The 72,089-nt window shown below is 36.2% G+C and overlaps 5 protein-coding genes across 8 annotated transcripts; 3 read left to right on the top strand and 2 right to left on the bottom strand.

The window, feature by feature from the left end:
- Positions 1–5,139: 5,139 nt before the first annotated feature.
- Positions 5,140–6,486, top strand: LOC116020320 (BAHD acyltransferase BIA1-like). The gene is made up of 2 exons (XM_031260800.1): positions 5,140–5,432; positions 6,012–6,486. Exons 1-2 carry the CDS (start codon positions 5,140–5,142, stop codon positions 6,484–6,486), a joined length of 768 nt encoding a protein of 255 aa, XP_031116660.1.
- A 13,238-nt stretch (positions 6,487–19,724) lies between these two features.
- LOC116021164 lies at positions 19,725–23,349 on the bottom strand. Of its 4 annotated transcripts, none has more exons than XR_004098922.1 (6): positions 23,151–23,349; positions 22,903–23,061; positions 22,470–22,556; positions 22,012–22,110; positions 21,842–21,931; positions 19,725–20,994 (listed from the first exon to the last, which is right to left on the bottom strand). XR_004098922.1 is itself a non-coding variant. In XM_031261776.1 (3 exons), exons 2-3 carry the CDS (start codon positions 21,856–21,858, stop codon positions 20,418–20,420), a joined length of 594 nt encoding a protein of 197 aa, XP_031117636.1. In that variant the 5' UTR covers positions 21,859–21,931; positions 22,012–22,275; the 3' UTR covers positions 19,725–20,417. The 4 variants fall into 4 exon arrangements, 1 of the variants encoding a protein (XP_031117636.1); XR_004098924.1 differs by having other exon boundaries at positions 22,903–23,053; XR_004098923.1 differs by lacking the exon at positions 22,470–22,556.
- Positions 23,350–36,655: 13,306 nt separating this feature from the next.
- Positions 36,656–40,083, top strand: LOC116021012 (probable protein phosphatase 2C 10). The gene is made up of 6 exons (XM_031261605.1): positions 36,656–36,907; positions 37,159–37,204; positions 38,105–38,344; positions 38,459–38,735; positions 39,162–39,316; positions 39,389–40,083. Exons 2-6 carry the CDS (start codon positions 37,166–37,168, stop codon positions 39,527–39,529), a joined length of 852 nt encoding a protein of 283 aa, XP_031117465.1. The 5' UTR covers positions 36,656–36,907; positions 37,159–37,165; the 3' UTR covers positions 39,530–40,083.
- Positions 40,084–45,882: 5,799 nt separating this feature from the next.
- On the bottom strand, positions 45,883–50,566 carry LOC116020319. Its single transcript, XM_031260799.1, has 7 exons — positions 50,146–50,566; positions 49,200–49,980; positions 48,931–49,100; positions 48,093–48,843; positions 47,626–47,912; positions 46,591–47,543; positions 45,883–46,449 (listed from the first exon to the last, which is right to left on the bottom strand). Exons 1-7 carry the CDS (start codon positions 50,555–50,557, stop codon positions 45,883–45,885), a joined length of 3,921 nt encoding a protein of 1,306 aa, XP_031116659.1. The 5' UTR covers positions 50,558–50,566.
- A 12,187-nt stretch (positions 50,567–62,753) lies between these two features.
- On the top strand, positions 62,754–64,913 carry LOC116020318. The gene has a single exon (XM_031260798.1). It carries the CDS (start codon positions 62,754–62,756, stop codon positions 64,911–64,913), a length of 2,160 nt encoding a protein of 719 aa, XP_031116658.1.
- Positions 64,914–72,089: the final 7,176 nt, after the last annotated feature.

Below are 72,089 nucleotides of genomic sequence, written 5' to 3'. Positions count from 1 at the left end.
TGGTTGGTTTAAATAAGAACTCTGGCAATGACATTGTGATCTAGTGGCACTTGGTTGCACTCCCATGTGAAAGGGGGTGGATTCGAGCCTCAGTTCTTATTGTTTAATTCTTTTATTAAGTGTTCTTACTGTTATAATATTTAATGAAATATCGAAACTTAATTATGTGAGTTGATTGTTTATTATTTATGATAATATATAGGAGAACAAATAATAATACAATTGAACTTAGGTATTTTTTATAAATTTTTTACATGTATACTTTAAAGTGCTTAAAAATGGAGGCCTTAAATAGGCTCAAAGCCTATTTATGATCTATTTTGAAGCCTTTTTAAAAGTCTATATGTTGAATAGGCTTTTAAAAAGGCTTCAGGCCAGGCCATAGGCTCAGGCTTGAGTCTAAAAAAAAGCCTACATGCAGGCTCATGCTTAGGCTCAGGCTCTAGATTTCTATAGCAGGCTCAGCCCTAAATTTCTAAAGCTCGGCTCAGCCTAGCCTATTTCCACCCCTATTGAGGAGTGTTTAACCAAGGTAGAAAGGAGCTTTTGTTTCTTTGTGCTTTAGTCTCTTAAAGAGACATTGAGGAGACTGTGTTTAAGGAATTTTGATTGGTTATTATCATTGCTAATGATTTGTTATTATTAATTAATTAATTAATTGTGATGGGTGACAATTGTATAATAAGTTAATAATTAATTCCTTAATAAATAAATAAAAAATTCCTTAATAAATAAAAAAGTACATTAGACAATAATAAGGAGAAACATGAATTGTGTGTTTGAATGCCTTGACGGTCAACACTCAACCCCCCTTGCTTAAAAGTTACAAAAATGTTCATGTTTAAATGCTAAGAAAGTTGGATATGAAGATTTTGTAATGAAAGCAAAAGTTATTGCAATGAAGGATTTCAAATGTCAGAAATAATAGCATTTGAAACGAAGAATTGTTGAGTTTTAAAAGTGAGGATAAAAACGAAGTTGTTTTATATAGTGTAGAGTGGTATAGATAGTCTCGGTACACACGGATTGTGACAGTTTTCAACAACGTGAAAGAAAATGAGCGGTACATGAGATGTCCAAATAATTGTCCCGGCCTTGCAGTACAAGGGCAAGTTTGGTAAGAATGCATCATACAAAGTGAATTCAAACTGCAAACCAAATATTAATATCAGGATAGCAATATTTAATAGCCGTTAGAATATCTTATGTTATTGTGAAAAAGTAATACATTGCGTTACAAAAACTTACGTGAGGTTTTATTGGAGTGTGAAACAATAAGAATGGTTATGACATATATGTAAACCTCATCCTGGGCGATGAAGATGAAAATGAAAAAGTGTCTCTTATGAACTATAATATACAGTTCAACTCTGTTGGTCGGTTACCCTCCAAATTTCTCACTGATGTTAGATCAAGTGTGTATTTTCAGAAGAATAGAGATGAAGACTCAGGTAGTGTGCAAGACTTTTCAACCAGAGTTAGTTCGTCAGATCATTAATGACTTTAAGAGCAACATTATCAATGCATATTTGAGAAGATAATGTCAGAAATTTGCCACATGGATGGAGAGAGAAGAGGAAAGAGAAAGGTTTGGGTTCATCTGCTATAACCGAGTTCATGGAACAGTAAATTAGCAGATATGCATTTATTATCATTGGCTGCTGTGCGCGTATGGCGCACAGCAGCCGCCCATGCGGGCGCGCCTGACGCATTGATTTATTATTATTATTTTTTATTTTTTTGTTTTTTAATATCAGATTTGTTTGTTTTTTTTTATCTTCTCTCATTTTTTCTTTCCTAATCACACTTACAAAAACTCCTCAGTTACCGTGAAATAATTCCATTGATGAGGATGCTCTAAAGAAGTTTTAAGTACACCAGCTTCCAATTTGTGAAACAATTTGTGAATGATCACAGATAGAGAAGTTGTTTCTGTGTCAAATTAAACGGTAAAAAATAACTTACCATTCTATTGAACCTTGTTGTAAACCTTCCAATTTATGATTTAATGAATTAGTTTTCTTCCTTTCAAAAAAAAAAAAAAAAAACCTAACATTTAAAAAATTGCACAAGAACTAATATAAAGTAAGTACATTGAAGAAAGGCACAATAAGTCATCAACTAGTATAAGAAATTGCACAATAAATAATTTTACAAAGTGAACATCAAGTCTTCAACTAGTATAATAAATTGCGCAGTACAATAAATAATTTCATGAAGTGCACATCAAGTCATGAACGAGTATAAAAATTGCACAATAAATATTCACAAATTGCATATCAAATCATCAACTAGTATAAAGAAATTGCGGGCACTTACATACCTCAATATCGTGAACTCGAATTGTTGTCAACAAAGTCCTTTTTTTGATTAGATGATGCCCAGTAGTCAATGCAACCCATTTGAACTACTATTCATAACTTCAATAATTGTAGTCTTTTGAGGCTTGTACATCTTCAAGATATCCGCTCTAAGTGTATTCCAATTAGGCCCGCGTTCCTAAAAAAAATCACTATCCAGGAACGGAGATTAGTTTTTCTTGTTGGAGTATGGTTAAATTGTCATTCCTATTTAAGAGTGTATCTTTTGATTACTAACCTTACACACAATACCTAAAAGGAGTACGTACGTTTGTTGACCAAAGTTTATAATAATAATAAATAAAAATATCACTATTTTTTTCCCTTATTTTCTAACCTTTTAATCAACTCAGATAGACAGGTAAAATTATTACACAACAAAATAAACAAACATACATGATAATTCATATCAAATTGTAAAATGATACAGAAGCCTCTAACTAAAGCCACCTAAATCTATATGTGCCGAGCTAAAGGGGGCGAATATATATTAATTATAATAAAAATAGTAAATATGTGAGGAAAATTATGAAAGCTTCTACAATACCCATTGAGAAAAATAATAGGATAATAGATGGTAAAGTGTTTTTTTTGTTTCGAAGACATGCTTAAGAAAGAAATCATTTACAAGCAAATGAAACTTTCGATTTCTAGGATTCAATTTTAAGTCATTAGATGTAATTTCTCACCGGACAAAAAATGAACTAAGCTACATGTAAAGGAAAATCCCTAAGCTACATGACCAAAAATGAACTAAGCTTTCTTAAGTTTGTACTATACTCAAACTGATTCCCGTTTACATCGGGTCGACCTAATTAAAGGGCAAAGTGTTGACCAGATTGATCTTTCCATAGAAGTGGCAATGGTTATTGCATGGACTGTGGTCCCAGCTAATGGTCCAAAAACGACATCATTTTGCTTATAAGTTTCATTTTTTTCGCGCGCCAAACTGCAACAATAACTTATAATATACATTATTTTAAAACATAATGTACATTATTCTAAAGCATAATGTACATTATATTAGCTCAAATGTTTCATTATTTGAATGATTCACAATGAAACTTTAAGTTGCTCTAAATTAAGAGCATCAAAAACATCAAGTATCTCTCTCTAAAATTGTAAAATGCACAATGATCCAACAATATCCATGGCAACACTTTCGAATGTAACTTTTCTAGAGCTTCAGAGTCCTTTATACATACGATAGAAGCTAAGTAAGGGTACGGTATGCTGGTAATCTTCCAGAAAATTTGAATAAGTTCGTTAAGCCATTGTGACAAGTGTCAATATATACCACTAACTCCAACGTGTTGCAAATGTACTTTTTGTCTTCTTATGTAGCTTCATTTGTCATTTTCCTCATAGTTTGCGCGATTTTGAAAAAGAACTTGCAATAGTGCTCCTTCTTCATCCAGGGCTGGGAGAAATCCAATTGCTTTCATCTAATAAGCTTCAAAGACTCAGCTGGTCTACTTTGATTCTCCTATTGGTAAAAGTAACTTGGGACTTTTCTAAAGACAAGTTGAAAACCCAGGTGGTATGCGTCTCCTGGTAGATTTTGCCAATCCACTTTGCTGGGTCGCTATCTTTACTTTAGCTATAGCTAAAACTTTGTCAGCATCCTTCCGATACACTGAGCTGGTTATCTTCAAGCTGAAATGTAAACAACTCCTAAGTTTTAGGCCTAAACAGAAATATGAAATAATTAGGTATCTAACGTCCTAATATAATTTTAACATCATCAAAATCTAAGTACAATGGTTCCTAACATCTTCACGAAAGTTGTAGCCCTTTGAGTTAGCTTTCCAATAACTCATAAATGACATAGTTTTGAAATTCCTAAACCAAGATAGGACCTAAATACCGAGCAGCAGTCATGAATTTCAACTTTTTTTTTTATTGTTTTGCTCAAAGTTTGTCCTGCTTTGTTCATTTGATTAAGACCATTGAAAGTGTCACTCTTTGATTCCAAGAGGTGTTGTATCCTACTCCATCATATTACTTCATCTTAACTCCCATGGACTCTAAACGCATCCAAAATGGTCCAAAAATATATTCCAATTCAATCAACAATTATTACATACACCTAAACGTACAAATGATTGAATAAGCAACACTTGCCCGAAATTATAACAAATGAATAGAAAAATAAGTTGGTGAAATATGAATAATTAGAAACTTATTAGATTTTCTTAAAATAAGAGAGGATATAATATATTAATCATATCTTTGGGCACGTAGCTTAGCGTGAAAAATGGTTGTTAGTTGTTAATTACCTTCTTATAAGAACCAAATAACCACGTAAAGCATGCATGCAATAAAATAATAAAGCCATCAATTATAAAAGCTAGCCATAGTGGTGGATAAGAGCAAATTCAATTCTAGCTTGGATAGTATTATAGTAACGGATATAGCAGCCATGAAAGTTGAAGTTCGGAGCAAAGAAATAGTGAGGCCATCTTCTCCCACTCCTCAAAGTCTCAACAATTACAAACTCTCTTTTATGGATCAACTTGCCCTCAACATCAAGCTTCCATTCGTCTTCTTCTACGACTCCTCCGTAGCTTATTCTCAAGATCGTCATACCAATACCATTGATGAGCTCAAGAAATCACTTTCTAAAACCCTGTCTCTAATGTACCCGCTGGTGGGGAGGGTGAAAGAGGACAAGGTAACAATCGAATGTAACGATGAAGGTGTCGAGTTTATTGTTGCCGATGTGGATGAAAACATGTGTTATTTATTGGACAATCCGGAAATGGAGAAGATTAAGTAGATGATTATTCCTACTGGAACGGTTTATGAACCTAGACCGGTAGGAAAGGCACTGCTCGCGGTTCAGGTGAACCGGTTTAGCTGTGGGGGAATAGCTATTGGGTTTTTTGTTTCACACGCCATTGCCGATGGTTCCGCCGTTGCCACGCTCTTTGAAACCTGGGCATCCATCAACCGCGGGTATGATGTGAATGGGAATGGATTTGTTTCCGATCAATCTATCATTTTATTCCCTCCTTTGGCGGATACTTCTGCCATTGAACGATCAGTGAAGATGGCGGCGGAGGCAATCAGGCAGGAAGAGAAAAACATGATTTGTTAAAAGGTTCGTCATTCCTGCCACCGCCATAGCCCAACTCAGAGAATAACTAATATGTAAGGAAAACAACAAAGGGTCCTTCCAGCGCGAAGAATTAATATGTAAGGAAAACAACGAGGGGTCCCTTCAGCGTGAAGGATTAATATGTAAGGAAAACAACAGGGGTCCCTTCAGCGCTAAAGATTAATATGTAAGGAAAACAACAAGGGGTCCCTTCAGCCTGAAGAATTAATATGTAAGGAAAACAACAAGGGGTCCTTTCAGCCCGAAGGATTAATATGTAAGGAAAACAACAAGGAGTCCTTTCAGCACGAAGAATTAATATGTAAGGAAAACAACAAGGAGTCCCTTCAGCCTGAAGGATTAATATATAAGGAAAACAACAAGGGGTCCCTTCAGCGTGAAGAATTAATATGTAAGGAAAACAACAAAGGGTCCCTTCAGCACCCGTCTCGAACCGAGGCTATAACGGCGTTAGTCTGGGTGGCCGTGATAAACGCAACTCCTCCAGCTCAAACCGTGCCGTTATCCTGCATGGTGAACGTGCGGAGCAGGATGGAGCCGCCGCTGCCACCCAACTGTCTAGGGTGCATGACCTACGGAGCCACCGTTCACTGGGAGGAGGAGGAGGAGGCGAAACGAGGCACCGTAATCGCCCTTCAATTGGTGCAGAGGATACGCGATTCTCTCCGATCCGTGAACGACGCAGCGGCGAGGAAGATGTACGGCGAAGGAGGGTTGTTGCGCGCGGCGTTTGCGAGAGGTCATGAAATGGTGCGCAACAAAGGCTGTTCAACAACGTTGTACACGAGCAGTCTGTGTAGACAACCGTATTACGAAGTTGATTTTGGGTGGGGGAAGCCAAGATTGGTGGTGAATTTGCTCAAGAATTCAACGGTACTTTTCTTAGACACCATTGGTGGAGCAGTAGAGGTGTGGATGGGATTGCCTAAGGAGGTTATGCATAATTTAATGCAAAACCGTCACTTTCTTACCTATGTTTCTGCCTCTCCTAAGCCAAAGCTATGAATTCCCCGCTACTCTTTAAAGCAAATAATATTTATGGAAGCTTCTACAATAATACCCATTGAAAAAATAATAGGATGATAATCCTTTAACGTGTAATATAATAATATTTATGGAAGCTTCTACAATAATGATTGTAGCTACAATGAGTATTAGAACTAAGTTTGTTGTTCTTTGGATAATAATAAGTAATTAGTCATTAGTCTTCAAAAAATTAATACTCTCTCTGTCCCATTTTATCTGTCCTACCTAGTATTCATTGGTCAAATCAACTCTTTTTTCTTTGTTTATTTTCTTTATTATTTTTTACTTATTTTTAAATTTGATTTTTTGTGTTTAATAGTACTTTTAGTCTAGTTTCTAAATATATAAATTTTGTATATTAATACTAAATTTAATATTATGAAAAATTGAATTAAAAATCACATCAGTCAAGCCTCGTTAACCGAACCAGACACATAAAATGGGATGGAGGGAGTAAATAAAAGTGAGCAAGACTGGTGGTGAATATGGTCAAGAATTCAACGGTTGGTGGATTATTAACGACACTCAAAATGTCTTTAAATAATTGTTGTAATGTATTGATCATGCTATAGCTTGGTGGATTATCTACTCTGATTCCTTGGTTGTGTGAATTAAAATTCTTAGGTTGCATGTGTTATATGCATCTCGAAAGATAGTGTTCTATAAGTTAAGTCCAATTTCCTTTATTTTAGGCGTGTTTGGTTGACAGGTTTAGTTATCAGGATGGGTATCAAAGTCATTGTTACTACTTGATTGACATGTTTTTAGAACACTACTATGGGTTTTGATTACCTTTTAATTGCAAAACTCATTTCCTAATAAAATAAGGGATTCATCCCTTTTCTCCTCAACCACTTCTCTAACTATTAATAATTATTCCCATTCCACTCTACTACAAACACTACACCAAAAAGGCTATTTAGCGGCGGTTAATTTGTTATTTAGCGGTGGTTCAAAACCGCCACTAAATTGTTATAGGCGGTTTTTCAACTGTGTCTAAATAGTGTGTTGCGAAAGATTTAGAGGCGGTTTTAGACAAATGCGAGAATTATTGACCATCATTGCATTTAAAACTGCCGCTAAATATAAGGTAGTTTACTTTATTTTTAGCGGTGGTTCTCTAACCGCCACTAAATATAACTATTACAACGTGTTTGGTTCGTGGAATAGGTCGGGAATGGTGAAATAGACCTATTCCACTGTTTGGTTTGTCATTCTATTCCTAGGAATAGCATTCCTAGGAATGAGTTATTTCCTTTGTAGGGAGAATAGCCATTCCTAGGGGATCCCCTAGTATTAGTTATTCCCAAGTATTTGGGAATAGCTTTTATACTATAATACCGAAAATGCTCTTTTGTATTATATTATAATTCTTAATAATAATAATAATATTAATAATAATAATTTCTCAACCTATATGTGTGTGTTTGTGTGTGTGTGTGTGTTTGTGTGTATATATATAGGGATGCACTCCCATGCGAACTGACGCCCAGGTAAGAAATGAGAACGCTTCACAGCTGATGAGCACAAATGATGAGTGTAAAAAGGGTGTAATGTCGTTCCGCTGAGGATTGGTGTTATGGCACGTGACTGTGTGAGTTACCAGGCACTAGAGTATATGAATTTATAGAATCCAAGTAACAGAGACTGAATGATGTGGAATAAAAGAAAGCAATTGATTAAGGTGAAAACTATATGATAAAGGTATGGGCCAGATCAGAGGGATTGTAACCTTGATGTTCTAACAAACTCAGGATTAGTGAAAGAATAATTAACCAAGGGACATATGGGCAATGCACAGAAGAATTCTACTCAGCTACTTTCGTAATCAATAAGAGAATTAGGCTAAGATTGCCCCACTGTCGTGATGCATCAATCATAACCTTAAGCACCTAAGCATTGTAAGCCCCCAATATTACCTCTACTTTCATAGCAGGAAAATTAGGTTGAAATTGGTAAGGCTCGAGGTCTCCATCCAACTGTCGTTGTAATGAATCCCTCTCCTAGACTAGCAATTAATTCTGGCCACAAACCAATAATTAGTGCAAAGAAATCCCTAAATCAACATAAACCCTAGGCAAAAGATTCAATCCCTTTATGCAATTAATCATAAACCGAACATTAAGATTAACAATGAACCCCTAATCCAAACCCATAAGCGAATTACTCCCTCATGATGGGAGTAAACACAACAAAGCAAGAATTAAAGATAAACATTGCAAGAAATATAAAGGGAAGAGAAACTTAACTGATAAATAACAAATCCAACTTCAATCCAAGATTCCAAGCTTAAAATAAAATAATCTAATGTAAAACTAGTCTAAACTATGCTGGGGAAATATAAACTAAAAGCTAGGGTTCAGAACTCTGTAAGGGGAACCTCAGAATATATAGGAGATAGATGGGCCTTGGACCCATGAGGCAACTTCCAATTCTTTTCCAAGTCTTATTCTTGTTTCCTATTCTTCCTGGGTAATTTCCTTTTCTTCCAAAACTCGTCCAAAATGTTCCAAAACTCTTCCTTTGTTGTTCCTTGTAGATAATTCAGCACTTGGACAATATAACACACAAACAATTCCCAATTTCACTAGGATACAGAAAATAACCTTCAAAACAACTAGAATAAGGGGTGAATACTTGTACAAAATAGCAGATATCAACTCCCCCACACTAGAACTTTTGCTTGTCCTCAAGCAATTACCTAGGATAATCCACCCTCCATGCACTGCAACTGATCACATTACCTTCCTGCTCAACCGAACATACCACCAACCGACTTGTACAACCTAACCTGCTTCAAGAATCATCTCAGAATCACAAGTGAGTTCCCTTCTCAGGCCAATAACCGGGCACCCGAAATTAGGTAGATTAAACCCTGTATGCACATGTACTCAGTTAAGATTATGCAAGACTTGGCTTAAGATGAACTCCCATAGACATGCCCTTCATACTCACATAGATCACTCTAAAACTACATGCTAAGATCAAGTAGGTCTTTATTCGGCTTGTAACGGGGCTAAGGGTGAGTGGCTAACAAAGAAGGGGTATGGAAAAATGAACAACGGAGATAATTTCACACCTATAGAGATACTACAAGTATGGACAATGGAGCAAACTACAATTGAGAACATAAGAACACTCTAAAACAGTGGGGTTTGACGCAACTTTTCTAGCAACATGAACCATTTGCACTTTTATTCATCTTTTTTTTCTTTTCTTTCACAAACGTTCATTACTTCCAAACTTTTTCTCAAATAGCAATTTTTCTTTTCTTTTCTTTCAATCTTTTTTCTTTCTTTTCTTTTCTACCATCAAACAACTTTCTTTTCTTCAAAAAACAACCAACTGATTACTTTCACCAAACCCCACACTAGGACAAAGATAACAAGAGTAGTTCTAACAAGAATAAGCTCCAAAAAGAAATCTCTTCTAAATTAAAGAATAAATGCTACATTCTCTCTAAGGGTGGATGGAAATATATGGCTAAAGGCTAAGGGTTAAATAACATGGGTAAACAAGAAAAACAACATAAAGAACGGGGTTAGGTGCTTTTGCACCTATTAAACAAAAACAAGGCTCAAAGGGGACAACTAGGAAAAATAATAGTAACACAGGGTAGGTTTAAAGGCTTGGGCTAACAACAATGGCCTAAATCACTTCAAAGCATGTAAATTCTAGACTTCACTATGAGAGCACTGAGACAAGCTATGACAGAACAAATATCACCGGAATCCCACATAAGCCTTCACTAGCAATGCATAACACACAGGGGAACATTTATGTTAGAGGTTAACCCAACTATTGGCAAGAGACTGAATTCTCACAGGCTCAACCTTGAATCATCCCTGACAAGCAGGCTGCACAAGAACCACCAAAACAAACCACAAACCAGCAGGAAGTAAAGCGGTCACAGCCACAACACAAGTAAAGCACATTACCTTTAGCTGCAAATTGAGTCCTTCAAGCAAACTGCATCCAAAATTCATCAGAAATAGTACCCCCCACACTTAAACTGGACATCGTCCCTGATGGACAAACAAGGCCTCACGAACTAGAAAAAAACGAACTAGAAAACATAACATTTTTTTTTATACTTTTTTTTAAAGGTAAGACTTACGGCCTCGTATCACGGCCTGGGTCACGGCTAGGATACGGCCCGTGACCCAGAGCCCTCAAACTCGCTCTCAGCACTAGAATTGGCATCAGACCATCACGGCCTGGGTCACGGCCGGGAGGTGGCCCGTGACCTAGAGCTCTATTTCGCCTGTTCGGTACTGGAAATTGCCGACGCCATCACGGCCTGGGTCACGGCCGGGATGCGGCCCGTAACCCAGAGCCCTCTTTCGCTCTGTTTGTCGAAAAAATGACACCTCGGCATCACGGCCTGGGTCACGGCCGTGACAGTGGCCGTGATCCAGACTCCGCCTTGCGCAGTTTTGTCCTTTTTCGCGCCCAAGCTCGGTTTCACCTGCAAGTTAGTCCTAGAGCAATTTTAACATGTTGCAACACCTAACCTCTTCAAATCTAACCATTCCCCACTCTCTCAAAGGTAAAAGAAAGCAAATCTCACACCAAAACAACCCTAGAGAACACCCTGTAAACAACGAAAAATCCTAATCTACTCCGAACTAAAATTATAAAGAAAAGTGCAGTAAAATAAAGTGCAAAACGTAAAGGATAACATGGGGTGCCTCCCATGAAGCGCTAAGTTTACTGTCGTCAGCTCGATTTAACCTCATGGATATCAGGTGGGATTGTGGACCACGCGATCCGGTGGCCTTTTGAACTTAGACAGCTCCCTCATCCATCTTTTGTAGAAACCACCAGAACCAGAGAACTTTTTCTTTTGTTTCAGCACACTTGACAATTCAGGGGGTCCAGGATCAATAGAGGAATCATGCAAATCCCCTAACTCAATCTTTCTACTCTTAGCAGTGCCCTCACCCAGCCCTTCTATCAAGTAACATTCATCAACATACGAGGGCTGGTGTTTCGCCATTTTGAATATGTCAAACTCAATCTTGTTTTTAGCCACCTCCATCACTAGTTTTCCTCTCCTCACATCAATAAGTGCACCAGCAGTAGCTAGAAAAGGTCTACCAAGTATAATAGGAACCTTGGCATCCTCCTCTATATCCATAACAACAAAATCCCCGGTATAAAGTACTGATCAATCATGACCGGGACATCCTCTAGAACTCCCACCGGACGCTTTATGGAGCGATCCGCCATCTGTAGGGTCATGGAGGTGGGTTTTAGTATTCCCAAGTTGAGCCTCTTACATAAAGAATATGGCATAAGACTAACACTGGCACCTAGATCACACAAAGCACCCCCAACTACAAATCCACCAATGATGTAAGGGATGGAAAAACTACCTGGATCTTTAAGCTTAGGAGGTAGTTTATGTTGAAGAACTGCACAGGTCAAGGCTCCTTCTCTTAGATCCACCACCGCACTCTTCTCTGGCTTTTTCTTATTGCCCTAAATATTCTTCAGAAACTTCTTGTACGATGGAATCTGAGTGATAGCTTCAACAAAAGGCATGAAGATCTCCAGCTTATCTAACATCTTATGGAACTTGCTCTCTCTATCAGACTCCTTTGATTTCCACAACCTCTATGGATATGGTAACAAATTGTAAGGTATAACCAAGTCATCTACCTCCTTGTTCTTCCTTTCATGCTTCTTACTTGGAGCACTCTCATTCTGCTCAGGAGCTTTCTCCTTAACACTATCTCCCTGCACCACAGGCTCCTCCTCACTATCATCAAGAATATCCTCAACCTGAACACCCTCATCCTTCTTATCAGCTTTCTCAGGCACTGGATCATTCGAAGGAAAAGGGGGGTCCTTCAAAGCTAATCCACTTCTAGTGGTGATTGCATTCACTTGGTGCCTTGGATTTTCTGTGCTTGCTGGCAGTCTACCATTCGAAGATAAAGGTTGATTAGGAAACTGATTACCTCCTCCTTGTTGTTGAGCCTTGAGACCATCTATTTCTGCTTGTAGTTTGTCAAACAGCTGAAGATTCTCTGCTTGTAGCTTGCCAAACTGAGCCATCATAGTGTTCATGAGAAGCTGTATATCAACATCTTGAGATGGTCTAGAGGAACCTTGACCTTGAGTGGTCCCAAAATTCTGATTCCCTTGTTGGAACTGCCCTTGATTGGGATTCTGATTATTCTGATTATTTCTCCACTAAGTTCCTTGGTTGCCACCTCTGTTCCCTTGATTACCTTGAAAACCTGGTGGATTGTTCCTCACTTGATTGCCTTGATTGTTCCAAGAGGGAACAAACTGATCTCTTCCTTGCTGCTGATAGATCCCATAACCTTGCCCCTGGCCCTGTGGTCTAGAATAACCAATGAGATCGACTTGCTCCACATTAGGTTGAGGGACTTGGTTACCGAAGTCTAACAAAGGACATGTCTGAGCTACATGATTTCCCCCACAAGTTGCACAACAGGCTACAAGAGGTACCTGTGGCACAGAATAGGGGTTAGGAACATAAGGACTTTGTGGAATTAGTGGAGGCTGAGCAACTGCCTGGACACTCTGAGTAGAACCCTGTACTAACTGCTTTAGCATGTGTTGTATGGTATCCAGCTGAGCCTGCATTGCCATCTTTTCTCCAACTTCGAACATCCCAGCTACTTTCTCTCTCTTTGGTATATCATCCCCCTCAGTGTACCAGTAAGTATTGTTAGAGGTGATCCTCTCAATCAACTGCTCTCCAGCTGCTGGTCCCATATCAATGAAAACACCCCCAAAGGATGAGGTATCTAGAATAATCTTTGACCGGTTAGACAATCCCTCATAGAATGAGGACATAAAATCACCTGGGGTCATCAAATTCTTCCGGCACTGCCTCCTCAATTCTTTAAATCTCGTCCAAGCATCAGGAAGATCTTCATTGCCAAACTGCTGAAAATTCTGAATTTGCTTCTTTAACTTGGCAGCCTTGGAAGGAGGACAGTACTCCTGCATGAAAGCCTTGTGGAGTTGTTCCCATGTAATGAAGTGGTTGGCTGGAAAGGAATTCAACCAACGCTGTGCTTGATATCTCAGGGAAAAAGGAAACAGTCTCAGCTTGATTGCCTCACTAGGAACACCATTCATCTTGATGGTCTGGCAGATACGGTCAAAATGAACTATGTGGGTTTTTGGGTCCTCAACCCGAGATCCTCCAAACTGATTATTCTAGACCATCTGTATGAGCTGAGTCTTCAACTCAAAGTTGTTTGCCTCAATCCCTGGATACACAATGCAATCCTCTTCAGTAAACTCAGGGGCTAAATGTGCAGCCATTGGCTCTGCCTGTGGAAATTCTTGGGCAAATTGCTGAAACAGGTTGAGATTCATCTGATGGAGAAGATTTTGCATCCCAACCCCATAGCCTGGTTGCTGGTACACAGGCTGTTGCTGCATGAATTGAGCACCCAATCCTCCCCCAACATTGATATTTGGGTTTGGATCAGCCTTGAAATTCTGTGCCTGATTTTGAACATTTGGAATTTGGGGATCAGCACGAGCTCCAGAGTTGTCCCCAACTGTCTCTCTCTGCCCCGGGTGCTGTGTGTTGACACCAGTATGGGCTTGTTGCCCGGTATTGCTACTAGCTCTGGTCTCCATGTCAACTTCGAAGTCCTGAAACTCTCGAAGCCAATCAAGTAACACCTTCTTCTCCCTCCTTAACTTCCTCTCAAGATTTAGATCATAGGGACGAAGATTCATGCTCCCTTTCGATCTAGTGTGCATAAAAGGAGGGTAACCTGCTGTCTAACACAACCACAAACACTCTTGGAAGAAACTAGTTATGGGTTAGTGCAAATATAATTTTTTTTTTCCGAATAAAGAATAAAATAAAACTTGATCTCCTAAAATTCACTAACTCTAATGCTAGTAAGAAATTAATCACACAATCAAAACCAAATAAACCAATCCCCGGCAATGGCGCCAAAATGTGATGAGCACAAATGATGAGTGTAAAAAGGGTGTAATGTCGTTCCGCTGAGGATTGGTGTTATGGCACGTGATTGTGTGAGTTACCAGGCACTAGAGTATATGAATTTATAGAATCCAAGTAACAGAGACTGAATGATGTGGAATAAAAGAAAGCAATTGATTAAGGTGAAAACTAAATGATAAAGGTATGGGCCAGATCAGAGGGATTGTAACCTTGATGTTCTAACAAACTCAGGATTAGGGAAAGAATAATTAACCAAGGGACATATGGGCAATGCACAGAAGAATTCTACTCAGCTACTTTCGTAATCAATAAGAGAATTAGGCTAAGATTGCCCCACTGTCGTGATGCATCAATCATAACCTTAAGCACCTAAGCATTGTAAGCCCCCAATATTACCTCTACTTTCATAGCAGGAAAATTAGGTTGAAATTGGTAAGGCTCGAGGTCTCCATCCAACTGTCGTTGTAATGAATCCCTCTCCTAGACTGGCAATTAATTCTGGCCACAAACCAATAACTAGTGCAAAGAAATCCCTAAATCAACATAAACCCTAGGCAAAAGATTCAATCCATTTATGCAATTAATCATAAACCGAACATCAAGATTAACAATGAACCCCTAATCCAAACCCATAAGCGAATTACTCCCTCATGATGGGAGTAAACACAACAAAGCAAGAATTAAAGATAGACATTGCAAGAAATATAAAGGGAAGAGAAACTTAAGTGATAAATAACAAATCCAACTTCAATCCAAGATTCCAAGCTTGAAATAAAATAATCTAATGTAAAACTAGTCTAAACTATGCTGAGGAAATATAAACTAAAAGCTAGGGTTCAGAACTCTGTAAGGGGAACCTCAGAATATATAGGAGATAGATGGGCCTTGGACCCATGAGGCAACTTCCAATTCTTTTCCAAATCTTATTCTTGTTTCCTATTCTTCCTGGGTAATTTCCTTTTCTTCCAAAACTCGTCCAAAATGTTCCAAAACTCTTCCTTTGTTGTTCCTTGTAGATAATTCAGCACTTGGACAATATAACACACAAACAATTCCCAATTTCACTAGGATACAGAAAATAACCTTCAAAACAACTAGAATAAGGGGTGAATACTTGTACAAAATAGCAGATATCAACATAATAATAACAATAATAATAATAATGATTATTCAAAATAATAATTAATAATAATTATTATTATGATGATGATGATTATTATTATTATTATTGTTGTTATTATTATTATTATTATTATTAATATTATTATTATTATTATTATTATTATTATAAGGGTATTTATGTCTTTAAAACATATTTCATTTCTATTCTTTTAACCAACCAAACATTGGAATACAATTTCTAAAGTCTATTCCTTCAGCGAACCAAACAACAGAATACAATTCTTGTTCTATTCTTTACCTATTCCATTCACTGTGAAATAGTATTCCTATTCCCTCTAAATTCATTCCGTGAACCAAACGTGCTGTTAGTTAATTCCGTTAAATTTTAGTGGCGGTTATTAAATGTCGCTAAATATTTTTTTAATTTACTTTTAAGAATTTTAGTGGCGGTTATTATTATTTTTTTTCTTTTTAAAATTTTTAGTGGCGGTTTTTAAAAATTTTAGTGTCGCTATAACATAGAACCGGTATGCTTTATTGTGTACTGCATATCTTATAAAAATAGAATCAATGCATTTTTCTCTCATAGCCTTTCGTTTAGGATCCGACAACCATACCATGGCCCTGCAGCCCCAGACTTTTAAATAATTCAAGTGGGTTTTCTGTTGTGCCAAAGTTCATAGGCTCTGGTGGACATTTATATAGTAATGGTGATTAATATTTCCGATGGACTACCATGCAAGCTTAAATAATATTTGGAGTTGTGGGGTTATAAATATTATTTTAGTTTGGTAGAACGTAGATTGGGAAATATAAATATTCGTATGATTTTTTAACGAATCGTTGTTTTAATCAAATTGGTTGGTTCATGATTCGTTGTACAATTCGTGTTTAAAGGATTCGGCATATTTAATGTTGGAAAAATAGCATAAAATAGCATTTTAAGTGGTTATTTTGTGGTAAAATATATGTGGGGTCCACTTCCGATTTGGATTGAGTTAAAGTGGATTCGTGTTCTTCGTAGTTAGACGAAGAAATTAATATATTGTACGCTCAAAACGGATAATGGGTGAATGAGAAATTGATTCTCAAAGTTGATCCATTAGAGTTGGAAAAATGGGAGGGAAAGCTTTAAAATATGTTTTTATCCCACATTGGTTTGGGAAGTGGGTTTGCACCACTATTTATACAAGTGTCTTTCTAAAGCTCACTGAGTTGTATAGCATAGAGGCTATCTTTCGCACGCGGGGTGCAAATCAAATCCCAAAGTGAGCCTGAGTTATGCCAAATTTTTGTAACATTTTTTCCAACACATCATGAACTCGTGGTCTCAGCCTTAGGCGTGAACTAGAATGGTAGCACGGCTTTCGTAACATTTTTTCCAACAAATCATGAACACGTGGTCTCGGACACTAGTTCAGCCATGAACTCGTGGTCTCAGCCTTAGGCGTGAACTAGAATGGTAGCATGGCTCGTGTACTGGTTCGGCCTTCTGGTACCACGAATCATCTGATCATCCTGGGTTTAACTGCTATGTGTCTCGTCTCGGGTACGATTCGGGTAGTGACCATTCAGAGTCTTGATTCATGTGTTACGAAATTAATTTTGAATTAATTCCAATTTTAATTTTCTGAATCAATTCTCAGGTAGTGGTATGCTTTTACAAGAGTTATAAGCTTGTTTTTATGATCATATTAAATGTCATGATTAATGATATTAATCCTTCTCCTCCACTATATAATCCAGGTTGAGCAGCAGATTTGTAAGAACACAACCAAGCAACACACATGAAAAACACTTGTTTTCTCTCCCAAAACTCTACTCTTCCTTCGTCCAAGCCACCTGTGGTTCATCCCATGTTCTAGTTTGCCGAATTCTAAGTTTGTGTGCTCAAACACAGGAATCGTATTACATTTTATCCTGAGAAACCTAGATTGCAACGCTCCAGCACCCTGGGGGGCGGTAAATAAGATTTTAAGGACAGAGACAACTTGAGTCGTGCTTCCAACCAAGCCAAGTTCGTCCAGTTTCGTCCCCGAGTCGTTTCCAGGTTTATTTGACCTTTTTCATAGGTTAATTTTCTTGTTATTTACCTTTCGTATGTATTTATATTTTTCATTTCTCTTGTGATTTTTGAGAATAATTCCCAACAATATATATATGGTATATGTCATTTTTGTCATATTTATAGTTTTTTACTTCTTTTTTTTTTAATACTACTAACTCTATTACAATGCAGTATCTGTTCATATATGTTATTTAATCCACCTACATGTATGTTAGTTATTTAATCCACCTACAATTTGGACTATGGTCCATATATGTTAGTTTAAGTGGTTCACATTGCAATTTGAAAATCATGGTTTACGTTATAATGAATGAGATCAGAGCACCATATATTACGCAAATTGAAAAAAAAAAAGGAAAAAAGAAAAAAAAAAAGAAAAAGCTTTTCTTAATTGCTAGCTAGTTCACCCATGGAGATATTGTGTGTCACAAGACATGTTTGCTTACTTTTATGCAAAGAAGGCCTTCTTAATCTACTACAATTCCTTGCTCACTTCATTCATATGCATGTGGTCCATTGGTGATGTTGAAGCACAAGTGAGCCCAGTTTTGAAGATGGAGAGGAAGAAGTTATGCACCTTGCTCTCTTCAATTTCTACCAAATTGCCATGATTCTCCAACTCTACATCTGGTGTTATTCCATGACTGCTTTCTAGGCATGCTGAAAACGATGGGTCTACTATCTCTATCACATGCTCAGGCAAAGCCATCTCTACATACTCACAAAGGCTGTTACATTCACTGTTGAATAAATCATTAGTGGGTCTTTTAGCTGTGAATATTTCTAACAAAAGGATTCCAAAGCTATACACATCTCCAAAAGTGGATGCTTTTGCTCCTCTCCCGTACTCTAAATCCAAATTATTTGTGAAGACAAACAATGCAAATGAAAAAACTTCTTCAACATAAGATATGATATATGAAAATGAGCTTGTCTGTTAAGGTAGTTATGGAAACATGTGGTAATTAAAGTTTAATTTTATTAACAATACTAGTATTTTCGCCCGTGCAACTTGTTATAATATTTTAAGAATATTTGAATCGATATACAATTATGTAAATTATAACATCGAATATTATATAACGCAATTGATGAAATTGGTTGGATCGATTATGTTTCCTGATGTTTTCTTTGATTGAACTAGAGCAAATAATTTTCCAATTACCCGTGCGATGCATTGATAATTTTTTTTATTATATATTTAGATAATAAAAATAAATATGAAATTATAAAAAATTCTAATACTGAACGTGTACATTTATCTGATTATAAGATTAGTGGAAAAGTATTACTCAATTAATTGAATAATATATGACTTATTTGTCTACAATCTATACTATATATAAAAGCAATATCCTCCTCCAAAATTTTCCTGCCAAAACGTAGGGGTATTTTAGTAATTTATTATTATTATTATTATTATTATTATTATTATTATTATTATTATTACTATTACTATTACTATTACTATTACTATTACTATTCAAAGTGATTCTTAGTGTAGGGCTTTAACCCCGCAAATGCCTACAAAAATTTAAAAATTATCAAATTATTAGTTTTAACATTAATAAAATACTCCCACCGTCCCATTTTACCTGTCTTACTCGTTTGTCCCAAAATAGTGTCTTATTTCCAAAATTAAACATCACTATCATTCTACATTTCCCAATTTAACCTTTTGACTTTTTCAAATTTCTAGACATTTATTGGGCAAGTATAATTGTACTTTGTACCACTACTTTTACACAATTGATTTTTTAATTGTATAATTGTACTTTTGTACAACTACTTTTACACAATTTATTTTTTTAATTGTATAATTATAGTTTTACAAAGTCTTTGTATTGGTTTTGGTACTCTCTTTCAATTGAGCACAGAAAAATTCAAAGCTATGCATTGCAGTAGTAAACTTTGCATCAACTTATATAGTGCAATAGTAAACTTCAAAACACTTCAATTTATAAACCTAAAAAAAAAAAAAGAAATAATGCTTCAGACTTCAGTTAACTACTTAGTACACTTTACACCAAGTGTCCAAAGCAAAGGCTTTTAATAAAACACTCCAATCTCAAAATAGACTACATTAATGAATATACACAAAAGATCAAAATAGATTACATTAATCATCATAGTTTCTGCTGTTGTACACTCCGTACTCATACTTGAACGCAAAAATACAAAAGAGCAGTAGTGATGAATATGAAATATACACACCTAATACATAGTAAAAGTTACACTAAAATTTCATTCAACTTACAATAGCAAACGTGTACATTTACAGTACTTCATTGCTGGAGGCTTGAAATTGCTTCAGTCAATACTTCTGGATCAAATGAGATAGTAATAGGTAATCGGTCTTCTCGAGCTAACCTTTGCTTATTTATGTGTCGCAATTTATAATTATTCCCTCCAAACTTTTTCATAACCTCAACCATGCATAATTGCAATGTTAAAAAAACATTATTAAGGTTGTCTACTGAGATCTCATCAAAAGCTTTTATAGTAGCAACTACTAGTTCATCAACATTCCGAGGAGCTTCTTGGTACTGTAAAGATTGAAGAGCTCTAAAAAAACCAAGATCCAACACATTCATATCTTGGACTATTAGGAGGCTGACAAGTTAAGTGGATATCAAAACCATCTTTTCGGGCAGCTTCAAGAAACTCAACATCATTTACACTAATATGCGGCCTTGCATTATCTTGTTGAATATATATAGTTTTTGAACTATTTGGATGCCATTTTGCTCATATTGCCGGTAAAACATAATCAATCAACCATTTTCTTGTAACTTTTTTATTTACTGATTCAATAGGCTTAGTTTCTAAGGTTCCAACTTCTTGATTTTTACTTTTACGCTTGGTTGCTTCTTTATAAACAAATGGAAACATTCCAATTTTTCCATCAAACATTTCATTTCTTTCTAAATCAAATCGAGGGCGAGCCACAACACAAAGAAACATAACTTTTGTTATAAATTTTTTACTTTTACAAGTACGATATGACTCTTCTTCTTCAGGCAAGAGATAGTATTTTTGAGATGTTCTTGAGAGATAAAACCATTTCTCATCTATATGAACACGGTCAAACATATCTATGAAACAAGGAATATTATGAGATGGATTTGAATCAATCATAGATATGCAGAATTGTAACCTCACCTTTCGATTTTCCTCTGTTAACATAGGCTTGATAGCATTTGAGTGAGGTTTCAAAGATCCTTCTTTAACTCTCATGTGAAGGCTTGTCTTTGACATGTTTAGTGCACTAGTCATGGTACGAATTGTTGTACGACGATTCAAAGGAATTCCTGCAACATCTTGCCTGACAAATTTAGAGAAATATCAATTGGCAAACCATTTATAACACAAGCAACCCCTTTTTCCATATTTTGCCAATAGTTTTAGTAGAAACAGAATACAAACTAACAACATCTTTAATTGATCCATGTTTTACTTTCCCATTCACACTATGTTTTAACAAAGCTTCAAAAATAATCCTCCTCTTATCCTTAGAAACTCTTGCACTTGATTTAGAACTTTGAACACCATCAGAACTTTCTTCTTCTAAAAACTCCATTAATAGACAAGAAAGAATTTGTATAGAAAATTCTATACGGAGTACTCTGAAAAAGAACTTAAAGAAAAGCCTCCTGAAAATTACACTATGTATACAGAGTACTAAGAATTTTATTGAAAGGAGTAGAGTATTTTAATCACTAAATGTGAAATCAAATTTTGGCGGAAAATATTGCCGTGATTTTTTCTCAATTTTACCTATCCTATTTCGGAGTACATATATAGACACAGACTGATCTTTTGCTTGAGCAGTATGGAGTACTCCGTATAAAACAAAATACAGAGTGTAGAGCATAAGTGAATGAAAAAACAAAAAGGAAAAAAGGTTTACAGTAAGATTTTTAAAGAAATTTAGCTTTCAAAAATAAGGATTTAAACAAATTTTATACTGATTAAAAAAAACTGATTGAATGAAACCTAAAATTTAAATAAAAAAAATTAATCTTCAAAATCAGGAAAAATACCCAATGACACTGTTTTATAAATAAAAACAAAGTAGAAAAGGGTAAATAAATACTCTGTAACACTCTAGTACAAGGCACAGATTAAATCATTCACAACTAAAATTAAACACAAATGAGTACAGGATGTACCTCAAGGGCTTTGGCATATGAGTTTATAAAGAGTTGAGATTTCCCTTTTATTGTGCGTGCATGCTGCCTTAAATATCGGCTAATCTCCATCTGCACCCAGCAATTTATTTCATTATCAAGTTGTTGAGATCAATGAAACCAGATATTACAGAATGGTGCTAAGGTCTTACATCTATCACAACACCACCAGCATCAACGGTAGAGTTTTTCATAGCTCTTCTAACAATCATAATTGCGACATGCAAACTTGTCTCAACTTCTTCAATAAACTAGTATAACTCAAGAAGACAAATTAGGGTCACCAAATAAATCAATGGCATAATATTTACTCATTATTTGATCAAATTAAATCCCCTGGTAACTCATTTTTTTTATCAGATCAAAGAACTCAGTACCCACACTTAGCTACACACATCATGAATTCACAGTTATTCCTATTCAATATCATTAGCATGCTTCTAATAAATGCACTAAAGAAATTTTATTAAATTATGTAATTTGACACTAGAAATTTCAATTTTTTTTGAAAAAAAAAACTTAGGCATTCAAGAAGTATTACACTATTATAATTTATATGAACTCAAGAAGCATTTTAAATGCATTCATACAGAATTATGAGTTAGCATACCTTAATTATCTCCTAAATGATGTCTTCAAAATTGCAGAACCATCCATTCTCATTTCTCCCCCCAATTCCCCAAATGACAATTCACAACTGTATATTCACCACATGTATTCAAAATTCACAGTTTGTCATAAACTCTAAGAATATTCAACAATAGAACAATATATTCACAATATCACATATATTCATTAATATCACAAATTCATAAAATTCAAAATTTAAGGCTTTAACCATTATCAATATATTCATAAATTCATAACACAATTAACACAAAACTAGAACTACAAAAAATTTTAATTTAAACTTCAATTCTCAAGGAAACATCAACAAATTTTTTGTAAATAAATTATTATAGTTAATTTTAATTTTCTGAAAAAAAAAAACTAAACTAAAACTGCGATGTCAGAGGAGGTAAGCGAGAGTCGACGGTGAGAACCTGAGAGGGGTGAGGCCATGAGAGCTGAGAAGGTGGAGAGCCCGAGTAGGAGTCACAGTCCACGAAAAAGGCAAAGTGGCGAAGCGGAAGCCGGAGTTTGAGGTGAGGAGTGAGAGGGTTGAGGCGTGGGAGGCGCAAATGAGATGAATGTCTGAAACCCTAACATATAGAGCGAAAAGAAAGCGAAGCCTTCCAGATCTGAGTCGTCCAGTTTGAAACAAATAACAAAAAATTGAAGGGAGACTTACCAGTGGTGGTGGAGGCTAGCAATGGCGATGGCGGAGGCTAGCAGGGTCGACAATAGGTCGAGACGGAATGATGGCATCGGCGATGGCGTCTATTGCAGGTCTCGACATTGGCATTGGAGGAGAGGGCAGTGTCGGCGGAGGAGGCAGCGTCTGAGAGATGGCGGAGATCGACAAATGAGGGATGGACTTCGCGAGAGGAAATGGCTCTCAAATCTGAATGAACAAAATTAAAGCGCTATGTTTGGGTAAAAGGTAATTGACTTTCCGCGACACCTATAGGAACAGGTGTCGCGGAAAGTATATTATTATTTTAATATTTACTTTTCGTGGCACCCACTAAGATTAGGTGCCGGGAAATGTAAATTATTAAAATAATAATTTACTTTTTGCGGCACCCGATCTCAATGGGTGCCGCGGAAAGTATCCGCTCGTAATTGACCAGGAGCCCATTCATCATGATTTTTCAAAGAAAAAGTTTAATCATTTCAACACACTTTGTTTTCCAAACCCATTCGAAGCTGCCAGCCCCATCTCCCGAACCTGAAATAAAGGAAAAAATCGAGTTAACCGTAATAAATCTCGTACCTGAATGTGGCCACGGAAGGCTATCGATTTGGTCTTCATTGATTGGAAGGGGGATCGCTCGAATGTCATTGATAATATTAATCGGCAGTAATTCTTCAAGAGCAAGGATGTTCCAAGAGTTGTTGTCTAAAATGAAGTCTTTGACCAGCGTGGACCTCTCATTTTCAGGGATAGTAACTGAAGATAGCGAACCTAGAGGTTCACTGCCCACCTACCTATCATGCCAGAAGTTGATTGAAGTCCCCTTGCCCACCTTCCATTTGATGGTTGCAAGGATATTCTTGCCCTTAATGATCCTACGCCAATTCCACGAACACCCATTAGTGCAATCCGCTAGAAGGAAGTCACCTCCCTTGACATATTTTTCTCGGAGGACTTTGACCCATAACTTGTTCTGATTAGTTAAGAGTTGCCAAGCATGATTGGTGAGAAATGCCAAGTTGAAATCCTTGGCCTTCCGAAGACCCAACCCACAAAACTGCCGAGGTCTACAAATATCGGACTAGTTTATAGTGTAAATCTTCTTCGTCGTGTCATTATGTCCCCGGAGAAAGTTTCTACAGATCTTATCAATTTTCCTACAGGTACTTGCCGGGAAAGCCATGGATTGCATGGTATACGTGGGTATCGTGGCTAAGGAGGATTGGACAAGGACTCTTCTACCTGTCATGCTAAGGGAGTTCGCCTTCCAAGCCGCTAGCTTCTTCCTCATTTTATCAATGATCCCTGTAAGCGTGTCTTTAGAAACCCGTTTTTGAAGAATGGGGATCCCTAAATATGAGCTGAGATTAGCTGTGATGGGAATTCCCATTTTTCGCTTATAGACCTCTTCACACATGTACTAGTGTTACGAGAGCAAAAAATTTGAGAATTTGAAAGATTAATCTTGAGCCCAGAGGCACAACTAAACCTGTTGAGGCAATCCAACATGACTATTGTTTGATGCTCCGAGGCTTCCCGAAAGAGCATAAGGTCGTCTGCAAAGAAAATGTGAGAAATGCATAACTCATCTCTTGTAATTTGAACCATCTTCCAAGTGTTTCTAGTAACCTCCCCTTGATTTTCATGCGCCAATCTTTCCATTACAAGGTTATATAGATAAGGAGCCAACGGATCTCCTTGACGAAGACCCTGGCCGGGCACAAAGGATGGGAGGCAACCCCTGTTCCAAATAATGGAGATATCACTTTCTTGAAAGGAAAACAAGACCAGGTCAATGAGTTTTCTCAGGAACCCAAAACCCTCAAGAGTCTCCTCCAAGAAACCCCAATCCACACTATCATATGTTCTATGTAAGTCGATTTTAACTACCATGAACCCTTTGCCCCCTCGTTTTCTTACCATGGTGTGAATGATCTCTTGGGTCAAGACCACATTGTCAAGAGTGGACCTCCCGGGCAGAAAGCTGTTATGGTGAGGACCGATAATATTACACATTAACGGTCTGATTTTGTTAACAATAACTTTCAAAATAACTTTAAACGCCACATTAAGGAGGGTAATCGGCCTGAAATCAGCAGGCGACTCCGGGATTTCCTTTTTAGGAATAAGGATCATGAAAGCCATAAGGAGGGACTTATGAACCATACCACCATCCAGCGCTTGATTAACCATAATGGTTATAGATGGACCTATCTCACCCCAGAAGTGATGATAGAAAATTGCTGGGATCCCATCCGAACCTAGACTACCGTACTTTTTCATCCCAAATATAGCCTTACGCAGTTCATCCGCTGATGTTCTTCAGATCAGCATGGAGGCTTCGGCCGAGGTGATTTTATGCACATCAACTGTCGATGCTAAAGTATCATCACCAATCTCCTAGTTCCTACAAAAAAAAGAGATGAGAAGAAACCAATAATATGATTAGATAAAATACTTGGATCATTCGTCCAACTTCCTTAGATCTTGAGGAATCTAATACGATTCCTGTTTATTCTAATCAAGGCAGCATGTTGGTAAAACCGTGTGTTCCTGTCACCGTCCTTAATCCACTGGTCCTTCCCTTCCTTTTGATATGCTTTAGGGGGATATTTTTGCAAGCACAAATCCCCAAAGAGCTCGCCCGAGCTCGGAGCTCGGGCCTCATTATTCGCGAAAGTGGATAGGTTAGATGGCTTGCTTGATACCACACAGTTGGCTACCGAGGCGGCCTTGGCCGACCTCTGCTTCACACGCTATCCCCCTCCTCCTAAAGTTGTAGTCACCGAGCTTCTCTCTACATCTGAGAGGATGACTTCGAAAACGATATCGAAGAGGTGGTCGAGGAATACCTCGGGCAAGCCCTTTGGGGCTTTATGCTTGCAAAAATATCCCCCAAGGCACATCAAAAAGAAGGGAGGACCGGTAGATACAAATACGAACTTAAGCTTCCAACTCTTCTTAAAGGACTTGGGCTCATGGAAGACTTTCCTATTGGGACGGGCCAAAAAGCCCACGAATCCCTTACTACGGGTGGCGAGGAACACCCTATGTTAAAAAGAAGTTAAAGAGGTCCAAGTTGGGTGAAACGCGTACTTGGGTGCACTTAATCAAGAAAACGGAAAGAAGGCGATGGGAGTTTGGCAATAATTGGCCTAGAGCGATATTGTAGAAGTTGAGGACACTCACCACAAAGGGGTGAAGAGGAAATCAGAGACCCATCTCGAGGGACTTAAGGTGAACACCAAAAAAGTGAGGAAAAGGAGGCTCTAAAATGTTATCCCTGGGGGGTGGCACCGCCATCTCCACGGACGGCCCAACTAGAGATCGAGCACATGCAATATCATGGTCATCTAGAAAGGTGGTTTCCCCATGGGGTATGGTCAGGTTAAGCTCGGTATATTTATTATGGTTGAAGGGCTCGGGAAGAGTAGTAGACATGGTGGCATGAAGAGGCCATGCCGCTATGGGTCGGTTGAGAGGCATGGTAACCTCGGTAGATGGAGGGGAAAATTGGTCTAAAGGAAGGGGATCATCATTATCCATGGGAAGACCTTTGAAACTAATGGAGTCTAGCAAGCTTACATAAGGGTCATGAGGAGTAAAGTGCATGCGATGGAAGTATATGAAACTCTAGAGGGGAAGGACTACTAACCCAACTCTAAAAGAGGACGTGGAAGGGACTTGAAAGGAAAGGAGCTCGGTTGAATTAGAGAAGGCCCGACGGTGCTTGGCGTCTCGGTGACGTCGGAGTCCGAGGCTCGATGGATTTTACGGTGGAAGAGATAGTGGATGAGTGCGGTGTGAAGGAGAGAATGAAAGGAGTGGGTGTTATATAGGGAGAGGAGGAAAGGAAAAGGGGAAGACATTGTTTAATTTCAAATTTTGGTTAGGAAGAGGGAAAGTGTGTGGAGAATTATGGTGATGTGATGGTTGAGTGTGGGAGAAGGTTGGGGATTTCCAAGGATATTTATAGGCCTTGTGGGCGGAGGAGTTGTGGTAAGGACTTAAAATCCGGAGTTCATCTGACAGCAGACTTCAATCGCCATAGGAATTCTAGCAAGGGTAATATTTGGACATGACTTGTACACAACCAATAAATTGAACGCGATTTTTGGTCAACACATGGGCATTCAGAGGTCACATTTCGACATGATTTTCCAATCGGCAGAGGAATGCTCTCTTTTACTGACGACTTCTCGCAACTCAGACAGTGGGGGACTGATGAACCCGTTGCGTGTCAACTCGAGGGGTGAATTAAGATGCAAGGATCGGCGAAACCAAGCACTAGCCTAGTGAAGATGCAGTTTTGGGTATGGGTGAATCGTCAAAAGATATATTTGTGTTAAAACGGAAAGTCAGTGACTCCCAGAGTGTCGGTCTCGAAGGAAGGACTTGGAGGTGTGTCAAGTGTTCAGGTGTTTACTTGATTGAGTCTTGCAAGGGATTCGAGTGTGGTGAGTGGTGAATTGTGAGTGAAGGGAGTTCATAAGGTTTGGTTTGAGTGAGAAAGTGGTAAAGTAAATAGAGTTTGAAAATGTGTAAAAGGGGTAGGGATTGGATAGTGTTCATCTATGTTGCATCTTGGTGTGTCTAAGGTAATGGATAAACAATACAAAGATGTTGGCTATTCAAGAGTGTGTGTTCTTAATCCCTTTCCACCTTTGTGTACTAAGGCTGACTTAAGAATGCCTTCAAACATCCAAAGCTCTAAGAGGAATTTTATCAAACACTTAAGCTACACACTATCCTACTATTCTTAAGAAGTCCATAGGATCTATGATTGTTACAAAGCTTCAATCCCAACTCTAATCAAAGACATGAAAGAGTCAAAAGCACAATCTCTCATCTAGATTGGCCAAATCCAAACAAGATCTCATCAAAACAACAATCAATAGACAAGAATAGATAATCCAACAATCTAAGCATTTAGATCCAAAAATAGATATAAGAGCATCACACTAGCAACATATCTTCACACAATCCAAATCCCTAGATTAAACTAGCCACTCATGATACGAAATTCAATACAAAAGCTAATTTAATCCAAGAACAAGATAACAAAATATAATAGAAATGTAATAGAGATCACCTAGAATGAAGTAATCCTCCAATCCAAGCTTGTTGTCTTCTACAATGGAAATTTATCTAAACTACTCCTAAAAATTAGAAAGAGAAGTTCTAAAAATGGGAATAGAAAAAGTCCTCCTCTGAAAATCTATCAAAGGGGTTTAAATAGTCTTCGAAAAGCAACCCTAGTGAATTTCCGCGCATTGCAGTCTCCACGCCAGCCCACACGCGTGTGAGCGTGCATGGGAGGCTACTGGATTGTTTCCACGCATACTCACACGCGTGTGGCAATCCTCTTGGGTCCTCCGGGGCTCCGATCTTGCCTGGTTCGTTCTTTAAGCTCAACTTTTGCTTCTATTGGCTCCCGGACTCCTGTTTCACCTCCTTTAGGCTAAAAGTAGCTTTTGTGTGCTGGTTAGTGAATTTAAAGCATTTATGATCATAATTCATCATGTAAGGATGCTAGAAACGTGACAAAACACCCTAATATGCACTTGATTTATGGGTATCTCGGAGGCTTATCACCTAGCCCGAGCCCGCCTGGGCCGCCACGGGTTAGGCCAGACCAGGCCGACCCCTCTGGGGGTCATCACAGCCAAGGTCTTGGTTGATGCAGTCTTTTCGTCGCCAATCACTGTTCAAGGCCGTTGCAACCACTCACCTTCTTTCCGGGGGGTGGTTAGAGCCTAAGGAGGGTATAAAAATACTCCTCTGTGTCTCATTAGCTTTAATACAAGAATTATCTCTATGATTATCCATTTTGTCCTGTCATTACAACATTCCTAGTTTAATTCTTACCTTTGTCATATCCCTTACATAATCGGGTTTTGTAATTTGGGCCACCCGGGTTAGTATTTTGCAAAAGCTCTAACTTGCTTTGTTATGTTCTCCAAAATTAAGGGTTTTGTTTTAGTTGATTAAATTTTCTTACTTCAATTAGATCCTCTGAGATTTTTTTTTTATAGTAGCAAAGTCCACCGAAGTAAGGTAAACTCAATGGCAGATTCATCAGAAGGAGAGGAAGAATGGTAGCAGACAGGAGGTAGCCAATAGCTTTTGGTTGATGATGACCATTGTTAGATGGCTAAGAAGGCTGCTTGGAGTGTCAGCTCTTGCAAAGCTGGAAATGGCATTACTTCCCTTCGAGATGATAACCTTGATACATACTAGCAGTTAGTAAACTTATATAAATACTCTTCAGTCTTTATTGGTGTCTCTATTTTCTAATTCTATTCTCTCTCCCTTCCCCCCTTCAAATGGGGTTTAGATCTGATGGTGCACAACCTCATATGGTAAATATAAAGTTCTAGAAGAAAGTAAAGCTCAAAGTATGTTTTTTTTTACTTGCATCTTGAAATTTTATCTTTCTTTCAAAAATGAGTTGCATTTACATGTTTTAATTATATTGATTTTCCAGTTAGTAGTTTTATATGTTGATTTCAAGCTTGATGAGACCTACACCCCTAGTAAGATTTCAATTCGTGTCGGTGATGGTTTCCACAACTTGAAGGTACGTGTGTGCGTGTGTGTTTAGGGATTGATTAGGGGTGCCTGTTCAATTGATTAGATTCAGTTTTAATATTGAAAATGTGATGTAGGAATGCATATTTTATTCAACATTTCAATGTTTTTCTTAAGTGGATTTGAAGCCTTTCATTTGCTAAACAGGAGATAAAGTCAGTGGAACGTGTCAAGCCAACCGGATGGGTGTATATATCATTGTCTGGGAATGATCCTCAGTGAGAAATATAAGCTTTCAAAATATTCTTTTACACTTATCTAAAAGAAAACACACAGACACATACATTTATATTGTTTGTATAAAATGCCAACCGGATGGGTGTATATATCATTGTCTGGGAATGATCATCGGTGAGAAATAGAAGCTTTCAAAATATTGTTTTACACTTATCTAAAAGAAAACATAGAGTCACAAGCACATACATTTATATTGTTTGTATAAAATTATAAACATATCTCTTGCATTGGTTTTCCTTCCATTTTGTTACCTTCATTAGTTTTAATGTTCTTTGTTTTTCGTAGTTCATGTAAAGTGAGGGGATTGATTGAACCAAACACATGAGTTTAGGAGACCTCAAAGTCATTGACTTAGTTTTGTAAATGGAAATTCTCTATCAAACATGTTTATGAAATCCTTTTCTAAAGAAGTAAATCATCTAGGAACCTTTGTTTCTCGTGGGTTTGGATGGATGGAAATTGGAGGAAAATATAATGGGAGGAAAGGAAAGATTTAAATTTCTCTTATTTTGATAGGAAGGAAATGGAGGAAAAAGAAAACCAATAGAGAAGGAAATTCCTCTCCAAATTGTGATGTAAGGAGAAACTCGGTCATTCTTTTCTCAACTCACACTAAATATATAATATGTCTTCCCTCGCCTTAATACATGTATCATCTCCTTTTCTCATTATTTTCTCACTCTTCTTTCTTCTTTTCATCTCATTTTATTTCTTCTCATCCATCACAATTACTCTTCCATGCTCCACATTCCACCACTCACTGTTTCCTTCCAAATGTCACCATAATCTTTTCTTGTCAACCAAGCTGCTTCAAAACGAGGGGGTCGAAGATGCCTGTCGGGTGACCTACCTACTTCCCCAATGAAAAGGACATGGTTATGATTAGAGTGAAGCCTTGGTAAAATCACAACCTTAGCTTCTGGGAAGGCCAACTGCGCGCTAATATTCTAAAGGACTATCGAGTCTGCGCATTTGGACCACTCTACTACCTGCCGACCGGCACTAGGTGAATTTGGGACCAGATGCCCACGGGTCTAAAAGACCACAGTCACCATAGGCCTCTACAAATCTCTGAATATTACTCATATTAACTGAATCACTGCCCCACTGCTCCTCAGCCGAAGCAATATTGTTGAAATCCCTGAGAACAACCCACGGGGACTGAATCGAGTCACTAAAATTTTTACAACTCTCCCAAAACCTGCATTTCTCCAAAGGGTTAGGCCTAACATAGGAGAACGTAAAGAAACAGGCAGTCCCACCCTGCCTCAAATTCGTGTGAATGGATTGAGAAGTGTGACCAACAACTACTAAATCCACATGCCCTTGTTTCCAAAAGAGCAAAAGACCACCTGTAAAAACCAAAGGCTCAACAATAAAGTGATTAGTAAAACCTAAATTATAGGCCATTTTAATCATATTGTCTGCCCTAGGAGAACGAATTTCAAGAGGACAAAGAACATCGACTTTGGTCAAGTTTAGAAGCTGTTTGACATGTTTCCTAACTTGACCATTGATGATGCCTCTATAATTCCAAGAAATAGCTTTCGTGAGGAACCCGCAGCCGGAGGAGAAGTTTGGCAACCGCCTTCCCCAAGCGTGGATCCATCAACATTCATCATACCATCACTTGCAGACACACCATGACCTGGAGGTTCTGGCCCAGAAAGAGTACTACCGAAATAGAAAACTCATGTCGTGCCATTGTGACCTATTACTCCTACCCCCTCGCCCACCACCTCTACTAGAACCGCGCCCTCGGGAAGGATGGCTACCTCCACCTTTACCTTGATGAACCTTGTTGGATTGGATTGCAAAAGGAGGGACCGAAGTACTATCGTTTCTTGTATGTTTATCCTTATTCTGTGCCACGTCCGAGGGAATCCCACCTCCTTCCACCTCACTTTCATGCTGGAGTATATCAAAAGGGTTACCCTCCTTGCTTTTAGGATCTGATTTCGACTTTCCCTGCTTGTTTGGTGCCTTCCGCTATTGATTCTTAGCCTTTCTCGTAACGAGCATCCAATACCCAAACTTGGGGACAACCTTCTTGCTTATGGGAGCCGCCTCTTTCACTGCCGGTGTAAGATCATCCACGTTTTCTCTTGCTAGAGATGTGTTGACATCCATATCACTAGCTTCTTGAGGTTTGGGAGCGGCAAGAGGAAAAGATTGTTCTCTATGGCCCACTGTGCCACAGTTGAAGTACACAACATGTAGTCCCTCATATTCAACTGCCTGTTGGATGTTACGAACCTAGACATGAGACACCAGGGGTTTGTCGAGATCTATCTCCACCGCTGCACGGGCAAATCTTCCTTTCTCCACTCCTATTGTAATACCCCGTATTTTCCTAACATTATTATTTTAATAAATATTTTCAAAAAGGGATTATTATTATTATTTGATATAAATCTAACTATTTTGTTATGGGCATTGGGTCAACTTATTTTTTTTTTTATTTTACTACTTAAATCCCTAAGCCCAAATGTGATTATTTCGTAATGTTCTGAACCTAACTTTAGCCCAATTTTTTTTGGCCCATTTATAATTCTCTAATTTTTCTACCGTAAAAATTTTAGGAGTATGTGTTCTGTCCCGATTGTCCTAGGAAGTGGGTTATTAGGCACCATACCATTAACCTTGAATTTCCTATTTAATTAAATTAGCCCGTAACAGTGAAAATTTATTTCGACCGTAGCATCACTGTATTTCGCGATGTACCGAACATTGCCCGATTTTAGAAATTAAGGTTAGAATTGAGTTTGGGATAATTTTGGTTTCGAATTTACCCCTACCTAAATTATTTCCTACCGTAACTATATCTGTTTTAACCCTTAACAGTCTAGCCAAAGATATTTTCTTGAGTTACCACATGAGTTTGACACTTGGCAACTCCCTACACCACATGCTTGTATTAAATTAATTTAGAGTTGCTATAAATAGAGACTTGATCCCCAAGTTTCTTCATTCTTATCCCATATGTCTTTCTCTTCAAGATTTGTCTTCCTTTCCCTTTTGCCTATAAATAGATGGGTTGTGTGGTGAGGAAAAATCAGGAGAAGTGAGGAGAGAAATCATATATGTGTGGGAGAAGAATTGGGCAAGTGAAGTAGAAGAGTTGGTTATAGGTAAGATTTATGTCTATCCAAAATTTATTTTACCCCAAATCAAAATATTTAATATGTGCTTATGTGATATTATGTTTAAATGATTTTGTGAAAATGTGAGTACATGTCTTATGAAATTATTTGATGTGAATACATATTGTTTGTTCTTGTGATTGTTAGTGAAATTATTAGATTTATAGAGATTATGATAAGTAATGAAATTATGATGTTGAAGAGATTTGGTGATGAAATTATTGGTATATGGATTATGAAAAGGAAAATATTGGTATGTGGATATTATGAATATGAAGGTTATAGACATAAGATATGACATTGAATAAGTAATTTTGGGTTATAGATGTAAGATATGATATTTTGAAGGATATGGTTATTTATATATTTTGTCCCGGAGGGTGGTGATACTTGGAGGTTTTGAACTATTCTTTATGACTATTATTATTATGATTATGATTATGATGATGAGAGTTGAGATCTCTCTATTTGGTTTTGGCCACCGGTTCATGGAATCGTCCGGTTGGTTCGGATTTGATTTTGATTTGGTTTTGGGCCACTGGTTCGTGGATTCGTCCGGTTGGTTTGGAAGCTTGAAATTTTCCAGTTGGATCCATTCCTCCTTGATATTTTATATAATAACTATTTTTGGATATATGAAAAGTTTAATCAATTATTTGAAGAATTATCTTTGGTGGTTATTGTGAGAATTTGGATACTCTCTATTTGGTGGTTATTTTGAGAGATTGAGATTATCTCTTTGGTATTTATTTTGAGATAATGGAATTATCTTTTGGATGTTTATTTTGAGATATTGGAATTATCTATTTGATAATTATTTTGAGATATTGGAGTTATTCCTTTGGTATTTATTTTGAGAGTTGGAAATCTCTCTATTGGTGAATAAGTTTTGGTTTAAAGGAATTTTGAGTAGTGATGATATTATGATATATATTGAGGAAATTGTTATATGGAAAAGTTAAGATAAAGATATTATTATGATATGTATTGAGGAAATTGTTATATGGAAATATTGATATAAAGATTGTATATGGTGAATCTTGAGGAAATAGTTGTTGAACGATTTTGGATTATGAGATAGGCAATGACCTTATCTCCTGGAAATTTTATAGATATTTTTGGTATGTATTTTTATACATATTTGAATGTGTATGATTTCCTCAAGATATACTTCTAATGGATTAAAGATGATTTATATTGATGAGATTAAAAATGCCATGTTAAGGGGTTGAAATTTATTATGTGGAAATTTATGTGCTCCAAAGTGCTATGTGCAAAATGTTTTACGGGGTAGAGTATGTCTTACCAGCCGTCGTGCTGACTTTGTTTCTACCATAGTGTTTTTGCAGGAAATATTTGGCATGGCACTTGGCATGAGAGTGAATCGTTGTATAAAGATTTTATTGTACCATTAGGAATTCCACCATTGTAATAGTAATTTTGGTAGTAGGTTTTGCCTGTGCGTTTGAGTATAAGAGAGATACTCGAACGTGGCATAACACCCCTTTTTCCTTTTAGTTGTTGTTTAAGCTTCCGCTGTTGTATAAAAAAAAAATTAAACTATACCCGTATATTCGGTAGTGGAAAAAGTGGGGTGTTACACCTATAGTGGTCCTATCGAGTTTGAGAGGCTTACCAATGTTTTCCAGGACAAGCTTGACTACATCTTCATGAAAGTATTCCATCGGAAATCTCGGAAGGCGCACCCGAATTGCCATTTTCGAAAGCTTAGTCGTGAGGGGATCAAACCCCGGTTGCCATCTTTGTATAACCAGATAGTTGTCAAATAATTTCCAGGGCCCGTCTAGAAGGACATGCATATAATATTTGGTGTTATCAAACCGAACCACAAAGAAGTTATACCCAATATCGATGAAATCCATTCGACCTTGGAGATCCCAGATGATAGACAACCTTTGTTTCAGAACATTATAGTTGATATGCTTACCCAAATATTTTACGATCAGTGCCAGTTTCCATGGCTGGCAAAGCTCTTTTCCCAGCTCCTTCGATAGTGTGACACGGGGAAATCCATCATCCTTATCATGATCATCCATCTCAGAGCCCGATTCCAGAATAAGGTCATCGAAGACCCAATCATCGGTGTTCACATGGTTGGCGCTTTCCTCATTAATAGATGGCTGAGACGAGACTGTATCAGCAAAAGTCCTCTTCGTAGTTCTAAACTTCTTATGGACACATTGAGACGAATCGCCATCTTCCCTTGACGCTGGTGGTGGAAACGCAACAGCCACAGGCGGGGCCTCCATGGCCAAAGGCCGCAGCACCGTCGCAATGGCTAGGCGACACGCCAAGAGTTACCTAATATAATTACCAAATGCGAGAGAGAATTTGGTTAACTTTGTTTTTTTCTAACAAGCCATTACAAATTCATAATTAATTAACGGCCTATATGCACATAATCTTAATTAATATATATTAATGCAAATTTTATAATATACTTTCCCTAATTATAATTTATATTGCTAGATTTATAATTATCAAATTATAAAAAAAATTATATTCACTAGATTTATGATTAATATAGTGAATAAGTATGCACATGTATTTAAGTAAATTGCTAAATATTTATAAATACACATTGAATTGGTTTTTCATGCAATTATATATATATGTGTGTGTGTGTTTATTTTCAAATGTGAATCGATGCTATAATGTGAACCTGTGTACCATTATGCACTATTGATCTTCCCCGATCTTGTGGTTTATAATGATTTTGACATGGTAAATATGCATCGCATCATCAATGCACCACATCACTACACAAATGCACTGAATGGTGCACTGCACCACCCATCGGATCTTGACCGTCCAATCTCACATCTCAACGGTGCATGTAATTCACAGTTTCACATGATAGCAATGATTCACACTTGAAACGGAGCCTACATATATAAAAGCACATTTATTATTCTATACATTTTTTGTTATGTGAAATTATATAAAGTATCGATATCAATCGTATTCGTACAATTATGAAATTCATACATAATTATACAAAGTATAATTAAAAATTATTATCAACAGTATATGATACAATGTTAAATTGTTGTAATAATTTTGATTCTCCTGACATGATTTTTTGACTCCGTCTTTCAAATTGTGTTATCTAATGAATCTAGATTCGTAAGACGGTGCACCCAAACCTAAGAACAATTGGATCATTTAAGCAATGAGGACTCGGGAGAAAATACCCTTTTGTTGGAATCTCATTTTCCAATTTCCATGTTGTGTCGCGGTGAAAAAGAAAAATACCAAACGCAATGTTTCACAAGATCCCAACTTTCTATTCCCTTTTAATGGGCTGAATGGTTGATGAAGGAATGCTTGGAGTACAAGTCAAAAGTCGTGTGGGGTTACAGAGCTGTAATGCCAGCGACAAACAATGACATTTTCAAACGAAGAAGTCAACAAGGTTCCCTATCTTCCCATTTTGCCCCTTGCTCACACTTCCAACCCCAACAGGACGGTTATGAAAATCAGAGGAACCGCAAAGATCTTTTTGCCTTTTCCCTTTTTATCTGCCCAAACCCTTCCTTAATCAACAATAATAATTAGTAGTAATTTTATAATATATAAATTATCCACTATCTTTTTTTTGTGGGGTTTTTTTTTTCTTTATGGTTCACTGTTTTGAATTCCAAAATGGGTTTACAAACTCATGAGGAGAAGAACGGGGAAAATACTTTGTAATTTCCCCAATTTATAGAAGCAAAATAGGGATACCCATTTCTTGATTTTCTCTAGTCTCTGAAATTGGTAAATGAAATGAATTCTTGATTGCTCAATTTCTGATTTTCTTTTGCATGAATTCTGCTGTTCTTTGTTTTTCTGGGTTAAAGGGTTTTGCTTTGATTAAAGACCTCTTGCTATTTGCTTGGTTGTGGCCTTTTATGGTATTATTCTTGAATTTTTAAGGATTATTTATTTGGATGCTTGATCATGTGATTTTTGCATTAGTAATTTTGAGAATTAGGTTATTAAAGACTCAAATTTTAACTGGCTTCCAGGTTGCTGATGAGTAAACTAAGCTGTTTAAGTGCTTCCTGCACTGAGGTAGACTTCCTTTACTACTTTATTTCTGATACTTCTTGTGTTTCAGTATCTTTGTTTGTCCACTGATCTTAGAATTTGATGAAGGGTGGTCCCTATGTGCTTATTCAGTTAATCTTGTGTTTGTGGCCTATTTGTATGCTATGTAATGGATTCTAGAGGGTTGAGTAATTCTTAGAGTTGCTTGTGCTTGAGGTTTTTATGGGACTTTGGGGTATCAGCTGGTTGATTTTCCACTGTTGTCGGAAATGGTTCTTGTCGGAAATGCTCAATGCCAAGCTAGAGCAGAATTTGAGTTAAAGAAAATATAACGTTTTAGAAATTGAACAATTAAAACTTATATTGTAGCTATTATGCTGTAGTGCTCCAGGAATGCATATTAATGCTAGTTTAAAATTTCTACTTCTTTGCCCTTAAGATGTTGGGGCAGAATATAAGAAAATTCAAGAACGTCTTTTGAGATGATAACTAATTATTTCAATTTACACCACAAAATTTATTTTTTATTTTTTAAAAAAAGGGATATGCAATCTCCATGATTACCAATAATAATGATAATTTTGTGTAATGTGATGCCCTTTAGCTGAAAGCATGATGAAGATAAGGCTTATAAGTTTTACATTTTACAACTCAGCTAATCAGGAGTTTGCGTTTTAATTTGCACATAAAGAAACTTCGAAAGGCAGCAGACATTTTAAACCTCCTGAAATGGCTTGTATTTACCCAATTCATCCTATTATGCACCTTTCTGTAAAGAAAACTTTACACTTTTTCTGCATTAAAGACTTTTTCTTTTTCCCTCTCTGAAGTAGTTCATCCCATTATGCACCTTTTTGTGAAGTTCTTTATTCGTTTCTGTCTTAAACCCCCTCTCTCTGTTTTTCTTTCCCTTCTCCTATTCAGTGTATAGGAATAAAGTCTTCTTATAGCTCTGGCAAGGGTAGAAACCATGACGGCCACATTAGATATGGCTTCAGCTTAGTGAAAGGGAAAGCTGTTCATCCCATGGAAGACTACCATGTTGCTGAGTTTGTGCAGATAGATGAACATGAGCTTGGATTGTTTGCTATTTATGATGGTCATTTGGGGAACGGGGTTCCTTCCTTTCTTCAAAAACATTTGTTGGATAACATCTTAAAGGAGGTCGGTTTGTTCTCTTGTTATTATGATTATGATGTAGCTTGCATATGCACATTTTGTCGCACGCTAGGATTTTGAAGGTTACTATCTCATGTCCGTGAGTTCATAAATTACCAGGATGAGTTTTGGGTCGATCCAGGGAGAGCAATCTCAAAGGCCTATGAGAAAACTGACGAAGCAATACTTTCAAACAGTTCCAATTTGGGCCGAGGGGGGTCAACAGCTGTTACGGCAGTGTTGATAAATGGGCAACGGTTGTGGGTGGCTAATGTGGGAGATTCACGAGCCGTTCTTTCTCAGGCAGGTCAGGCCCTTCAGATGACAACCGACCATGAACCAAATACTGAACGAGGCAGCATTGAAAGGAAAGGAGGATTTGTCTCAAATATGCCAGGTTTTCTCCCGAAATCTAAGCAATTTGTCATATATATACAAAATCTAATATGCCTTGGATAAATATGACTTAGTAATTAGTTTCCAGATCAGTTATGTGAAACTTATTCCCTCCTGTAGTTTCTTTCAGGATGTAAAATGTGGAAAAAATAAAACAAATATATTGAAAAAAATATGTGTTTTACCCTCTTTGTGTGTGTTTGTGTGCTACATTTAGCATTTCTATTAAAAGTTGTGGGTTGATTCTGTTCGGCCCTGACATGTATCTGTACTTATCCCTGGAACATAACCTAATTTCTGTTAGTTCTTTCTCCTCAAAATTTCGAGTTTGCATGAATTTGAACTGTTTGGACTAGAAAAATGTTCCATCTCTTGAGTACAAGTTGAGAGGTATTTTATTACCCAATCTGCTTCTCTTCTCTAATAGGGGATGTTGCGAGAGTGAATGGGCAACTTGCTGTTTCTCGTGCATTTGGGGATAAAAGTCTTAAATCGCATTTGCGATCTGACCCCGATATTCAAAATAGACATGTCGATGGAAGCTATGACCTCCTTGTCCTTGCAAGTGATGGCCTCTGGAAGGTGATAAACATATTCCTCAAATTTTCATCTTGTAATTGCGTATCCCTGTCATCTGACATATCATCGATCCAGGTAATGGATAATCAAGAAGCAGTAGACATTGCTCGAAGAGTTAAAGACCCCCAGAAAGCCGCTAAGCAACTCACAGCCGAAGCACTAAAGCGAGACAGTAAAGACGATATATCTTGCGTTGTCGTTAGATTTAGGAGATAAAATATTTGCAGGCCATTGCTGCTCGAGTAACTTGAAGAAGGAGAGTGCTTTCGTGTTTTCACACCCAGTGTGCTAGTACAAAAACGAATAAATTGGTACAATATACCTTTTTGAGTAGACATGGCCGAAACCTTGAAAAACGAAAATGGTAACAGGAATAAGTGATTGGAAGCCCGCTGTGAGCTTAATCTGTTCAAGTTTTTCGTGTCGTGCCATCATCCATTCGAGCAGATTGGAAGTTGTGTGCGGCCGAATGCCATTTAGTGAAGTTCAACATAACTAGAGCATCATGAACTGGAACCACCAAGCATTTTGCTGAATGAATTGGCAAAATTAGGTTTCAAATTGTCAATGGCTATTGGTGTATATTTGTGTTTATTGTTGATTGTGATTTGTGAATTGGAACCACCAAGCATGCCCCTATGGTGTGTTTGGCTAAGATTACTCCGGATTATTAAATTTGTATAATATACATTTTTTTATGCGTATGGTAAAGGCTATATATAGATTGTATAATACATTTTTTTTTTGCCAATAGTAAGCAACTTGAAGTATCAGATGTTTTGCCAAATGGGACCTGGAGTAACCTCATCTGATCTATTTTACATGATTTATTTTTCAATTTTTAAAAATGGCAAATATTGTATTTTGGTATTTTTGTGGAAAATTATTGTCCACACAGTGGATTACGGTCTAAAATGATAGTTGCTGAATTTTATGAGTTAGAATAATATATATTATGTGCTAAAATAATGGAACTTCTGGGGTAAGATAGTGTACTTTATGTTTTAGAATAATATACATTATGTGTTAGAATAATGTACATTACTAGTTATAAAAATGTATATTGTAACGGGTTGCATGAAAAAAAAAAAAAAAAAAAAGAGCGCGAAACGACATTGTTTTTGGCATGGTTGAAAAAATCGCTAGGCGCTCCTCGGGCGCTCGGGGAGCGCCTAGGACGCCTAGGCGAGAATTAATCGGCGCCTAGGTGCTCGTGTATTTTTTTAATTTATTTTTTATTTTTTAAAAATTTACCTAAGTATTTTTAATTTTTTAAAGACTAATAATTATAAATTATATAATACTTTAATAGTTAATAGTAAAATATTAAATATTAACCTAAAACATATCTAGAGTTTGTATAATTTAGAGTTATTTTGCTCAAAACGCTGTTGTTTTGAGTGAAATAACCATTTAAAAAAGAAGAACAACAGTTAATCGGCTAACTAGGCGGCTTAGGCGGTGCTTAGGCGGCCAGCCGTCTAGACCACCATTTAAGGTGATACGGCAGACGGTCGACTGGCGTCTAGTGTCTAAATGGAGATTAATCAACGCCTAGACGGGATTTTTGCAACATTGGTTTTTGGACCGTATTCCACATTCAATAGTGAATAGGCTAATAGCACAATTAAACTTTTTTCCAAAAAAAAAAAAAAAAAAGCACAATTAAACTTCCGCAACTACTTTCCGGCCCATTAAGCCAACCCACGTTTCTAATGGAGCCCTAGACCTTTATGAATCACCTTTATAAGAAAGCCAACTAGGGTTCAAATCAGCAGTTATCTCTCTCACCCTCTCCCTCTCCTTCTCGGCTTACGAATCAAAGCGTGTTTCTTATAGTATCAGATGCTTGATTTTGATTGTATATACCCAAAGGTGAGTGTATGTATGTGTGTGTATCGATTTGCCTCTTCTTTCAGCTGCAAGGGTAGAGATCTGAGGATCGATTTCTTGATGGCTTTGTTCTGGGGGCACATATTAATGTTTACCAATCCGGGGCTCTTTCTATGAACCCAGATTTTTTGTTTCTGGGTTCGCCTCGTATGGTCACATTTAATGTTCTTAGATTTGTATTTATTGGCCAAAATTTTTGCTTGGCCCATAGATATATGAAAAATGTAACTAAATGAATATTTGATCTGAACTTAATTAATATTATATGATATAATATTTTTAGTTAGATCCTAATGGTATGAAGTGAGTTTAAACTCGTATCATAGATTAAATTTCATTTGTATTGAACTTGTCTAATTAAAGTATTAAAGAGTAATGTGTTGGGTCTGTTTTTTCATACCAAAGGGATTTGGGATTTGAACTTTCAACCTCTGGGAATCTGACATTTATGTGTTATGGGTTTGATAAGATGGAAAAAGAGCTTCCATCTAATGTACTAAAGATTCAATATTTTACAAAATTTATATACTTATATTAATTTTTATGCGATCACATAAATGATAAAATGACTTTTTTTTTTAATTATATGCATAATAATAAATAATTATTTTTCTATTTTTCTATAACTGTAAAAACTCAAATATGTAATATGCTCAAAGTCTTACACTCATACGCAATCCTAATCCATGATTATCCCAACATGGTTTGATGAGTAATTTAAATTTGGCATTCAAATATTTAGATTAAATTATTCATCATTAATATAAAGAAATGTTTTCGATTTTATATTTATAAAATAACTGAATTGTTTAAAATTCAATTGTTTTATTACCATATAACATTAATAAGTTTGTTAATTATAATAATTAGTGGTAGAGACAATAATGGAAAGGGTGAGTAGAATACTCTCTTTGCCCTAACATATTAGAGTATATAATATTTTCTTTTACAAGTGAATTCTACTTGTAAAATCATTTTTTTTATTTTTCGCCAATGCCATAAAAAATAGTGGAGAAAATGAGAAATAAGTGGAGAAAGACGGGAGAGTAGAAAAGCGGACAAAGGCGGAGATAAGTTTCTCATTGGAGAAAAACTGACAAAGGCTATTTGCAAAAGAAATTGTTATATATATGTATATATATATGCTTAGTATGCATTGAGAATATAGAAAACTAAGAATAAAGATCCTCTAAGTAGTAAAGAGTGAATGACTAAATCAAATAAAACTAAAACCTCAATCATAAACTCTAAAGTAAAAATTTAAAGTGTAATTTACTTTTGCAGTTTTACGAATGTAATTTTTTAATATTAAATATGCAAAATGTTAATATTAAATGTGTAAAATGTTAATATTAAATGTACAAACTTGAAAAATTCAAGTTATAGATTTTAGTATTTAATTTTGCATAGTAAAATTGGTGATAATTATAAAAATGTTAATATTTTTATTTTCAAATTTGATCTGGTGCATTTTAGAAGTAAGATTGAGATTGGTTTTTAGTTTTCTTGTTGATATATATATATATATATATATATATAATTAGTTTTTCTAGTTTTGTTTGTTGGAAAAATTGTTTATACAATTTTATTTATGATAAATATGAAATATTTTTACAAAACAATTTGAAGTAAATATATATTGATAAAAGACATTAATTGTAATTTTTTAGGTGATGTGAAAGTGAATAGATTTTTTTAAAGTGAAAGAGAGAATTGCACGGATGGAGAATGAATAGCCATTAGATTAATCACACACTTTATTAAAAAGACTAGTGTTACAATTCAAAATTGGGCTAGGGTCATTCAACTGGGTTATAATTTGAATCATACTAAAAGATTGAATCCAATCAATTAGCTTTTAATCCATAGATTTATAAACTCATATTTGCTCTCTTATTTTATTAATGTGGGATTCTTAACATATAGTTTCTATATCACCAAATTTATAATTAATCAGCATTAACTATGTTTTTATTTTAAAGAAAAAGTAAAACATGTTTGATTGCAAGAGGGTCTAACATGCTTGATTGCAAGAGGGTCTTTCATTATCACTAACCAACTAATCCATAACCACTATTCATTTTTGTTTTACAGAGCATTTTTTTTATTATCATAAACATTTCTTATATGCTAAACATTTCAAGATTAAAATGAATAGGAAATGATAAGGCAGTGCAAATCAAAGTACTGCAAAAATCTGGGGAACTCGTACGACCTAGTGCACAATGAATAGGCTGTCCATGTCGTGATTTTAGCTAATGGAAACATTGTATGGCCGTTCCGAAGGCCGCCCAAGTATGTTTTGCCCATATTTGTTTGTTTTCACTCGTTTTTATACGGTTCTGATCCAAAGTTGAGCCTTAGTAATTTTTTACTCATTCCTTTTATATTTTAAAGTTATATTAGACTTAATTTTATGTTCTTTATCATCTTTGAAGCTTGTATTGAAGGATCTACACATGAAAGCACAAGCAATACTAGTAACATATATCAAAAATCAAAGTATAAAGAATAAAAAAATAAAGAATAAAATAAAATGCAATAAAGTGAAAGATAACATTTGGTGCCTCCCATGAAGCGCTAAGTACGTTAACTCGATTCAACTTATGAAAGAACAATCCTTCATGCTTGGATGGAGATAAGTCATTTTTCTTCATCCACTTTCTTTTTAAGATATGTCCTCAAATGTCATGCATTGAGGAACTCATTTAAGCCCAAAAGTGGATTATTCTCTTCAAAATATTATTCCTTGATCCACTTCAAGGAATATGCTTTCATTGTCCTCCTTTTCCAAATAAGATTTCAAGTGGTGGTCTTCAATGAATTTGTTTAAACCTAACCTCACTACTTTGAGGTTTAAGAAATGATGCTCATCCAAATCAAACTTTAGGCATATTCCTTCCTCAAATCCATTTTTAATCTATAAATCAAACAAGGATTTCTTTCTAAGTTAGAAGGTGTGATTATTCCCTCTTTCTTGGTTGCTGATTTGCCTTGGTGAAACTTGTTGCAATTCAACTATCTTTGTTAACCACTTTATAATTGAATCAATTCTTGATCTAGTATGTTGTGCATTGCTAGTGAAGGCTTATGCGAGATTTGATGGTTTCTCATTACTCTCCAAGTGAAATCTAAAATTTGCATGTTTTGAAATCAGTTGTTATGCCGTGGACTCAGGTCCACCTTGCAAGGTGGACCTGGGTCCAATACGATGTCGTTTCACAATTCTTTTTTTTTTTAATAAAAAAAATTAACGGCGTAACGCCGTAACGGCTCCTCATCGCAATATAACACAAACTCTACATTACCCTATACTCCATATTCACAATTTGAAAACTCCACATTCACACATTACATCGCTATATGTTTAGTAACTATAATACCATACCACTGTTATGCATTCACACATTCAAAACTCTATATTCACAGGTCCTCTACTCCGTGTTCACAACTTGGGAACTCCACATTCACACATTACAGGACTACAAGTTGCTAGAACTCTGTTAATAACTCTACTACAGATTCACACATTCATAACTCTACATTCACAAATTCTATACCCAATATTCACAATTTGAAACCTCCACATTTACACATTTCAGGGCTGTTATTCTATACCCAATATTCACAATTTGAAACCTCCACATTCACACATTTCAGGGCTGCTAGAACTTTGTTAACTCTACTACAGGTTCTCACATTTATAACTTTACATTCACAAATTCTATACTCCATATTCACAATTTGAAACCTCCACATTTACACATTTCAGGGCTATATGTTTAGTAATTTTTTTTAAAATAAAAAATAGTGAAATTGCGTCGTATTGTACCCAGGTCTACCTTGCAAGCTGGACCTAGGTCCACGGCATAATTTGCGTTTTGAAATGATTTAGGCCATTTTTAATTTGTTTAGCCCATACCTTTAAGCCTATCCTTTACACATATGTTTACCCTTAGTTGTCTTTTTTTTTTCTTTTTTTTTTATCATAAACATTTCTGTAGAAAGATTTTAAATCAAAATGCATATTTTTATAATAATACCTATTACGTTAAAAAAAAAAAAAACACATATCAATTGTATGTAAAAATTAATACTTCTAACATAAAATTAGTAATTTTAAAATAATGTATTGCGTGTAACTGCAATCTTATTCTTAAAAATTAACATTTTGAAGCAGAAGTATTGCGTGTAACTGCAATCTTGGAGAATGCATTAATTTTAGATCAAAGTGGGCTTGAACATGCTAGCCCCATGGCTTTAGGGGGATTATTTTCAAATGAAGGAGCTAACAAGGACATATGGACATCACGATTTCAATTTGAAGTATGGATACTAACAATTAACATATAACTTCTTTATATCTAATTTTTATTTTCTAAAGATTATGGCACAGATTTTTTACTCTGAATTCTGACTTATTACTTTTTTTTGAAAGGACTGACTTATTACTTCTTTTAACTTAAAACTAGTAAGTCACCCGTGCGATGCACGGCTATATAGTTATAGTATAATTAAAATATATAAAATGCTTAAGATACATTCAATAAAAGTAATATAAAAATATAAAATGCTTAAGATACATTCAATAAAAGTAATATAAAAAACTTGTTCAAATTAGAAGTAAAATAAAATTACAAATTATTAAAAATTTCTTTGTAAACAGTAAAATAAAATTACAAATTATTAAAAATTTCTTTGTAAACGACATTTTGTTTAGTGTTCAAAAAGCCTCTAGATTCACCACATATTAAAACCTTAAGACCATCGGGATTACTAACCCTCGAAACTGCTACATACAATTGGCCATGGTTAAAGACGGGTTTTTTTAGTAAAAGTCCGACATGTGATAACGTCTGTCCTTGACTCTTGTTGATTGTCATTGCGTATGACAACATAACTGGAAATTGCTTCCTTTGAAATTTAAAAGGAAGTCTTGGGTCTGAAGGAGTCAATGCCAATCGTGGGATAAGAACATTTGTACCTGCATTGTTTCCACATAGGATTTGAGCTTCGATCACATGGTTGCCTAATTTTGTAACGATCAACCGTGTGCCGTTACAAAGGCCCAATGAGTGGTCTATATTCCTCAAAAGCATAATTGGAGATCCAACCTTTAATGTTAAAGAATGGTTTGGAACACCTGAACACCTCAAACTATTAAGAAATTCAGTGGTGTGTACTTCAGATAACATATTAGCATTTGTGTCTGACTTGCACACCGAATCACAACTCAAATATGTCTTAGAAGATGCTTGATTCATATTGTTCATGTATTCATTGACATGATCAACAACATCTAATGTTGGAGCCAATATAGCTCTTGACTCAAGATGTTTAGGATCCATTTCCCCACTGCAGTACGAAGGAAATGTGGTATCAACAATTTCTTTGATGGGGTCACCTTCGTTTTGCAATACAAACTGAGACGGAATAACTATATTGCACTCACCGTCATTGTTTTGACCTAACTTTCCATCGCCTAAATCAGCAATCCAATTTGCAAAAGTCTCTAACTTCTCAACCTCTTCTCCAATTGTAATACCACGCAAACGCAAATTCTTGGTTAAACGAAGAACTTCACAATTGTTCCACAAGTAAGACGAATTAATACTGGCTTGTACTATATCTTGTCTTGTGCCTTTCGGAATAACCGGAAGTATTTGTCTAAAATCACCACCGAGGACAACTGTTTTTCCACCAAATGTCATTTCTGAACTTTTTGAATGTGAGAAACGCATTAAGTCTCTCATTGTTCTATCTAATGCTTCAAAACAATGTTTGTGCATCATAGGAGCTTCGTCCCAAATGATCATCTTTGCTTTTACAATTAATTCAGCAAGTGGACTACCTTGCTTAATGTTGCAAGTGGAGTCTTCATTAATAGAAATGGGTATAGCAAACCTTGAGTGTGCAGTCCTCCCACCAGGTAGTAGTAAAGAAGCTATACCGCTTGATGCCACATTTAAAACAACTTCACCCTTGGATCTTAAAGCAGCTGACATTGTCCTCCATAAAAATGTTTTCCCTGTGCCACCATATCCGTAAACAAAAAACAACCCACCTTTATTTGATTGAACATCTTGAATAACTTTTTTGTAGATTGATAACTGTTCATCAGTTAGTTTTGAAACCAAACTTTCATGTTCTTGTTTTAAAGCTTCTCGGTCATATGCCATTTCCTCGTACAACAACCGATTACCTAAAAACCAGTCATTACTTCTATTTGGTATTGGCATGGGTGGATAATCTGCTAATGACTTGTTCCAAGTATTCAACAACTTTTCAACTTCAATCAAAGCAAAATTGTATTTTTGGGCTTCATTGAGGATTAAATCTATAAAGGGTATAAAAAATTGATTTAGAGATATAAAATAAAATTTGATTAAAAAAATAATATTGTGTTGTGAAATTTATACCTGGAATATTTAATTTTCTTCTAGCATTGAATTCAGCATCGTCTGATAGGTACTGCCGAACAACTTCCCATACATTTTCTGGCTTGGCCATTGAGTTTGAGGTCAATAATGTAACAAACAATTTCCTCAAAGAATGGGAAGAAGACCACAATGCTGCTTCAGTTATTGCATCAACATATTCTTTATCATCCTCAATTAAACCACGTGCATAACATGCATCTCTAAATGAATTATATTGCACACCATCCACCGTTTTGATATCATCAAAGCAAGTCGGTCCACGAACCATGTTTAGAAGACATCTAAGATAAAAGAGTTCGCCACAATTGGGTGGAACATAGAAAATACGACCGATTGCCCACTTCCTTTGCCTAGGATTCCATTCTCTTTTATCTTTTTTCCAAACAAATTTCGTTGGCATTTCTGCATACGTCAATTGTCGGGCCTGAGTGTATTTGAGGTTAGCCTCAAACCATGCAGTGAACATACTGTGTGCGACTGTTGGACGGTTGACAACATCGCCGACCACATCATCATCATCAAATATGATAGATTGCTCATTTGGTAGATGAAAACTCAATCGCTCAACAGAAGGATTCCTAAATTGTATATCAAATGCAAATATCCTCCAAGCGGCCTCACATGGTGAAATATACCTACAATCATAGTACATCTTTATTTCATCTATCTCCTTTCCAGTACCTTTTTCTGCCGCACTATTGTAGAATTCAGCTGTAACCCTGTCGTTGCCTTTGTTGACGTACTTGAATAAGTACTTAATTGATCGGGACTGATTACACCATTCAACATTAATATGCGCCCTATACTTCAGCAACAAATACCTGTTGTGTGGAACAACATATCTACTATCAAGCTCAATGCCATTCTTTGTTATGGTACGACCATTATCGCTCCTACGATAAATAGGGTAGCCATCTTCATCCAAAGTGGACTTCTCAACAAATTTCTTTGGGTAGAATTTAGAGCATCTACCATTCACCATGCAAGGTGAACTCTTCCTCGCTGAACCACAGGGTCCGTGCATCATAAATTCTTCTACAGCTTTGTAATACTCAGGATCACACAAGTCACTTGGTACCTCAGCAGATATCATCATGTCAATATCTCTCGGAGTCGAAGCAGAATGACTTTTGGCCAGAAATAGTAATATGTGAGCATGTGGTAACCCCCTTTTTTGGAATTCAATTGTGTAGATAACTGAAAGGAAAAAGAAATGAAAGGTTAGTTTTTTTTGTAACTATAATTTATAGATAATTTAAAGGTAAAATATTTTTAAAAAATTACCTGCTAAAACAGATCCAAAAATGTTATCTTTCCGAAGCTCTTTTATAAGTGCATTTAACTTCATTTTAAAAACACGACATATAATATCTGGCCTATCCTCAGCCTTTAATCTCCTTGCTTGTAAAAATCTTTCAATCTCCGGCCACTTGGGGTTACATGTGAGTAAAAATCTTTCAATCTCCGGCCACTTGGGGTTACATGTGAATGTAATAAAAAGACTTGGATACCCAATCCATCTGCAAATTGATGTAATAAAAAGACTTGGATACCCAATCCATCTGCAAATTGCCATAATAAAAAGACTTGGATACCCAATCCATCTGCAAATTGCCATTGCATCTTGGTAATTCTGAACCATATATCTTGCGCCTCCAGTAAAACTCGATGGCAAAATGATTCGCTTTCCTTGGGCTGTAGGATCTACTTCTCCACGTGTTAATGCATCAGTCAAACATTTATATGACTCACATCGAAGGGATTTCTGGTGAGTCCTAATGTATACTAAGCGCCCTGATTCAATCATAGTATATGCATCCACCAGAAATTGTTGAAATAACCTTCTAGCATACAACAATGTTGACATTTCATACACTTTATCCTGTAGGCGAAAAGAAAAATATTCTCTGGGACTAATGCGATTTCTCCTTGCTGCACTTCTACCATCAACTTCTGCAAATTGAATGTCCTCTCTATACCCGTCTTCACCATATGGAAAGAGCAATGGATACTGAAGTGGGAGATATGCAGGATTTAATTCACTGATTCTTTGAAAATGACCAGCCTTTGATTCTACCAAGATATCACGTTGCCCCATGTTTGGATCTATATCTCCCACAATCAATGCAGCAACTTCTCCAACTTGGGGCAAGTTATATGTCCTTGCATCTTTAGTCCTCTTTCCAATAAGTTTGATCTTAATCTCAGTCATGGGATTAGTTTCAATCTCTGATCTCGCCATTCTAAAAGTTTTGACTAAAACATTATTGTGATCCAATGCATCTTTAATATCTTGGACGATATCAACATGTAATCTATTAGTAGAATCATCTTCTCTGCATATGCAAAATGGACAAACCAATAAAATATTATCATTCTATTAGAATGAAATAAATGAATACAACATTAACTTGAAAGAATTCACTTACCCAAGTGCACGGAGTCGATTTTCTATCTCATTTTGAGTGTCATAAATATATAATTGTGCAAATTTGGGACGTGCACGTAATTCTGGAAGCAAGCTGCCCATTAAGTGAAAATTCTGCCCATGCAACCTAAATACGGGTGGACTATTTCCATTATTAATAGTCCTATCAATTTTCCCACCCATGGAAGTAAAGCAAAACATATTGTTATAAGATCGAATATTTTGCAAAAAGTGGGTACTCTTAACATCGTTATTAAAAAATAATCCAAATATTGAGGTCGGTGGAGTTGAAGGCGGAGGCAACTTTATCTTCCCATGAGTACAACAGAGCGAATACTTGGGATTTTGATTACCCATAACCTTGTTTATTCTTTCTTCCAACCAAAATAAAGCACCACAATGGTCACATGCATATATTTGATCACCAAAGTCCAAGTAGGTACCTAAAAAATAAAATAAAATTATGGTATAGAAAGGATTCATTGCTAAATTACTAATATCTATATACTAACAATTATGAATAGAGGCCCTTGAAGTTGAAGTAGTAGTGGCATTTTCAAACTCAGGCATCAACAGGCGATTCACTAACAAATTTGGTTGTCTAAAGGTGGGTTCCACAACACATGAGCCCGAAGAATTACCTTTTTAAAACAAAAGATTGATTACAAATTAAAACTATACCAAGAATTAAAACTTAAAATGTAAAAAGGATTGAAAGATAAAGTGTTGATATTTAGATACTAACCATTATGAATAGAGCCCATTGAAGTTGAAGCAGTAGTGAAATTTTCAAACTCAGGTATGGAAAGACTATTTCCTTCCAAATTCGGTTGGCTAAAGGTGGGTTCCACAATGCATGAACCAGAAGTATTACCTTTTTATAAAGGATTAGAAATATAAATCATATTTCCTCAAAAAAAAAAAAAAAATATAAATCATATTAAGAATTATAAAATTTAATTTAAATTGTAATAATGATGACTAACGATAATATTGGTAAATAATTTACCGTTGGTCAAATTAGCAAAGGGTATACGGATAACAGTTGACTTTGCACGTGTACTGTTAAGAGGAGTCTGCTGACACGTACTTGATTGAATATTAGTAGTAAGAGGAGTCTGCTGACACGTACTTGATTGAATATTAGTAGCTGCAAGTATTTAAAAAAATCATTATCAATAAATAATATTCTCAAGAAAATGAATTGACAAAATGATTGAACATATATTGACTAATGGTTTCAGTGTTAACAAAAGGCATACGCACTTTTATCATTGGATATTAAAAGATAGTAAACTAAAAAAATAGGTATACATTGGAACATAATTTTGTACCATTAGTCAATGTGTTATTTGGCGTATGAAGTGAACTCCCCACATGTCCAAGTACACGTCTTTTATTATGAAGAGATGTATTTTTGCATGTAAGATGGGATTTGGAATTGATAGCTGATAATAAGTTTGAATTAACTGCAAAGAGAAATAGAGATTTCAATTTTATAAAAAAAAAAAAAAAAAGAAGAAGAAAAGTCTAGGAGATAGTTTATTGCATCATGTTATAACAAATTGAAATAAAAAAATATTTGATAACGGTAAATAAAGAAGTAAATAAAATGCAATGGTTGGATTTCAAAATATAGTAGAGTTTAATTAGATCGCAATGGTTGGATTTCAAAATATAGTAGAGTTTAATTAGATCATAAGCAACTTGATATATCGTCTCCCCAATTTAAATATTGATAATTAATGCTGTCAAATGTAAATAAATAAATAACTTGTAATATAATGTGGGGAAACAACATGCTTAGAGTGTGTACTAAGGGAATTAGAGTTTTTAAAATGATAAATATTTAATTACAAATTGTTTTTATGAAGAATATACAATAATTTTGAAAAATGTAAAAAATAAATATAATAAAAAATTAGAATTAAATCAAACAATTGTTGGAATAGGAAAAAATATTGTACCGTGCATGATCTGGCTAGTAGGAGTGTTGAATGGTGCACCTTGTATGAAAATTTTCTCACTTTGAGGGTTATTATCAGATAAATTTTCTTTGTCGTCTGCATCAAAATATTTTTTTACTAAATCAAATAAGTACATGGCCATATAACACATCCAATATAAATAAATTTGTATACAGGAAGGTAATTAATCATCAACTGAATAATATTTTTTAAAAGACATCATAATAATAATTTTATTTACACACAAATATATATATATATATATATATATATATATATATATATATATATATATATATAATTATTTAATTATTAGAGGTAAATTTAATATTATAATAATAATTATTATTATTATTCAAAAAAAATATAGTTTATTATTTAACAGGCCCAATCCATGTACATACCTAGTATTATGTGTATTAATTAACTACCCAACAACCTAGCCCACTAATACAGCCCAACTCCGGTCCACAAACCCAACATATATAAGCCACAGAATCTGGATCAAAGTATCAAACCAAACCCCCCTATCCTATTTTCCAGTCGTCTTCTTCGCCTCTTTGCCCTAACCCCTTACTACCTCCCTCTACGCAGCAAATGGAAAGCAAGCCAAAATCATCGACCTAAAACCTGTATGATAGGAAAATTTGTTCTATAGCTTCTTCGATTTAATCTTCTGTGGTTTGAGACAAACGCCGATCGCGACCGCAAGCTAAACTCCACCACCGAGAGACTGCCGACGATGACCAACCCAGTCACAGCAGCCATTCACGGCCGACGACCTTCTCCGGTTCACCAGCGTCAATATAGACCCTCTCCGGTTCTCCCAGCGAGCAAAGACCAACACGGCCACATATCATTGCAGCAACTCCATCGACTTGAACCACCAGCCATGTGGTGAAGTTCTACAAATTTATAATTTCTATAGATTCTAGCGAACACATCTTCTAATTTCTACAGATTTCTAATTCCAGCCATATCTGCTATTTTTTTCCCAACAAATTTGGATTTTCAAATGTTATGTTCAAGCTGAACGAATACATAGATGTTGCCGGCACCAAAAAAAAGGAGGAAGAATTTGATATAAAAAAATAGGAAGAATGTTCGCTCAGCTAAGTTCATTCATCCATTTGTTATTTTTTGTTCTGAATATATAATCTATTTTAACATTTTGTAGCAGTTTTATGTGTTTGTTGTTTTATTTTTTTTCCTCTGTATGAATCTGAGGTTATGTTAGTGTCTCTTTCAAGTATCTTGGTTAATTTTTACTGAGAAAGAATTAGTTAATTTTTAAGTTTCTTGGTTACCGAATACATTTCTTAAATAGGGTTACTAAACATAATTTATATGCAATACATATGCAAATATACTGTAAGAGTTATTCATTAGTGATTAACAGTCCATTATTTTCCTGCTTTATTTGTACCTATATTGTTCTTCTTAACACAGTTGTTGAGATATTTGCACATGATGAGAATTAAATGTGATGATTTATGCAGTTAGGAATTAAGGTTGTAATACCTGGATTTGGAGAAGATTGTGGCTTCCTCTTTCTTCCTATGATTGTTGAAGTGGTTATTTTTCTCATTCTGCAGGACTTGGGTTCTGGAATCAAAAGAGACTTGGTTGAAATGATTTTTAAGATAAGAAGTGTACACACATATATAGGAGTGTATTCCCCAATGCAGGAAACTCTAAAAGTAAACTCTGTAAATTTGTTTACATTCCCAATGTCAGCTAAAGCTGGAGTACAGCTGGATTGTAAACGCACTAAAACTTTTTTCTTTGAACTTATAAAACTTTTTAATATTCTAATATTTATATAATTACATTCTTATTTCTAGAAAATGGAATGTGATGCTTATACTACCACCAGATAGACTAAGACTCCTCACAGGTTAGCTCTAATTCTTCTTGTTAGTTTTTGAAAAAAGATTTAGAATTTATTTTTGAAAAAAAGTTTTTGAAATCTTTGGTTGATGTAAAATGAAATATTCAGAAAGAATATGTTGTGGGCTATTTCTTCATTCTTTAACTGTTTGGTATAACTGCAGTATGAGATATTGTTAAGGTAATGTCCATAGGAAAGCCATAAGATAATTCGTGAGAATCCAGTCCAGGCTTTCATATTAAGATTCAACATCTACCATTAAAGCTGTTTTTTTTTTGTTAATGGTATATCAAATGGCATTAGAATTAAACACCCTAATTTCTGTAATGGTATATATGTAAAATGTTGTCGTATTTATCCAGTACCTTTATAGTAGTTGAGTNAAAAAAAAAAAAAAGCTGGAACAAATATTACCTAGCTTTGAAATCTGCAAATTCTTTACAGTCATGATTAAACCATACTTTGGTGGCAGTATATGAACTTGAAATTCTGACTTCATCTATTAAATAAAAGAAATTTAGTGCAAGGAAATTATATAGCTTAAATGAAGTTGTATTCTAACTGAATTTTTTTTATAGAAGTGATGTGAACTTACTGTCAACCCGTTTTGCTCGACAAAGTTGTAGCAAAATAATCAAAGGGCCATCGACGTGTGCATTAAAAAAAGGCATCACTGCCTCAACATGATCATCCCATAAAGTACACTTAATCCGATTGTCCCTAAAATACAATTAAATAAAATCATAAAAACATTTGAAATATGTATTTATTGTATTAATTGTTTAACTTATTGAACTTACTTGGCATCCTCAATCAGAAAATCCACCAGTTTAGAAGGATGACCAGCTATAATCTTATCTTTTGGAGAGTAAAACTCAACAACGCGACCAATGACATCTACAATGAAATTGTATGTAAAAAAATATATTTTAAAAATAAATAAATTAATTAAATTAATACTTAATAATGTACCGACCAATTATTTGTTTGTCAGAAACCACCCCTGATATTAGATCATCGAAAGACTTAAGACGAAAAATCAGGTTTGGAAAACTTTTTCTCCTGTGTCTCTGGACTTGTGTTTCGTGATTAAACTTGATCATGTATCGGTGCTCAGTTGTTTTGTACTGATAGTAGTTTGAAATCACCAGGAAATTTTTGATTGCATACACTTGACCTTCTTGTAACACATTGGTAAACTGTGGCACATATTGTTTTGGAATGCTTCCATGTACATACGTGCCCTATAAAAAAAATTATAAGGTTAAACAGCATGAAACGATTGCTTTTTTTATTTTTAAAGGAAAAGATTATTACTTAATATGAGATTACCTCAGAGTCATGAAAAAGGCATTCTTGACTCTTTATCACCTCTGTGTTTCTCCCTTCAGGAACTATGTATGTTCTGACTAATCTGAGTCTTATGGCCTTTTTGGTATAATCTGGCCTGATGTCTTTTCCTAAGACGTATAACTGAGCCATTTGCAGATTTTACAAATCAGAGATCAAAGGATTCAAAGAAACAACAAACTGGAAGGTGAATGGTGACCTGCTGCTGGTCTGAATGTATAGAATTTATAGAAGAAGATTGAAGCTTGTATAGTGGAACAATTTGAAATTGCCTCGGGGTGTTAAATTCCACTGAAAAAGGTAAATAGGTTTTGCCTATATTATGGATCTTTGTCCAAAGAGTGATTTAAGGTGGTAGTTGCCTTTTTTGTTAAGAAAGTATACTGTTTTTGTAATTTCCTGGTAGCGATAAACTCCACTGAAAAAGATTGCACCTTGTATAGTGGAACAATTTGTAATTGCCTAGGGGTGTTAAACTCCACTGAAAAAGGTAAATAGGTTTTGCCTGTATTATGGAGCTTTGTTCAATGAGTGATTTAAGGTGTTGTCCTTTCTGTCCCAAAAGTATACTGTTTTGAAGGTCCTAGTTGTGCGGACTATTTTATATTTTAATAAGGTTGTATTTTATATAATGGAGATTTGTTCTTTTGTATAAAAAAAAACAAAATAAAGAGTTATTTGAGGTGTTTGTTTTCCTTTTTGTCTCGTTTATATTTTGTGTTTTTTTTTTTTGGCAGAAGTCTACTTAATTTATTATGATGGTTGTCCAAAGTCCAAACGGTGTCACTTTGTTTAGGCGGGAAAAGCAAGAATGTGATTGGCCAAAGTTTTATGGCTTTAGTATATAGAAGGACTTCACTTTTGTCATGACAGGTAGTTTGAAACAAATTTTGATTATTTATCAATATTAGTATATTTATTTAAATGTATTTGGATAATATTGATGTTATCTAATTTGTTAATTAGATAATATCAAAAGAGTTTGAACCTATCAAAACTCTTTATCCTACAGCTATAAATAGGACCTATCATTTCTATGTAATCATCCTAGGAAAAAATCATAGAAATAGCTTTGAAGCTTATTTAGAGAATAGATATCATGATCATGAAAATAAAAGCCCCATGATCCTAAATGTAAAAGCTCCTCCCTGGAAATCATGCCTATCATGTTGATCCAAACCTCTTGAAGATCAAGCCATTTGAAATCCGGAGGTCCTTCAGAAGAACAAGCATATAAGTTCTTCTATGAAGATCAAGCCACTTGAAATCCGGAGGCCCTTCAATGGAGCGTTCAAGACATCAATTGAAGAATCAAAGGACCACATATCTAGAGCTTGTACCCATACCCACCTATTGATATATACATGTAACAGAATTTTGAATCCCAAAACAAATATATTTATTCAAATTTCTTTGTTTACAAATTGGCACGCCCAATGGGACCTCTCTGCCTCTCATTTCTTCATAGGCACATATCCTTCAACCGATATGGGGGCAAACCCCATATGAAATTTGAAATGGAGGAAGCTAAATGATACTCCTCGCTACGAGTTAAAATGGCCTAATGTTTAAGGCTCCTTGGCACGAGTTAAAACGACCTCATATTCATACTCCTTGGCACGAGTAGAAACGGCCTGATATCCATATCTCCTTGGCACAAGTTAAAACGGCCTTATTATATCTTAACTGTAGTGTCGAGACTTACTTGCACTACATACGATCGCGTGGTATATGCTCTCAAGTGGTGTACAAGCAAGTTTCGAGGGGGCATTTGTTGACACTGAAAATTTACAAATTTTGATTATTTATCAATATTAGTATATTTATTTAAATGTATTTAGATAATATTGATATTATCTAATTTGTTAATTAGATAATATCAAAAGAGTTTGAATTTATCAAAACTCTTTATCCTACCGCTATAAATATGACCGTTTATTTCTATGTATTCATCCTAGGAATAATCATAGAAATAGATTTGAAGCTTATTTAGAGAATTAGAGATCTTGATCATGAAAATAAAAGCCCCATGATCCTAAATGTAAAAGCTCCTCCTTGAAAATCATGCCTATCATGTTGATCCAAACCTCCTGAAGATCAAGACATTTGAAATCCGGAGGCCCTTTAGAAGAACAAGCATATAAGTTCTTCTTTGAAGATCAAGCCATTTGAAACCCGGAGGGCCTTCAATGGAGCGTTCAAGACATCAACTGAAGAATCAGAGGACTATATATCCAGAGCTTGTACCCACACCCCGCATTGATACTTAACATGTAACATGAATTTTGAATCCCAGATAGATATATTCAAATTTCTTTGTTTACAAATTGGCACGCCCAGTGGGACAGCTCTGCCTCTCATCTCTTCATAGGCACTGATATGGGGGCAAACCCCATATGAAATTTGAAATGGAGGAAGCTAAATGATACTCCTTGGCACGAGTTAAAACGGCCTAATGTTCAATGCTCCTTGGCACGAGTTAAAACGGCCTCATATATATCCATACTCCTTGGCACGAGTTGAAACGGCCTCATATCATGCTCCTTGGCACGAGTCAAAACGGCCTGTAGTGTCGAGACTTCCTTGCACTACATACTTTCGGGTGGTATATGCTCTCAAGTGGTGTACAAGCAAGTCTCGAGGGGGAATTTGTTGACACTGAAAATTTACAAATTTTGATTATTTATCAATATTAGTATATTTATTTAAATGTATTTGGATAGTATTGATATTATCTAATTTGTTAATTAGATAATATCAAAAGAGTTTGAACCTATAAAAACTCTTTATCCCACAGCTATAAATAGGACCTATAATTTCTATGTAATCATCCCGGGAAAATCATAATAAAAGCAGTAAAAGCCCCCCAAGCTCCTCCATGCCTATCATATTGATCCAAATCTCCAGTTGAAGATCAAGCCATTAGAACCTGGTGGCCCTTCAGAAGAACAAACATATAAGTTCTTCTTTGAAGATCAAGCCACTAGAGATCCGGGGGCCCTTCAATGGAGCGTCAAGACATCAATTGAAGAATCAGAGGATCTATCCAGAGATATTTTACCCACACACCACATTTATACTACATGTAACATGAATTTTGAATTCGATATATATTCAAATTTATTTGTTTACAGTGTCTATTCCTTTGAACCTTGAATCTGAGAGGAGAAGAAATGGGCGATTTTTCCGAATGCAACGACGAAGTGAGATAGGGTATGGGGATGGTCAATCTACTTTTATTTGGAAGCATTCCTGATGCTATTGATCCTTATATTCGTTTCTCGCGGTTGAATCAAAGCAGTGATATGACAGTGAGTGCTCTAATTAATCACGTCACTATGGATTGAGAGGAACGAGGTTGTTTGGAACAATAAACCTTGGAACCCAGTATGTGTTATAAACCAAGCGCATAACCTTCAGATTGATTGGCAGGGTGATTTGGGTCACAGAGGTGTTTTGGGAGTTGGTAATGGTTCTACTGTTTGCTTCCCTGTGGTGAATGATGATACGTTGGGAGTGTACGTCCATGCAATTGTTTTCTCGGATACAAACGATGCATATTTTGGTGCATTTGTTAAGCAACCAAATGGGGATTTCGTGGCTGCTATGAATGGACCTATACGTTCTTTAAGTGATTCGCATCTGAAGCTTTTGCTGTTAAGGAAGCTTTATCATGGGTTAAGGGAAGGGGTTTTGCTAGGATATCCATCTATTCATATTGCTAAGGCGTTTGCAAGTCTCTGAACGGTACTTCACCTGATTTTTTGTATGCAGGATGTGTGATAAGTGAATTTCAGGATTTACAACGACACTAAGCAGTGTCCTTTCAGTATGTTCTTAGATGAGTGAATATGCTTTGGCCCGAGCCGCTCGTTCTCAAACTGGTCCTCTTTATTGGTTATCTTCTTTGCCTTCATGTATTGGATTTAATGAAGTTATTTTGTTTTCAAAAAAAAAAATTTGCCACATAAGATGTCATGTCATTCATCTTACATGCTTAACCTGAAAGCAATCTACTAAAAATGCTATATATTTGCACAAATTTATAGAGTTAAATTGTATCTTTTTTTGTTCAATGGCACAATTACATTTGATGACCCGGCCTATTTGATGCTTTTTCCCATATAAATATTACACCATTCATTATATGTAAAAATCAATCTATCCCTTATTCGTATATCAAAGCCTAAGCCTTTCCCTTATACAAATTATTCACTGTTATTTCTTGAAACAATTCTGTTAGCTGAGTGCTGAAAGGCTCTACTTGTAAGCTGACATTTCAAGTGAAGCAATAATCTCTCAAAAAAAAACTGATCTTACCTCCTTGTCAGCTTGAATTCTCCTGGATCATGCAAGTTTTTCTCTCATCCAGGTGATGAGCTCCTCCCTCTCATCCCCATTGATGAGCTTTAATTCCTTCTCAACCTACCTGATTCTCCCCGAATCTCCACCATTATTGTTCAGATTCCATACCCCTGCTTCAACTCCCAGAATCTTTATTATTCTCACCAATCTCCTTTATTAACCAACACTCAACTTTTAACCCCTGTCCCATTTACATCATCTCCACTCTCCCCTTACACCAATCTTTCACACACCTTGCCCCAAACCATCCGTCCCTCACTATGGCTTCCAGCAGCAACCACGCGGCAGATTTAGCTCAAGAATACGAAGCAATGTCCCTAAGAGTCGAGGAGGAAGTGGAGTTCCCCATTGAAGATGGCGACAGTTCTGACCTTCTCGTTGAAACCCCTTTCATCCTGGTCGGGAAGCTCCTCACAGAGAAAACCACCCGCTTCAACTACCTAAAAGACACAATGGCATCAGTTTGGAGACCTAAGAAAGGTATGATGGCCAAGGAAGTCTCTACCAACCTTTTCCTCTTCTACTTTGTTCATGAAGTTGATATACGGAAGGTGCTCAACAACGGCCCCTGGTGTTATGAACAAACCCTCCTCATCCTAAAACAAATCGAACCAAATACCTCCCCCCATGGCATCCAACTCATCCATGCTGACTTCTGGGTTCAAGCTTATAACATTCCTACGAGCATGCAAACCAAGAAAACTGTAGAAATGACACAGTGAACTCAGAGGGACTCTGGAAAGATTTCATGCGGGTCAGAGTGCAAATGGATATATCAAAACCCCTCAAAAGGAAGATGAAAGTCAAACCTTCAAGGAGTGTACCTTTCTACATCGAGTTCAAATACGAAAGACTCCCAACCTTCTGCTTCCTATGCGGACTGATCGGCCACAATGAGAATTCCTGCGACATTCTCTTCGATTCGAACACTGGAAACATTGAGAGGGCATATGGTCCTGAACTCAGGGCAACTGGTCGGAGATCCCAACCCTACGCCGGTCAACGGTGGATACTCCCCGAACTTCCCCGCCGGAAACCTGATGGAGAATCACAAACAGAAGGAGTAAGGCAAAAGAACACTTTTGCTACTGACAATTCCTCAGCTCAAACAGACATTCCCAACGAGGAAACTGCATAACAGATGGATCAGTCCACCACTTTTGTCTCCAGTCACTCAGCATGGAGCCGTGCACCGCATTAATGACCACCTGTCTACGCGTGGTAAGAATTTAATGCAGATTGATGTTAGGTCTCCTGCCCCATGCGCTGACCCCACAGACAATGGGTCTCCAATCGGTCTTAGTACTGATATCATTGGGCTCAAAAGAAAGAAAATAGACTTTGGGCCGGTCCATGTTACTAATTTCACTATTCATCAGGATGATTTCACCTTTCCAGACGGGTCTTTAAACTTGCTAGAGGCGGGTCCTGCGCATCAGGCCCGCCTAGATCAATGAGTCTTATTGCTTGGAACTGTCGCAGGCTTGGGAACCCTACAACAGTTCAATTCCTTGTGGACTTGATCCACCATAAGAAACCCATTCTTGTTTTTCTCATGGAAACTCTCCAAACCTCCAGTAAAATCCAATCCCTTAAATCCAAATTGGGCCTCCCTGGTTCCTTTGTCATAGATTGCATGGGACATAGCGGGGGCTTGGCCCTTTTGTGGGCAGAAAACATCTCAGTTGCTATACAGAGCTATTCCCCCAATCACATTGATGTCAACCTAACCCTCCCAAACATTCCTAACCCATGGAGATTCACCGGCTTCTATGGCCATCCCGAAAGATCCAAGAGGCGCAACTCATGGCAACTTCTTCGCAATCTCTCTACGGACAGTAGTCTACCATGGGTCATCATGGGTGACTTTAACGACATAAGAAGTCCTAGTGAAAAGATTGGAAGACACCCACAGCCTCGCTGGCTCATGGACGGCTTTAACTCCGCAATCAACAGCTCCGGGTTATCTGACCTTAAAATTCATGGTCACAAATTCACATGGGATAGAGGCAGAGGCACCCCTCACTGGGTCCAAGAGTGTCTCGACCGTGTCCTTGCCTCCCAGTCCTGGTTGGAGCTTTTTGACAGAGATGTAGCTGAATCGATTATCACCCCGGTCAGCGACCATTTACCTGTAATCATGCAGCCGATTCCCACTGTCAAGAGCAAAAGAGAACCCAAGTTCAAGTTCGAAAATCTATGGCTCAAAGAATCTGATTGCAGAACACTTGTTGCAGAATCCTGGCATTCTTCTCGTGGCGCAAATCTTATCATCAGACTCAATTCTTGCAGCAAGGCCCTATGGGATTGGGGCAGAAGATTGACATCTTACTTCCAGCCTAAAATCAACCAATGCCTCAGACAGATGGACACTTTTAGACATAGATTAGACAACAATGGCGTTCTTGCCTTCTCAGCTGCCCAGAAGAACTGCATCCACCTCCTCCATCAGCAGAACACATATTGGAAACAAAGAGCGAAAACTTTCTGGCACAAAAACGGAGATATAAATTCTAGCTTCTTCCACAAATCAGTCACAAAAAGAAGAAGACATAATGCCATCAACAAGCTCAAAATCAACGCCGGTGATTGGGTTGAGAAGGGACCAGCTCTCAGCGAGGTAATTCTTAACTATTTCTCTACTCTTTTTTCTTCAGCTGTTGGTGACCCTAGTCCTGTGCTCAACTGTATTCAACCAAAAATCACTCATGATCAGAACCTGCTTCTCTTACGCCCTGCCAATGGTGAGGAAGTAAAACGAGCTGTTTTCTCAATGCACCCCGACAAATCCCCAGGGCCGGATGGGTTCAATCCCGGATTTTATCAAGCGTTTTGGGACATTATTGGGAAAGACATTACCTATCTATGCAATGACTTTATTGTTTCTGGAAAGCTGCCTCAGGGTCTTAATAGTACGCACATCGTCCTAATTCCAAAAAAGACCACTCCGGAAACCATGGGCGATCTCCGACCCATTGCCCTTTGCAATGTGGCCTACAAGATAGTATCCAAGGTGTTGGCAAACTGATTGAAATCTCTCCTGGACAAGGTAATTGCAGAAAATCATAGCGCGTTTGTGCCCGGAAGACTCATATCAGACAATATCATGGTAGCCTTTGAGACTCATCAGTATCTGAAACGCAAGAGACAAGGCAGAGATGGCTTTCTCGCTCTTAAGCTCGACATGAGTAAGGCTTTTGACCGCGTGGAATGGCCCCTTCTCCAGGCTATGCTTCACAAATTCGGCTTTGACAATAAATGGATCTCTCTAATCATGAAGTGTGTTTCTACAGTGGACTATCATATTGCTCATGATGGTAATCTTATTGGCCCTATCTTACCAACCAGAGGTCTTCGACAGGGTGACCCAATCTCACCATATCTGTTCATTATCATCGCTGAAGGTTTGAGCGCTATGATAAAAAATGCTGAATCAAAAGGCCTCCTTCATGGCATTCAAATTGCTCGTGGAGCCCCAAAAATCTCCCATCTTCTATTCGCAGATGACAGTTTTCTGTTTTGTAAGGCTACAATCACCGAAACTCAGGCAGTGAAGCTCATTCTTGATGATTATGCTTCGGCATTTGAACAGTTTGTCAATTTTAATAAATCTTCACTTTTCTTCAGTCCAAATGTCACAGATAACTTGAGAGCCTCCATCTGCAGTATTCTTCGTGTTGAAGGTGTAGGAAATTCTGGTACATACCTCGGATTACCCTCTCTAATTGGCAGAAACAAGAAAGAGATTCTTGGCTTCCTGAAAAACAAAGTTCTCAATAAGATTCATAGTTGGGATCACAAGTTCCTATCAAAAGCTGGTAAAGAGGTTCTTATCAAAAGTGTTATTCAAGCACTTCCAGCTTATGCCATGAGTGTTTTCCACATTCAAAAGGACATCATAAGGGAGATTGAAAGTGCCATTAATGCTTTTTGGTGGGGGGCTGAATACGGTAGCAGGAAAGGCATTCATTGGAAAGCTTGGTCCAATATGTGTGCTCCCAAAGATTGGGGAGGTATAGGCTTCCGGAGGTTTGATTTGTTTAATACTGCACTTCTTTGTAAACAGCGGAGGTTTGATTTGTTTAATACTGCACTTCTTTGTAAACAGGCTTGGAGGCTCATCCAACATCCGACCTCATTGGTCGCGAGAGTTTACCAAGCAAAATACTATCCTGGAACCTCATTCTTCGATGCTCGAAAAGCAAAATACTATCCTGGAACCTCATTCTTCGATGCTCGAATCGGTAGCAATCCATCGTACATCTGGAATAGCCTCTTGACTGCTAAGGATATCATTAGGCGTCACAGCCGTTGGAGAATTGGCAATGGTAACACGGTTAAGATTTGGAAGGATAAATGGTTGCCGGATAACTCAAATCCATCTATCACCACTGCACCTTACCCTTTCATGCAGGATGCTAATGTGGCTTCTCTCTTCACCTCTCATTCCAAATGCTGGGACACAGAGATCATTCAGGAAATTTTCAATCGCAGGGACGTGGCTCTCATATCCAATATACCTCTGTCCATCTCCAACAGAGAAGACAAACTAATATGGATGTGTGAGGAACGCGGACATTTCACAGTCAAAAGCTATTATAGGGTTATCCTGGGGGAACATTCAGCTGATACTAAAAAAGACTGGGCAACTATGTGGAAATGTAGAATCCCACCAAAAGTGAAAACATTTATGTGGCAAGCATGCTCCTCGTGTCTCCCCACGGCTGATCTCCTGCGTGCAAAAAGGGTGAATTGTGATACCCTCTGCCGAATGTGCCATAATTCAGATGAGAGTATCTTGCATCTTCTGGCTCACTACCCCTTTGCTTCACTTTGCTGGAACCTCTCCGACATCAACATCTCTTCCTCGGCAGCAACCTCCTTGGGTGACTGGTTCGTGCAGAATAGTAAAAATGCAACCTCCTTGGGTGACTGGTTCGTGCAGAATAGTAAAAATCTTGAGAAGTCCAAGTGCAATTTGATGCTTAATAGTAAAAATCTTGAGAAGTCCAAGTGCAATTTGATGCTTATGATCTGCTGGTATCTTTGGTTTGCTAGGAATGAAAAGGTCTGGAACAATGTCTCCCTCACGCCTGCAATCATTGTGGAAAAAGCCAAAGCTCACCTATACGAATGGACTACTATTGTGGAAAAAGCCAAAGCTCACCTATACGAATGGACTACTGTGCAAGATAAAGCCAAAGCTCACCTATACGAATGGACTACTGTGCAAGATAAAGATATTTTCTCCCCACAATCCCAGTAGTCCTTCACTACCAGTTGGAGAAAACCACCTCAAGGTTGGCTCAAGCTTAATGTGGATGCAGCTGTCAACACTTCCAGAGGACGTATGAGCTTCGGTTGGATTCTTCGAGACGACCATGGTGATTTCAAAGCAGCAGTTAGCCTCCCTTGGTGTGGCCTTTACTCAGTTAAGGAAGCGAAGGCAATGGCTGTTCGAGAAGCCCTTAGTTGGCTTAAGGACAATCACTTTTCTCACTGCCTCCTGGAGACTGATGCTCTACAGATCCTCCAAAGTCTCAAAAATCCTTCTTTTGATTCTCATTTTGATCTCATTCTTCATGATGTAAAAGATTTATTATCATCTCTTAACGATGTCTCTATCTCGTTTGTTAAGCGTTCAGCGAACCGGATTGCCCATTTGTTAGCCCGGGAATCCCTTTCTATGTCTGTTCGCAGGGTGTGGACTGACCTCCCGCCCTCTTTCATTGTAAGCTCTTTGTCTGCGGACCTTTATTAATGAAGTCTTTGTCTGTTTTCAAAAAAAAAAAAAAAAAGATTCTGAGAAACCTGCAAAAAAACCTTCAGTCCAAAATATGTACTTATTACTGCACTTTTGGGTTAAGTAATACACGACGACTACATTGCTAGTATGCAGGTTAGTTGTCTGAGTGTGTTGGACAGAAGTCGGTAAAGGGACAAATCTAACATTTTGTCTTTCGAAAATGTGACGGTATATAAGAAAATAATGTTGTTTTTTTATTGTGAACTATAACCAGGGCCGGTCCAAACATTTTAGAGGCCCTGGGCGAAATTATAAAAATGGGCCCCCGACGTAATTATAAAAATGGGTCCGTATATTAAAAACTAAAATTTAAATTTAATAATACTAAAAAAAAAATATCAAATAAAATACTATTAGAAAATTTTCGGATATTTTTTAAATACAAAAGTAATCATTACAAAAAAAATCTTTTTTCTTTTTTCTTTTTTCATGCCCGTCGATGACTGATGTTTTTTAAATACTAAAGTAATCTTTTTTTTTACCATAAGATAAATGCTTTTTAGGTAACATTATATAAAACAATTTTAAAAACTGTGTATAAGAAAATAACAAAAGCACTTGAATATTTTTAAAAAGTTCTACTCATCAGTTGTATCAGTATCACAAACAACTACACAACCACGATTTTTTGTTCTTTTCTTCTAAACTCGGTAACTCATGGTAATTATAATTCAAAAATTATATATATATATATATATTCTAGAATTACATAAATCACAAAACTCATAATCCAAACAAACATTACATATTTGCATTTCTCATTGAAGGATTATAGATTCATAGCCTCTAAATCCCTAATGCCTTATATAGGTGACTGAACAAATTACAAATAGAAGAAAACTTACCAGTTACAACAGACAATGGGCCCAAACCGGCAAACAAATGAACGATCGTTGATTAATCGAATTGAAAATTTTTTTATTGAAGAAGACGAATGGGTTAGCCGGTTAGAGTGTCGATTCTAATAAATAAAAGATAATTAGGTGTCCTCAACTACTCGTGTCGATTTTATTTCTAAATTGTTGTTAAATTAAGCATAGCTTCCTGCACTCCCATATATTCTTTATTTTTTGTTTTCTAATATAATTATAACACTATAATATATATGTATACATATACCTATATATCGATGGCCCCTTCTAGCATGGGGCTCTGGGCGGTCGTCCATCTCGCCTGTGCTAAGGACCAGCCCTGACTATAATTTAATGGTAAACGCTTAATACTAATAAGTGGTTATTATTAGAGCCAGGTCACGTACCCGTCCAGCCTAACGGTTTGGGAGCACATAGAAGGGAGCACATAGAAGTAAATCGAGGAAGTGATTTTTGTTTTTGTTTTTTTTTTTTAAACCTCTAGAGCCATCAACGATAGGTTCTTGTTTCAGCATTCAGCAGTCATCATCTCTGTCAATGACTTTTCGCTTGTAAAAGATAAATTAGAATTCAAGAAGCAAAACTTATTCAAAATATAACTTTAGGTCATTGCCAGCAAGGAACTCCCATTTATTTAATTTTTGTTTTGAAGAAAAAGGGTTTGATGCATGCCTGCCTAGTGTCAACTTTCTTTGCACTTCCTGAAGATTTCATGGCGATGGAGTTGCGGTTTCGTAAGCAATGATGATGTCATTCTCATGCACAAAATGCAGTGAGAATATATTCTTATGATAATCTCATTATTGTTGCTTGATCATATATTCTTATGACTTTTTCTTTTACGGGGTCTTTATTTTTAATATCTTCTTGTAAATATGTAAAGATTAAGAATATGTTGACTATGAAAAGAGAAATAAGAAAGCTATATATATATATATATATATATATATATATATATAGAGAGAGAGAGAGAGAGAGAGAGAGAGATAGATAGGGTAGAGTTCAAGTGTGGACGCGTCTTTAACTTGTGAATAGTGTGGCCTCATCACTATGTATACAGATATGCACCACTTAGTGTTAGAAAATGCACCACACAAATATGCACCGTTAGGTACACATCACCAAAAAAACACACTACTAAGTATGAAAATATACACCACACAGTGTTTGGAAATGCACAATTAGGGGCAGCCGGGCAAGGGAGTTATGGTGCATTATTTTGGGTGTGTGGTGTGTTTTTTTGGTGTTTTTGTGTATTTTCATGTGGTGCGTTTTCTAACATCGAGTGGTATGTCCGCACTATTCACACGTTAAGACGCGTCCACACTTAAACAGATTTCTATATATATGTGTGTGTGTGTGCGCGCGCGCGCGCGTGCGTGTGTGTTTGTATGCTAGTTTTTTCACGCGCATTGCGCAAATAGGATAATGCCCAATATTTATTTTTAAATAAATACTTTAAAGTATATCAATACAAGAGTATATATGAGATGTTCATGCATATGTAATTGAATGTTGAATTTGTTTATTTAAATTGGTAATTCAAAGTATATGAATGCAAGATAATATATGAGAGGTTGATTATAATTGTCACTAAAATAAATGTTTGCAATTTTGTAAAAATGATAGTCTAAATACTTAGTCTAAAAAAAGATAGTATAGTATAAATTCCTTTAAAAAAAAGAGTATAAATAAATACTACTTTTGGTAATAAAAATTTATACATTTTAAATACGATTTACCTTTAAAGTGAACAACTGTGATGTAGTCCAAAAAAATATTATGGGGTAGTTTTCCGTTTCAATTTATTGAATTATTTGAATGTCTCTTTGTCAACAAATCTTCCCCAAGTAGTTAATATGATTTGAAGGTAATGAATATTTGCATTGTAGAAAATAAAGACAATATAACTAATGAAATTATATCTCTTTTATTTATTTTTTTTGATAATGAATAATTTTTATTGTAGAAGATAAAGACATATAACTAATGAAATTATATATCTTTTTAAATTTTTTGATAATGAATCATTTGTATTGTAAATTAAAGAAATGCATATGTATTTTTTGTTGTTGTAATTACTAATTTATTTAATAAGAGTAATAGGGTGGGGCTAACTTTTCAATTTTTCAATAATATACTCAAAATATTCCTAGTATATGTTTAACAATTATCCAAATTCTGATTGGGATGAGGTTCGAACCTAAGACCTTTCTTATAGAAATTACTTTGCATATGTATTATTATTATTATTATTATTATTATTATTATTATTATTATTTTGTAATTACTAATTTATTTAATTTAATAAGAGTAATAGATTGAGGTACTCACTTTTCAATTTTTTCAATAATATAATCAAACATATTCGCAGTATATGTTTAACAATTATCCAAACTTTGATTGGGATGAGGTTCAAACCTAACACATTTTTTTATAGAAATTACTTAGTAAGTTAAAAGTTAACGGAATATTCCGTTACTAAAGTTTATACTAACGGAATGTGGGTTATATAAAGGAAGAAAATAATATAATGAAAATAATATATATATATATATATATATATATATATATATATATATATATATATATATATATATATATTTGAGACGGATCAGTTGAGAACCAATTAACCAAGAGAGAATTGAGAATCAATCGTAGTTGTCCACATGTTCAAATCTAACAGATCAGAAACTTTGTTTTTTTTTTTTTATTTTATGAAAACACAGTGACATTTTCGTAAATAGTTGAATTTCGGAATGCAAGTAAATTGTGTTAAAAGTGCATATAAAAGTGCAACAAACAATTTTCATTGAGCATCAATATTAAGTGCACCTAACGTTATCATTAAGTGTACCAATGTGAAAGATGTTATACTTAGGCACACCAATGTTAAAAAGACAAATTACTTGCACTATTAAGTAAAAAATAATGGCCCTTTTAAGTGATTTTATTTGCAAACTGCACTAGTTACTTGCAACAAGTTTAAGTTATTTACAAAAATGCCACCGCGTCTTCTTTTTTTTTAATTAAATATGATCCATTAAATTTGTATATGTGGACAATTGTAATTGGTTCTCAATTCTTTTCTGGGCATTCGTTTTCACATGAGAGTGCCCCTATGTGTGTGTGTGTGTGTGTATATGTATAGGCCTAGGTTTTGGTGCAGTAAAGGCCTCAGGTGAAAAATGTGTTGGAATGAAACAAATGAAAAAGAAGCCTTAGGTGAAAAATATGATGTAGTCTCATCCATTGATTCAACTCAGATCAACGTTCAGAATGAAACAAATTTTTAAAAATTGTAATGACATTATGGTAATTTTGTGTAAGTTAATTTTTTTTTTTTTTTGTCTTCTAAAGAAATTTACCCTTCTTCTAGAACACATTGTTATACCTTCTAGAGCACAATGTTGTTCCTTTGTAGTGAATATTGTTTTGTCTTATAGTGCATATTGTTGAGCATGAACACATTGTTTAGCCTTCCAGAGCACATTGTTATGTCTTGCAATGCACATTATTGTGCCTTCCAATTTTTAGATCATAGGTGTTATATATTTATATTTTTAAAGATCATTTGATCATGAATAAATCACTAATTAGTAATTACTAATTTTAGTTAAATATTGTGATCTTTTATTATTTGTGTTAAAGATCATGCATTAAATTTAGTCTTTTCAATAATTGTTTCATAATTTTCTACTTACAGAGCACATTTTTGTCTTTTCAGAGTTCTAGTGCACATTGTTCCTTCTTTCAGAGCACATTGTTGTTCATCCAAGCTTTAACATTATAGGTATTATACATATAAAGAACATTTGATCTTGAATGAATCACTATGGCTGAGATTCCACCGCATGTTTCACCTACGGCCTTCACCGCATCATAACCTAGGCCTAGACCGCCTAGACGCTAGTCTCACTAGTACAAAAACACACATACACTACACCTCTAAATGTCTTTTCGCTACACCTGTAGAGGTGTAGCGGATGGAAGTGACTCTAAAAGTCCTTGACTTTTCGCTACACCTTTACAGGTGTAGCGGAAAGTATTTTTTTAATTAAAAAAAAAAAGAGAACTTTCCGCTACACCTGCTCTGAAGCGGGTGTAGCGTAAAGTATTTTTTTAATTAAAAAAAATAGTTTACGCTACACCCGCTCGAGCAAGTGTAGTGGAAAGTCATACTTTTTTCAATATATATATATTCTACTATAATAAAGCAAAACCTTTTTCCGCCAAATATTTAATGATGAAACAAAACAGTAGAAGTTTCTAAGATCAAAACGCATTGCAAATACAACATAAGCTAGCTACTACTGATCTGTGAAGATCCCATTGAATACAATCACCAAAGTGATTGGTTCATTCATGGCAAGAGCCAAGATGGCCACCTTCCACTATCAGAGCCGAGGTGGGACCAACAGCAATTCTGGCATCAATTTCTAAGTAGAAGTCTAGCAATTTTATCAGCCAATGTCCCCCTAGTAAATGAACCTATAGTAGCACCAGCAAGAATTGCACTAAGGCCATCCCCCATGGTTGAATTTCATTTGGTTTTGGAATAGTAAAACACATTTGATCAGCTTTTGTCAAATGGGAATGGGGTGTTTTTATTGAATTCTTTCTCCTGCAAGTTGGGGTGTTTTGCAGGTTTGAATGGGTCCTATTGAGTAGCTAGGCGCAATATTCGCGCCCAGGTGCACGCGCTCGCCTGAACGCGTAAATTTTTTTTTTTAGTTTTTGTTTTGTTTCTTGTTTTTCTTTTTCTTTTTTTCCTCCACTCTCATTTTCTCTTTCCTAATCACACTTACAAAAACACCTCAAAACCCACACCCAAGTTCAACTATTGGGGAAGGCCTAACAATCCATCCTATCAAGAACATGACAAACAAAAGACAAATTTTGATTCCTTCATTCTTGCATAGAATTAGCATTTTCATTACCTCCAAGCTCATTTTCTGGATGGATTTTAATTTTTTTTGTCAAGTTCATACTTCAATCTGTTAATATATTTTGAACAATATATATTAAAATAAAAAAAATATATAGCAAACAACCAGTGAACAATAGAAATCACATGGAGTATATATAGCAAACAATCAATGAACAATAGAAATCACATATGAACTCTAAAGCTGCACAAAGGAGAAGCAACACGGCCGGAACCCAGCCATCTATCCTTCGTCGTCCGCAGCACTGGATCTGAGCTCTCACCGGATCTAGAGGTAGGCACTAGAGATGGAAACCCTTGTTTGATTTTAGAGTTTAGGAGAAGAAATAAATAACTAAAAAAAAATTGAAATACATAAATAAAAATTCGAAAGTAGACATACCGGTAGCTTCGGCGAAGGAAGGGCGGCTGAGACTTCAGTGGTGGCGTCGGATGGCAACTTCGGCGGAGGAATGGTGGCGGTAGCTGAACGTTGACAGTGTCAGCTGTGGTTTCAGATCTGTTGGCGGCGGAAATGGGGAAGGAAATGGCGGTCAGATGTGGTCTCGGGCTTGGAGGAGAGGAAATGGCAGTCGGATGTGGTTAGTTGTGGTCTCGGCTCTGGATTTCACGATGGAGGAGAGGAAATGCGTGAGGAAATAATGGTGAGCATCTGTTTGTTTTGTTCTTTTTTTTATTTAAATTTTCCCTTGACTTTCCGCTGCACCCTCAAGGAGCGGTGCCGCGGAAAGTTATTAAATAATTTTTTATTATTTAGTTTTTAGCGGCACCTTAGTTTAGGGGTGGTGTGTAAAATTTTTTAATTATTTTTTTTTA

The sequence above is a fragment of the Ipomoea triloba genome, chromosome 5 (assembly GCF_003576645.1).
Source record: "Ipomoea triloba cultivar NCNSP0323 chromosome 5, ASM357664v1".
Classification (NCBI taxonomy): domain Eukaryota; kingdom Viridiplantae; phylum Streptophyta; class Magnoliopsida; order Solanales; family Convolvulaceae; genus Ipomoea; species Ipomoea triloba.
Note: the sequence above shows the minus strand (reverse complement) of the source record. Positions and strands in the feature narration are given on the sequence as shown.

Coding starts and splice junctions, on each gene's coding strand:
- LOC116020320 (XM_031260800.1), top strand. CDS start 5,140: ATGATTATTCCTACTGGAACGGTTTATGAACCTAGACCGGTAGGAAAG. Junction 5,433..6,011: donor ATGGCGGCGGAGGCAATCAG/GCAGGAAGAGAA, acceptor CGTGCGGAGCAG/GATGGAGCCGCCGCTGCCAC.
- LOC116020318 (XM_031260798.1), top strand. CDS start 62,754: ATGGTAGCCTTTGAGACTCATCAGTATCTGAAACGCAAGAGACAAGGC.
- LOC116021012 (XM_031261605.1), top strand. CDS start 37,166: ATGAGTAAACTAAGCTGTTTAAGTGCTTCCTGCACTGAG. Junction 38,345..38,458: donor TGGATAACATCTTAAAGGAG/GTCGGTTTGTTC, acceptor ATAAATTACCAG/GATGAGTTTTGGGTCGATCC. Junction 39,317..39,388: donor CAAGTGATGGCCTCTGGAAG/GTGATAAACATA, acceptor TCATCGATCCAG/GTAATGGATAATCAAGAAGC.
- LOC116020319 (XM_031260799.1), bottom strand. CDS start 50,557: ATGAATCCTTTCTATACCATAATTTTATTTTATTTTTTAGGTACCTAC. Junction 48,844..48,930: donor TTTTGGATCTGTTTTAGCAG/GTAATTTTTTAA, acceptor TTTTCCTTTCAG/TTATCTACACAATTGAATTC. Junction 47,913..48,092: donor ATGTTCACTGCATGGTTTGA/GGCTAACCTCAA, acceptor TCTTCTAAACAT/GGTTCGTGGACCGACTTGCT.